The sequence below is a fragment of the Juglans regia genome, chromosome 1 (assembly GCF_001411555.2).
Source record: "Juglans regia cultivar Chandler chromosome 1, Walnut 2.0, whole genome shotgun sequence".
NCBI lineage: Eukaryota > Viridiplantae > Streptophyta > Magnoliopsida > Fagales > Juglandaceae > Juglans > Juglans regia.
This window is the reverse complement of record NC_049901.1, coordinates 34,249,334-34,321,422: the sequence shown is the minus strand read 5'-3', so window position 1 is coordinate 34,321,422 and position 72,089 is coordinate 34,249,334. Positions and strand designations below refer to the sequence as shown.

The window sequence follows — 72,089 nt, the reverse complement described above, 5'->3', positions numbered from 1 at the left end:
GAAAATGAGAGAGAGATATATCAATGAAATCATATGAGTTTTATAAAATTCAATTATGTCTGCTATAACAAGAAATATTAAATAAATAAATACAATTCAATTATGATTATAAATATCATTTTTTATATTTGAAACTTAAATATAATTCTTTTTTTTTTTTAAATTTCCAAAAGGGTGTCAACTTATATATTATAAAATTGTATAACTCATTTCTGAATAAAACAATATGCAGCGTATACTAACTATAGTCACTTGTTTCAAGAGAGAGTAATGATACAAATACAATTAATTAATAATCTATATAACATTATTTTAAAACCAGGATATTTATATAAAATAATATTATTTTTATAAATTATAATATTGGATAAAAATAGCCAATGCAAATGCAATTGCAATAATGGAAGGAAAATCATGTTATGGGGTCTGAGTTTGTAATATATTTTATTTTATTTTTATTTAATAATTAAATGATTATTAATATATTAATTTAAAAAAAATATATAAATTTGTTTAAAAATATATTTGAAAAAAAAATTACACACAATACGCAAAGTTTAATGCAATTTGTACCAGCACTGTCCATATTGGAAAGAGTAGTGACGTAATCGACACTGGCATTGGTCAAACGAAGGCTGCAGGAGGTAAGCACTAAGCAGCAGACTCAACAGCTATGGTTTGAGACCAATCCTTACAACGTCACGACGACGCGTAGCCACCTGGTGACACGATTAAAATTGAGCCATAAATAAAGACCACAACAGCTGTTAAGGATGGATGAATGGATGGATGGATTTGGCAGACAGGCTGATCCGTATTCTTGTGTAATTAGTCTGAGGCTAAAGATCAAGACCTTCCCTGTTTGAATTAGCAGGACTTCTGGTGGTTCAACAGCTTTTATTTATATATATTCTGATCAAGATGAAATTATATTAAAAAAATATAAAATGAGAATTCAATCATTGCCTTGAGAGAGATTACGACTGATTAAGATCTTCTACAATTTCCTGTGTTAAATAATTTCTAAAATACAAAGAGATAGACATTAGTCCTTTTTATTTTTACAGTTTATCTCAATTTATTTTATCTAATCATATTTAATTATTACAATTTTTTTAAATTTTTATATAAAATAAAATAAATAATTTAATTTTTTTAAATTTTAAAATAAAAATAATATTAAAAAAATATATTTTAATAATATTTTATTTAATTTTTTAACTTTAATATCAATTTATTTATAAAAAAACAAACGAAGACTTACAATTTGTAGATCATCCACATTAACATTAAATACTATTTGTTGGTGATAAGAATCTCGATATTAAAATTAAATACAAGGATTCACATATTTTGTCTCTTTAAATTAAGAAAAAGAAGAAGAAATGATATGTTGATGCATGCATGTCGTGTTCATTACCTAATTAATTTATGTGCTTCCAATGGTAATTCATGATTATCTAATTTCGGCAGTCAAACCTATCATCAAGACTGAATATTAATATATATATATAAATCCCTATTTCACATGAATGTTCAAGAAGAAGTAGGATGTTCTAGTGAATGAACACGCAATCCGATTAATATGTCTATCATCATCATCATCCTCTGAGATTATGTCAGACTTTTCTGCTTCTACATTAATTAATTTGGTAGATGAGAGTCGGAATTTGCAAATATTCAAAATATTTATTTTAGTATTGGCTTCTAGAAAGCAAGGTGCACTGGTAAAAACCCTTCAAGAACAAGAAACTTTTAGAAGATCGAAGAATGTCAATGCAACATAATAAATTCTCTTGAATTTCGATCCTTGTTTGGTTTAAATCCCAATAAATAAATAATAATAACGTGGGTTAGTTGAAGTTGGCTTGATTTGTTGATCCAAATTGCTTGACCAGCTTTCCAAGCTAATATGCTCATTATATTATATATATGGAGAAATAGGTAATTAATAGGCTTGCAAAAGTCACCAAAACTACTCTAAAAACCAGTTTTTTCAAGGAATTTGTCTTTCTTTATTAAAAACTTAATTAGGACAAAACAATTTATAAGATTGCAGGAATTATGTTGCCATATGTTTTATGTATAGTTCTCAAATATCATTGTCCTGTGGTCATAAAATATATATCTAGGTATAGCGACAATGGGACTGCGAAATATTGATTGCGGTCCAAAGTTGCAGCCAGTCTCAGATGTTGTAGCTTTCATGAGCTGCAAGTGAAAAATACGGCTTCCAACCTCATGGCCGAGAGATTAAGGCCTCGTTTGTTTTGAAAAAACATTTCATCTCATTATTATAATTTTTCTAACTTCTAATACAAAATAAAATAAACAATTCGATTTTTTCAAATATCAAAACAAAAATAATATTAAAAAATATACTCTAACAATATTTTATTCAACTTTTTAACTTTAATCTCATCTCATCTCATCTCCGAAAACAAACGAGGCCTAAGGTTATCCGGATCTGAGCTGAGATTAATTGAATTTTTTTATGAATAATAGTTAATTAAATGGTTGAGTGAGTTTTATGAGGTCCACTTAAAATAAATTTATATGTGTTTAAATATTAAGATGCGTTTAAATATATTTATGGAAAGTTGAAAAAAGTTATAGGTCCCACGTATAAAGAGGTGTTGATTTGAAAAATATTATAGATTCCACGTGTAAAAAAATTTTGAGTTGAGATGAATTTAATAATTTGAGAGTTGAGTATTTAGATGTTAGACTCAACTTAAAATTAGATTGAATTGAATTGATCTCAGTTCAGTCGGTTAAGTTCCAAACGAGGCCTAAGGCAAATGAAATTAAATAAAGAGCTTTTATAAAAGGGTTTCATTATTCATGAAAATAATACTAGCAACATTCATTCACTTTATCATTCTCACACATAATATATTATACTTATTTTATTTTATTCTTCCTAAACTAATTAAATTTATCTACTCATCATCTATACACCATACATTTGATAAAAGAAAAAATAAAAAAATAAAAAAATAAAAAATTATATGTGGTGTGTGGTATGTGGGATGATAAGTAGAATTTTTCTTTATAAAAATAAATTTATAAATTAATATAGATTTATGTGATACGTCAAATTGTAAAACTATTTTTATTGTCAAATTGTAAAATTCCGTCAAATCTTAAGTTTATAACTTTTGTGAAATCTACTAATTCATCTACTAATTGTTGTGAGTACATCACCTCACAAGATAAATTCATGACCTAATTGTTGTGTTTTATCCAGATCCTAATGATAAATCTTTTCAAAATACAATCTTTGTGGCATATGCCAAACTTCTAACCGGTCACTTGGTCTAATGTCCTAATTTAATTCTGTGATGAAAAATGTTCATCAGGACATTGATCACTTGTCACGTCAAAATAAATTTCTTAATAACACGTGTAAAAAATACATAGCTAACGTGCTAAAAAATAAAAATTTCTCAATAAGAACACCATGTCATTAAAAACTTAAAAAATAAATTAGCAGACCGATTTAAAATATGGTACATAGCATGCATGCAAAACGATTCCTTTTCAAATAATATATCTTAGAAACCCGTTTGAGATTGAGTAAGACTTGGGACTAATAACCCTCCATTGTTGTAATTTATTTAGTTTACGGTGAATTTATCTTTTTCAGCTGTTTTAGTCACAAAAATATTTCATAAAAATAAATTTACATGAAACATGCATGTTTTGATGCGGTATAATAGATTTCAAAGTTACTTTTATTGTACAGTAAATCTAACATATCAAGATTGTGTTTCGTACACATGCTCTAAGTTCTTGTAACTCAGGCCGGGATGTTTCTACTGCAATCACAAAGACAAAAGTGGGTTTGGTGGGGATCCAGAGAGCCATCGATGCTAAAGTCAATACTTCATCGACAGAATTGTAAGAGAATAATATAGTCCAAAGAGATTCATTTGTACCTGGAGGGAAACATCCTGGAGGGAAACATTTCCGGACCTTGTGTCAGAGGTCTATGTCGCGCCCACAGTTACCCCAATCATGCCCTTTAATGTGGCATGGCTCCTCGGATAGTGATCGGTGCGATTACTTCTTGTTCCCATTGTCAGAGAATGGAGGGTTGCCTATGCTTTCTTTTCACTTGCCAACGTAAATCCTTTAATGCTAGGCATCATGGGCGAGTGTCAGGGTCAGCACATCCCATATGTCCCATTCGGCTTGTTTCTCGTGCAATGCATTGTCATTCTACTAACACAGTTTGTGGGCCAAGTTCTTTTGTTGATTCCTGGGCCGTGGAAGGGAATGATCTCTAGTTCAAGAGAGGCCTTAGTATCTGTCCCAAGCCCAACCCAGTGGGCCGGGAGGGGAATATCCCTTCCAATTCTTACTGAATGTATTAGGTGGGAATTCCTTTATTTCTGGAGACGTTTCGACGACACATCTCATCTTCAGATGGTAAGTTGAAGTTACTACCTTTAGCTTGTTGAGGGTGGGTTGCCCTAGTATGGTGTTGTACGATGAGGCGGCCTTCACCACTATAAAGTCGGCCATGGTGGAGGTTGCATGGGGGGCTTTGCCGATCAGGATTGAAAGGGTGATAGCTCACACTGGTTGAACCATGTCCCCTGAAAATCCTTTTAGAGGCATGGGCACTAGCTTTAGGTGAGAGGGATTATTCCCTATCCGAGTGAAGACATCTCAGAAGAGGATGTCTGTGGAGTTGTTGTTGTTGATGAAGATCCTTCTGGTGGTGAAGTTGGCCACAAGCATAGTCACCACAAGGGCGTTATCATGGAGGTAAAAGACCCATTTCTCGTCAGCTTCCCTGAAGGAGATGATAGGGGCGGTCGCGCTTCTTCTTTGTTTGGTTGAGTGGTGATCGGCTGAGTATACTTCCTCATATCGCGCCTTCCTGGCTTGTGCTTTCCTACTATAAGAGGTTGAGCCACCGCAAGAAAACCCCTCAACGATGGTTCTGATCTTGCCCAGGTGGTTGCATTTGCAAGGCAACATTCGAGGACGGTTCTACTGAGGTTCTCGCTCCACCCGCCGCCTCATTGGGCTTTCGCTCCTTCTCGGCCTGTCAAACCTTCCTCAACTCCATTCCGGCTCCCTTCTCCGGTCAGTTAGGTGCTAAGGGGGGCAATACTCTGACACTCCCCCTCCTATTTTGAGGGAGATGTAGTTTGCAGTGTTGTGGGAGGTCATTCGGTGGTAGGTGCAGTAGCGGCGGCCTCGGTTTCAGTTGTTAGCTTCCCAGATGGTTGGTTTGCCCTCCTCTTGTACAAACATTGTAACCCTGTCGTACCAAGGTCCTAGGCCTCTTGGGAGGGGCACCTCATCCGGCCCTTGTCTTGTTGGCTCCCTTTGGCCTTCTCAAGGGGCTTTAACTTTGCCCAACGCCTTGGCCTTTCTTTCTACCTGTTCTAGCTTTGTCTTTCTAGCCTCAATCAAGGCCCAAGTGCGTCTTCAGCATTGATAAAAGTCGTCTACCGGATCAATGAATTCTCGTAGCGTGGTGGGGGTTCTCCTCACCAAGTCCGCCATGAATTGGTTTTGAGGATATGCATCCCAAGAGTACTGCTGCCAATGTGGTTTTTTCATCCTAGTCATTCGTCGTCATATGCTCCTTGCTGAATCTAGACAGGTATACCTTTAGACTTTCGTCCTTCCTTTGTTTGATAGTTAAGAGGTATGTTGTTGGGCGTCTTCTCCTCTTGTTGGCCATGAACAGCTTGAGGAATAGGCGGGCCAGTTCTCCAAAGATGCCAATTGATCCGGGCCCCCTTTAAGGTCCTTGGGAAGGCTCTGCAAGCAATCTCCCTAGGAAAACCATATAGGGTCATATGAGCCTTCAAGGTTTTCAAGTGCTCAAGGAGGTCCCTAGATCCATCGTACATTTCCATTTGAGAGACCTTGAGCTTTGGTGGCAACGATGCAGCCATTACCTCGGCACTGTAGGGCAAGTCTGTGCTGGTGAGCAGTTGATTCACTGATGAGGAGGTGCCCATCTTCCTCGCCATCTCCTCATATTTGTCCATGAGATTGTAGCTCGTGATGCATCTTCCTTCTTTCTTCTTCACCGGCGTCTACCGTGCCAGCGCTCCAAGATTCTTCTTGCTCATTCCTACTTGGCCCCGCAAAATCTTGTAGTTCAATGTTGACTTGTCTCAAAACTTCGTTTTCATGGCGAAGGTTCTCAACTTCTTCTGCAATCGTTCTTATATGTACTTCCATCTCTGGAAAACGTTCTTCTATGTTCATCGACGTCGCTTCTTGTTCATGAGTTACCTGTGAATGAGTAGTAGCTAGCATACGAAGGGGACGTTACGTCTATGGAGATTCCATTGACGATGCCACTATTAAGGTCGTGTTTCATACATTAGGGCTAAGTTCTTGCAACCCAACTGGGATGTTTCTACCTGCAATTACAAAAATAAAGGTTTGGTCATGATCTGGGGAGCCTCCGATGTTAAAGTCAGTGCTTCATCTGGGAGAATTGTAGGAGAATAATAGAGTTTATAGAGATTGATTCTTATTTAGAGCATGACTTTTATACGAAGTTTTGGGGGGACATTCTTGTACCTTGTGTCAGGGGGTCTATGTCACGCCCTTAGTTGCCTCGGTCATGGCCTTTAATGTGGTGTACCGTCTGAGGTGACGCCATTAATAAGGTGCGACATCTAAAGTGGCGCCATTAATGCGGCATGGACCCCATCGTTAGAGAATGGAGAGTTGCTTGTGCTTTTCCTTCACTTGCCGGTGTAGATCCTTTAAAGTTGGGCGTCATAGGTGAGTGTCAAGGTCGGCGCATCCCATTTGTCCCCTTCAACTTGTTTCACGAGCGGTACATTCCCTTTCTGCACACAATTTGTGGACTGGGCTCTTTTGGTGATTTCTAGGCTGTGGGAGGACATGATCTAGACTGAGAGGAACCTTAGTATCTAGTCCAGGCCCAACCTAGTTGGCTGAGAGGGGAATATCTCTTCCATAACGTATTATATGAAACTATGTCAGTTTATAAATTTATCTTTGTAAGATCTCTTTATGGCTATATCACTTCTCAACTTATAATGTCATATGGTTGGATATAAAATGATTGTGTGATACCACGTTTTTTGAAATGAAGAGGTCTTTGCAGTTTATAATGACTGCAAGTCTTTAAGAGACCTCAACTATGATTTTGATGTAAAATTTTTTAGATATGATCAAGTGGCCGGTGCCCCCGTAAGGAAAAGTTTCAAATTGGCCCCTATTTTTTTTTTATAAAAAAGTTAAGAAATATCTTATTCTTTAAAGTTATTCCGATCTCTAGTCGGTACGTAGAATAAATCATATACATTACTTAAATGATAATATTCAAATTTTAAAATTTATATTTTTAAATCAAATTGTGCTATGTAAACATGTTACTTAGTGTGCTTTATACAAAAGCTCAAGAATATATTTTTTCAAATATTTAAATTAACACTTTTATCCTTTAAAAAATAAATAGAATTTGAAATTCTCTATTCTACTCATCATCCTTACACCACACACATGCTAAGAGAAAAATACAAAAATACAAAACATGTACATGATATAGGGTTGATGAGTAAAATTTCTCTTCCTTAAAAGTTAAATGATACTAAAAAACCTTTTCCCAAAGTCTTAAGATAGCTCTTAGCCCTCCAAAATATAGCAAAAATCCAAAATTGCCCCTTGTCGTTAAAATCGTTTTGCAAAAATTCCTAAAATTTCAAAATAATACCTAACTAACCTAACATTTTCTAAAAATTCACGGGTCTTTTAAAAAGTTATAACAAAATTATGCCTATATATATATATATATTATAAAACTGAAGGATTTAGTAGAAATCTAGGTCTCGTTTAGATAGTAAGATAAAATGAGATGATTTTATATAAAAATTAAAATTTAAATAAAATAATACTATAATATTATTTCTTAATATTATTATTATTTTTAAATTTAAAAAATTTAAATTGTTTATTATATTTTTTTATGAAAATTTGATAAAATTATAATGATGAGATGAGATGAGAAGCGCTGAGATGGTTTCTCAATCTAAACGGTTTGACCAACAAAATCTCTCAAACCTAAAAGATATATTAGGGCAGGTTTGGAGAGTGAGATGCGAATTTTTTATTTTGTTTTAGTATTTAAAATATTATGTTTTAATATTATTATTATTTTAAGATTTGAAAAAGTTGAATTGAGATTTGAAAAAGTTAAATTGTTTATTATATTTTAAATGAGAATTTGAAAAAAGTGTAATAATAAGATGAGATGAGATGAGAATTTCGTATCTCATCCCACCTCTGAAACCTGCTATTAAAACTAACTACACGTGGCTTTTCTCTATTATATTTTACTCTTTTCAAGTTGATGAATATATTTATATATTTTTCTTGAATTATATTTTATGGTATTTCTTGTAGTATGATTATATTCAAAATTATATATAAAAAAGCAATTACTATCATAATATAAGTTGGCCCCTTAAGATTGATTTTTGACTCCGTCACTAGCCATGATTTGAGCTTTTCTTAATTAGAGGGCGTCACACTCGTGAAGTCCTAACACAGAATAAGTTAAATACATCTCAATCCTTCCTAATTTCCTAAGTTAGAATCTAATTTTGCACATATTTTTTTAAGAAGTGCTGCGATTACAAAAAAATTTTGTAAAAATATTTCACAAATTGATATGATTTTATATGATACGATAAATTTATTTTACAATAAAATTAATTTTATAATCTAACGTATTATATCAAACTGCATCAGTTTGTGAATTTAATATCTCTCCTTTAATATATGGTTATATAAAAGTTGTAAAAAAGAGTTGTAATTGTATCATTTTCTTTAATTTTATGGTAGTGGTAAAATACTTATCTATTTTTTTAATCTAAATAAAAAATTAGACCCCTTACTCTTATTGGTTAACTCAAAAAATAATTATAATGCTTCATGCAATGAATTAAAATCAGATAAATGATAGTTACAGTCGTGAATGTACAAAGTGTCGCGTAATTATTTAAAAAAATAAATAAATATAAGATTTAAAGAAAAAAATATTAATAATAAATTTTATTCTTTTTAAAATGATTGTATAATATTTACACGATTTATATCTACATGCAGCATTTCTCTTTAAAATTAAAGGTGTCTAAATTCATCGATTTATAAGCTTTTATTTTCGCTATTAGTTTGCCAGCTTGTCTTCCAAGGAATGATGGGTTCAACTGTTCAAGTCTTTGTTGCTTTTTCGTTGACGTGGTCGTAATTTTCATTTGGAAATGACAATTATGCCACATTGACTTTCGCTTGGTGAACACACGGACATGAGATGAGTTGGTCCCACTTACCTACTCCGGTGACCCATTGCCAAAACTGCCCTTCATTCCGAAGAGTGTGCCAAGCTGGCAACGAAGTTCTACACGTACCAACGTCTGGTCCAACTTCGTTGCCACCATTCATTGTAATTAGTTTATGGTAAATTCACCTTAGACCAATAATTAACAATACAATTCGGAACATCTGAACCAACAGTCTAATTCCTTCTAGGTTGTATTACATATAATATCTCAGTTAATTGCCTACGTTAGATTCGAATTTATTTTTAAAATATTATATTTTTTCATTTTAGATCTTATCAACTTCAATTATCCACGTTGATGTAGCCTCTTTTAAATGGTTTCATATAAATATATATATATATAGTAATACTATATACAGTTTTAGAGTGTACAAGAGTTATGTAGTCACTTTAAAAAAAAATAGAATCTACTATTAAAAAATTAATTTTTTTTATATGAATCTTGTATTTATTTATTTTTTTCAAAATGATTGTACGACGCTTGCACGCTTACGACTATAAATTATCATTTCTCATATATATATATAAATTATATTCTCACACTGGTGTATTGATAATTTGATTTGAAAAAAAAAATTTAAAATTTAAAATTATCAAATCTTACTTTTTAAATGATGCGGATTGTGTGCTCTATACATCGATTTGAAAATAGAATAATATATTTATATATATATTAATGATTTAAATAAATACTAATTTAAAATGTGTCGGATGATTAAGGATAATGAAATTAAGACGAGTAAATGTCATTATTTATTTGATTTAATATGTTTTGCTAAGAACAATATGTTTTGATTTAAGATGACCCCTCAACCACCATGAAATAATGGTCCCACTTTGTCATGTCTAATGCCAACTGCGCATAAATAATAACGACCATCGGATCTGCCGAACAGGAAAAGTCCACCGATCGATCTGACAGTTGTGATCAGTTTGTGGCTATTGTGCTGTGAGGGGACTATTACGTCGTTTTGTACATCATATATATATATATATATATATATATATATATAGAATGATTTCATTTTATAAGCAAGCATTCTAGAAGGCTCCAATGCATTGGAGGCAGACCAACCTTTGTTTTTGTGACGAGGTCTAAAGATGAACACATTCATTCCTCCAATGACGAGATTGTCCTTTGACAGGCTCACTTCGAGGAAATTAATCAACCGGCCTTCCTTCCCTGTCATGATATATTTTTTTAGTGCGAAATAGCTGGATTCATTTCCTTTTCTTTTTTATCTCTCGGCTCTTGAAAGCACTGTTCCTTTCATTCAATTCCTTCTACGGCTTTGCTTTCTTGTTTAGCTGGGACTTGTTGTTAACATAAATCCACCAACCTTAGTAATCATGGCGATCAGCATCAAAAAGTTGCCAACTTTGTTCATTAATCTATATATACAAGTCAATATATATACCAGGGTGAAAAGTTCAGTTTCCGGCCGAAAGTGGGTCGTTCTCACTTTTCATACTCTAAAAAACCCAACCTAGGTTGCTTTTCTGCCAACAAAAAAAAAAAAAAAAATGTCAAAGGAGGATAGCTTGGTCATTTCATCTTGAACCAACTATGTAGACTTGGGACTCTTCGCCCGGCCAAATTTCTTCAAATTATATAGTTTATATATATATGTATAGATTGTACAAGGTGGAAGAATTCCTGTGCCGTAAAAAGAGAAACAGAGAAAAAATCAACAGGGTTGATAGAAAGGAGTTGCAAGCCTCTATTCTCTGTGTCTGGTTTGGAGAGCAGTAGGTGATTTTTGAATATTAGCCTTCGCTCTCTCCCTTTAAAAAGTCTTCCAAAACCATATTCCATTTCACAAATCCAGTTTCTTCTCTCAAAAACCTCATACATACCTCCAAAAGTCTCATTCTTTCTGATTTGCTCATTTCTCATCTCTCAACCAAGAATCAAACCTGTACGTGTTATTTTGAAGAGAATTCGTTCCCAGAAAGAATGACTGTCAAGAAAATCGAATGGAGATCGATATTTGTAAGCTGTTACAGGCCGGAATACCCGGAGTCGCAGCCCAAGAAAGTGTGCGTGAAACAGACATCATTTCAAAGGATTTCACTGTCTGATTTGAGTAATCCCAGCTCGACTCTTTCCGAGGACCTCTCTATATCTCTTGCGGGATCGAATCTGCATATCTTTACGCTTGCAGAGCTGAAGGTGATCACCCAGAACTTCGCGTCCTCTAACTTTCTCGGGGAAGGTGGGTTCGGACCCGTGCACAAGGGATTCATTGATGACAAGCTTAGGCCTGGTCTCAAGGCTCAACCTGTAGCCGTCAAGCTTTTGGACTTGGATGGCTCGCAGGGCCACAGGGAGTGGTTGGTAAGCACCTTTTTGTACTACCCAAATATCCTTGAATATTAATGTGCATGGAAATGATCTTCTACTTTTTTTTTTTAACTGAGTACTGTTGATCGCTGTTAAATTAATCTAGCATTTTCTCTGTTTTCAGACCGAAGTCCTCTTCCTTGGGCAATTGAGGCATCCCCACCTTGTGAAGTTGATAGGGTATAGCTGTGAAGAAGAACACAGAGTACTCGTATACGAATACATGCCAAGAGGCAGCCTAGAGAATCAACTATTCAGAAGTACTAATACGACCCTTGCTTTCCCTTTTAGAGAATTTTCAATTAATTTTCTTTGCGTGGAAGTTGAAAACTCATGTGTGATGTCTACCTTTGTGGATGTGCAGGATATTCTGTATCTTTACCATGGTCCGCAAGAATGAAAATTGCTCTTGGAGCTGCAAAGGGGCTTGCCTTCCTTCATGAAGCAGAAAAGCCTGTTATTTATCGAGATTTTAAGGCTTCAAACATCTTGTTAGACTCGGTAAGACCCGGAAATTACTTTATTTGATTATTTCTTTCTATAAATATATGAGAATCCAAGATCTTGTCTGTTTTTATATCGAACTCTAGCTTATCGATGGTTTTGCTGCTTCCAGGATTACGCTCCCAAACTCTCAGATTTTGGGCTCGCAAAAGATGGTCCAGAAGGAGATGACACACACGTTTCCACCCGAGTTATGGGCACCCATGGCTATGCTGCTCCCGAATACATCATGACCGGTAATTTAAACTTTTGGCTTTTCTTCCAATTTCTACACCTTTGATGCATTCATTCATGCATATGTATATATATACACAAGTTGAAACCAATTTTGTTGAATTCTTCTCAGGTCACCTAACAGCAATGAGTGATGTGTATAGCTTTGGAGTAGTGCTGTTAGAGATTCTCACAGGGAGGAGATCGGTGGACAAGAGCCGTCCAAATAGAGAGCAGAACCTAGTAGATTGGGCAAGGCCAATGTTGAACGATGCCAGGAAACTTTCCCGATTCATGGACCCAAGATTGGAAGGCCAGTATTCTGAGACGGGGGCTCGGAAGGCGGCTGCACTCGCTTATCAATGCCTGAGCCACCGGCCTAAGCACAGACCGGCAATGAGCACTGTTGTCAAAACTTTGGAGCCCCTCAAGGACTTTGATGACATTCCCATTGGCCCGTTTGTGTACATGGTTCCTGCCGAAAATGATTTGCACAAGGAAGACGTTGTCAAAGATCAATACCAAACCCAGAGGGAATCGAAAAAGAGTTCCCACAAGAAAGAGAACGGCCACCACCACCGTAACCATAACCATCACGGAAATGGTCATAGGCATCAGCAACGATCATCACCAAAGTCACCCAACTCTCACTCAGAGACTGATCTCCCGCAAAAATGTGGAAATGGTTATGGGATGCAATCTCCGGTGGGCCATATGGGCAGCAGGGCGGCATAGACAAGAGTACTAGTAGTTACTATGTAAATCATACATACTGTAAATAGTGATTTATTAACTAAACTGTTTGATTAATTTTGGATAGTTTGGCATTTTCTAGTGCCAGACTCAAGTGTAAGATCTTTTTTTAATTTTTTGGAAATTAAATGTAAGAATGAATTTTTGAAAGGAGAACGTGCTTGCTTTAATTGGTTTCTTTTTTTCAATATATATATTTTTTTATTTGGGTTTTGGATTTTGTGTGAAAGCAAGTATATTAAAGACCATTCAAACAATTATAGCCAATTAGAGTCGGTTTGGATTGAGAGATGAGTTGATCTCACTATTATTCATTAATTTCAACTTACAAATTTTATTATTATTCTTAATAATAATGCTATTCTCACCACTCTCGGTACCGCTCCCGGTCCCGCTACATTTTTTTTTAATTTTTTTAATATATATATTTTTTTATTTAGTGATTAAGTAAGTGTTTTTTAATGATATTATAATTGTTTTATTTTTTTTTTTAAATATTTTATAGTGTTAAAAAAATGCATGTATAAAAAAGTAAAATAAAAAAACACTACATTTTACATTGAGTGGGACAAGGAGCAGGACAGGGAGCAGGGGCTGTAGAGGCATCCTATTCTTAAATTATCTTAATTCATCTTATCTCTGAATTCAAACGAGCGATTAAAGTAGTTGTGAAATAGAATAGAAGAAGAAACATTATGAAATACAGCTAAGCAGTTTGAATCCAAACGCGTATACTTATCTCTGTGAGTGACAAACAGACACTTAGGTCGGCATTTCTTTTTCCTTTGTTTCTTAGCTCTACCAACTATTTTTCCAAGTAAATTATTCATACTTGAGCAGCCGCGGTTACTTATAGAAGCATCTTGGAAAACTGATGCATGCATGCATTGTTTAATTTGCATGATCAATGTGCGGATGATTTGTCAGTACTTTCCCCTACCCATAAAGTTGAAAGTCCGGGATTTGACGTGACATTGGGATTTAATTCCTTTAATTTCTTAATAGGATTATTATAATTGTATATGGTTTGAGAAAAAAAGTAAAAGAAAATACACCTTTATAGAAATCTTACATTTTGAGCATTTAACTCTTAAGACTCACACATTTTATATAAACTTCAACAGGGATAGAATTAATTAAGGCTCTTAAGACTAATATTACCTTTTTTTTTATTAATTATATATATATATGTATATATATATCAGTTATGATAAATTAATGTGTAAGATGTAAAACTTTTTAGATAGTGTTTTCATCAAAACTGGGTTGGAAAACCATTGGAAAAATTGACACGTATCACTTGATCATGTGACAAGTAAATATTTTTATAATGAAGAGACATGTGTCAATAGCGGCTTGCAATGGGGCAGGCAACAACAGCTCACACTAGAGTGAGCAATAACAGCTCGCTTCGGAGCAAGCAAAGAGTGCTCACAACTCAGGGCGAGCACCCTAAAGAAAAATAATGTTTGTCCCAAGATGAGCATCGCGGGAGGAGTGTCTCACCCCCGAGCAAGCAGAGTAGAAAGGGAAAGTACTTGCCCTTGGGAGAGAAAAACTTCATGTTTGAGTTGAGTAGAAGTGCTAGCACCTTGGGCGAGTAACAATATCACGCACTAGGGCAAGCAATAGAAGGTCGCATTGGGGTGAGCACCCTGAAAAGCAATAGCGTTCACCCTGAGACGATCACCACGAGAGGAGTGTAAAGCTCGCCTCCTAGGCGAGTAGAATGGAAAGGAAAAGTGCTCGCCCCTTGGAGAAAAAAATTCTTGCCCTAGGTGAGTAACAACATCTCACATTGGGGCAAGCACCTTGAAGAGTAGCAGTGCTCGCCCCAAGGCAAACACCGCATGAGGAGTGTGAAGCTTGGACCTTGGGAGAGCATAGTTGAAAGCGAAGTCATTGCCACCGAGATACCAAAGAAGTGCCCCACTCAAGCCGTGGTTTTCTGAGAATAAGCGTACATGACTTGAAGAAAAACCAGCTTTCAGTCTTGTTTGACAGGAAAAAAAAAATCAATAACAAAGTTTTGAGAAGGAGACACTTGAGGATACTAATTTCGTGTTTGGATAAGGAAACCATCTTCCAGTGTCTAATGTAGACCAATGAAAGGGAAAACGAGAAGATTAAGTAACAAGGAATCCAAATTCTTCCTTGTGGGGACGATGAAACAAAAATAAGAACAAGAGTATAAATTGACAAATGAATGCACCAGAAGCAATTTGTTCTCACTAGATGGTGGTACAATTCATTGGAAATTACTGCGTAGCTACATACTGACCGATTGATTAGATGGCCTCTCTTCACCAAAACCAATTTTTTTCTCACTAAATCATGGTACGATTATCTGGAAATTATTATACCACTACATAGTCATGACCATTCCAACTCAAGACTAATTACTGTGTCGAGTTACATCCAAACTTTTCTACCTTGAGAGGAAAAAACTAATCAATACTCACTGCCCAAAACAAAAGCTTAAGATAACAAAGTAATTGGCCATTCAAGTACGGATAGGCACTTTAGTATATACTAGTAAAGATTTCATGTGCAAGGTATGTATGTCTGGTTGAAGATGGTGTAATTGAGTAGCATGTCGGTCGGACTGGTCTTACTCGAGTAAGGATTATTTTCTTGCGATGCTCAGAATTTTTGAGCATTGTGTCCCTCAGATTGGATTTGCTTGGTGACTACGAGCAAGGATTATTTTCTTGCAATGCTTAAAGTTTTCAAGCAATGTGTCAGTTGAACTTGCCTCGGTCAGTGAGCCCGAGTAAGGGTTAAATTCTCACTTGACAGTAGGTGTAGGTACTAGAATATTAACACCCCTGAATGCGGCAAACTTATCATAAATTCTATTGATGGTATTCTTAACCCTTGCCACAAATTGATCTGTCCATGCATTCTAGTTAGTGCTTTCCAAGCCAAATGTCATGGCATTAATTTTGTACCGCGACTCAAGAGCAATAGCCACATATAGGAGAATGTCGATCCTATTCAAATCTCCCCATTACTTCTAATACTTGAACCTTATACTCTTTGCCATAATTCATAAAGTAGCATAACCACTCTTGCACATTTCATCCAATTGCTCTTTAACCTAAAAAACTTATTGACAGTATTAATTGGATGTAACATACAAAAACCTAGAAATGGTGCATGTTACTTCATTGAAAAGCCTAAAAAATTCTACAAAAACCTCACATTATGCCAACTAGAATTAGTGGGCCGTCCCAATTTCCCGTCCTCCTCTTCAAAGTGGCAGACATATACATTGTCCTCCCTCACCCATGGCATCAAAGGCCAACCTATACTTTTTGGCCGTCTCTAACATCAAGAATATTGGGTCCATTTTGTAGGAACATCAAGACACAACATGTTCTTGCATTGTATGCCCATAGCACGAATAAACACATTGAATTTCTCAAGCCTTGTTGGTGAAAATCTCACAAACCTCATCGCACTTCTTACTTTTGCAACCGAGTCATGAACATCTGTCAAATCGTTGATCACAATAAGGGGATGACCAAATTTACCTAAGACTTGTCCCAATGATATCGTAGGGACAAAATGTAATTTTATTAAGAGACAATTCAGTTTAATTAAGGCAAAATAGACAATAAGAAAAAGATGAAGAAAACAAGATGCACTAGTCATCTAAATGAAAACCTTCATAATTTTGAACGTCAAACAAAAAAAATTTTAGAACCTATTTGACAAAAAGGTAGCCCATCAAAGACAAACCTCCAGGACAAAGAGGTAATTTTACCCATCAAACACAGTAGAATGTCAAGTACAAAGAGATAAATTGCTCGCCAAACACAAACCTCAAGGATACAAGGGTAAATTTTCCATCAAACACAAACTAAAGGATGCAAAATTGAACTGCAAGAGGCAAAAACGTCTGATATTTTTACTTAGGGTTGTTTTTGGTTGGACGCCACGTTTGGTTTGGCAAGTGGTCAATTTTCATATGACAATTGGAATCACTATCACTTTTAGGCTAAGATTAGGCCGGAACTTAGACTTACTTAAAAAGAATAAAAACATGGGCGAAACCGCCACCATGTAAGTGATGATTCACATATGCCAAATTCGCAACAAATAAAATAAACAAGAGACTAATTAAGGCAGCTGAATGCGTGGTGCTCCCAACCACTCTCTCGAAAACTTTCAAAATAAACCTTAAATCAAATTTAGTAATCCAAGTAAAAAAGGGTCAGGCTGTATTATGTAATTAATTACTTGAAAATTGCATAACAATAATATTACTCATATAATTTGGAAGGAATGATTTGCATGGGATAAAGAAATACACCATATCAAAAACTCACATGCAGCCCAAGATCACAATGCAAGTTCAAGGCCGACCAAACATAATGTAGACGAGCATACCACTAATTGTATTATGGAGATTCCAAATCACAATCACCAAAGAAAGTAATGTTTGCGTGGCCACCCAAAACATAGTGAAACGTTCACAAAACAAAACACATGGCCTAATGCTTAACAGATAGCTGTTCTTGTTTTTATAACACAAAATCTTCAGCTTTACCCTTTACCTTCGTCGTCCATAGTACAATAGAGATGTCGTCCAACGTCTACAAGTGCGATGCAACGATGAGAGAGACTGCCAGTGCCAAATACGAGCAAGATGGATGCAAGAGAGTTAGAGATTAGAGACCGGAGACTGGAGTCTAGAGTACAAGAAAGATGAAATAAAATTTATACATTTCAGGTATAAAAGGAGAGTTCTTGAGATGTTCTGAAATTTTTTTGACGGATAGATTGGAAAGTCTTTTTATTTTATTGTGATTTTTGGCTTTCCTAAGTGGAGTTGCATATTCTATTAAAGCCTGTTAAGGACTATTTTTTATTTTATTTTTACTGTGGAGTTGAGAATTTTTTTTTCAATTTTCAAGGTGAACATCGTTTAGTTTAGATAATTTTTTTAATAATTAAAATTTTAATATTTTTTGGACCTTCTTTCAAAACACTAATTTCGAGTACTCCTAGATCCAAACCAAACAGCAATATTTTGTTCTAATTATGGAAAACCGACAAACCAACCTAAATCATCCAAGAGACAGTCTCGTTTTTGAGAGAAGATTCATCATATTCGGTGTTACTTTTTTATGGCATTATATTGTTGCATGATCTCATTCTTTTTTCCGTTTTGGTTGTTTAGTGGGAATGCTATTACATGGTTTGTGGTATGTTTGCTTGATTAAACTTAGGAAGTGATCAAGGTCAATGCAAGATGAAGTTTGAGCCTTTCAAGCCTACCTTGGTTTTATTTTATTCCATATTGTATTTTAATTCAATAATTGAAAATTTTCCTTTTAGGGCAAAATTCTCAAAATCACAATTTTCCTTAGCTAAGTTGGACTTGTTAGCTTTAGAACTAGTTTTTTTTTTAAATAATATATATATAAATATATATATATATATATATATATATATATATAAACCCCTAACCTCAGAGTTTTCTCTACGTTTTGCATCATTTCTCAACCTCAATTCCTAATTTTTGTTGATTAACTAGCCATAATTAACCCAGTGTCTAGAAGTACAAAACCTAGAGGGTTAGATGTATGATCATTATTCTGAGTCTAATTTCGAGAACCCGTATCACAATTATGCTCTATTTCGAGAATATCGTGATAGGGAGGAATGAGGTGTTCAAGTAGATCAATGACCAACAAAAGTTGAGTAGATGACATGCAAAGTGGGTTCCCTATCTACATGAGTTTACGTTCTCATTGAGGCACCAATTAGGTAGTTTGAACCGGGTTGCAAATGCTTTGAGCCGACGTGTGTCACTCCTCATTACCTTGTACACTAAACTGGCAGGTTTTGACACATTTAGAGATTTGTATGTAGAATTCTTTGAGAGAGTAGATTATACAGGAGTTACACGTGGAGGGCAGTTTGGGCGAGACAAGACCTTGACTTTGATATCGACAGATTAATATTGGCCCAAGTTGACTAGTGACGTTACACGTTACATAAAATGGTGTTTTGTGTGCCAAGATCGAAGGAAGCCCACACAAATGTTGGGCTTTACACTCCGTTACCTATACTTGAAGGCCCATGGCTTTACATGAGTATGGAATTTGTCTTGGGCTTGCCCCGATCCCAACAGACCAGGGATTCGATCTTGGTGGTGGTTGATAGGTTTCCAAGATGACTTATTTTGTAGCTTGCAGGAAGATCATGAATGCTATACAGATTGGCTATCTTTATTTCAAAGAGATTGTTTGCCTGCATAGAATTCCTTGGTTGATCACCTAAAACTGATCCACAAACTTTATGAGTATTTTCTGGAAGAGTTTGTGGGAGAAAATGGGAATGAAACTGAATTTTAATGGTGCCTACTGACCCCAATCAGACGGCTAGACCGAGGTGGTAAATCGTAGTTTGGGCAACCTTTTGAAGAGCTTGGTCAGTACTAAGCCGAAGCAATGAGACCTCGCCTTATATTAGGCAACATTTGCTTACAACTGATCCAAGAATAGAACCACACAGATGAGCCCATTTGAGATTGGGTATGGGCAGAATCCTTCAGGCATACTTGACTTGGCACCCATTCCACGTGCTGGAAAGTAGAGGCAAAGGAGATGGTAGCCAAAAAATGATGACGTGACATTCATGGTATATGATAGATAATCATGTATAATAATAAGTGACATGGAATGACATATTATAAAAATTAATATAAGCATGATAAACATGATTATAAAGTTCTTACCACCACAAATACGTAAAAGTACCGAGAGAAAGTTAAAAGTTAACTTACAGAAGTGTAGCATAACGTAAGCAAAGCATAATAGAGTGTAAGCTGAAATGAGATACATTCTAGGGTTAGAATATCTCACTTAATCTTTCTAATTACAAAAATTACTAACTTATGGTCAAATTTACAAAGTTACCCCTCAACTTATGGGAAATTAAAAATTTGACCCTAAAATTAGGATTTTGCAAATGGACTCCAAAACTTAGAGATTTCAACCTAAATCCAAATATTAACCTAGAAAATTTTAAAACTAATCCCAAATATTAGAAATCCGTCTTGGTTGATTCATGTATAGGCTTAAATCTAGGGTTTTGTAGCTACTAGGCCATCTAATACTCTAACATGCTTAAACCGAAAATGATAACTCTCAAAATCACATCCTTAGTTCTAAAATTATGATAAAACACTAACTCACACATTTCATGAAAAGTTGAAGTCACTATATCAAGGAAAATGCCAAAACATCAAGATTAGGTCAAATATGACCAACTCTTGATATACTTGGTCTAACACACTCATCAATCCCAAGGACTCCAAACATCCATAAATAACTTTCCTAACATGTTCACCATTCAAACCTAACTGCTAGCATGCTTGACTAATCAACCAAAATCACAAAGCACTTTATAGAACAATTAGTTTGCATGGAAACTTAGAAACCAATCATGCATGCTTTTGGACTTAAACAAAGTGCCCAGATCATTGATTTTTATGCAATAAATATTGAAATATTACAACTATATACCTCATTTTCAAGTTCTAACTAGATCTAAGCATCAAATCTAGCTTTTCATTGCAAAAATCTCGTCAAAAGAAATGTTCATCATTATTCCAACAAAGATCTAAACCGTAACTGTTCAAAACTTCACTCTAAATCCATAGATCAAAGCCTCAAGAACCAAATTTATAAAAATCAAAGCCATAGAATCATGATCCTAGAGCTAAAATCACAAACTAAGCCAAACAAAAACCTATTTTGAACCAATCAGTTTCATAAGCCAAACAAAAATCAGTTTTGAACCAATCGGTTTCTAACACTATGAAATCATGCAAAACTCTTTAATAAAAGTCCTAACATGCTTGAATCATACCATAAACTTGCATATAATCATGTTAACACTTCATCATAGCAAGATCTACCCAGCATTTCACCAAAAATTAATAAAACTTTCAAAGTTCATCACAAACATAAAAAACCGTCAACACCGAACCTTTCTTCAATCAACACCCATTTTCATCCATCAAATCTCTAAGAAAGATTCACCAACACACACCCAAGTAAAAAAGACTCAATGCTAGATAAAATGAAAGAGATTAGAACTCAAGAAATACTCACAATGGGTTTGGAATGAAGGAAGTTAAAATAGCTTAGTTTTTCCTCTCCTCTAGCTCTTAGTTTCTCTCTTGGAAGGAAGGGAAGAAAGCTGCACAAGTGTGGGAGGAAATTGAAGAGTGCATAGGGGTGTATAGGGGCTGACCTTGGGTGGGTGAGTGAATGACCATTTGATATAAGTTTGACCTGTGAAAAGAGGGAGAAAAGCCTGTGGGAATGGGAATGTTTTTCTGTTGTTGTAAGTCGAATGGGTGAGGGGTGAGGTGTGGCTAGTTTGACCTTCCATCAAGGCACTATTTGTGTCTTTTCATGAGGTGGCATGATAGCCATGGTATGGCGCTGTAAGGAGAAGAAAGCTTATTGAAGAAGCTTGGGTGAAGGGGTGGTTTCGGTGGGACTAAAATGGGGCTAACCGAATGGTGTTCATCTTGGGTATAGTTAGGGTTTCGGTTAGGGTTTGGTTCCAATCAAACTTTTCTTGATCAAAAGTAATTACCAAGATGTAAGAAAGTGGATGAGGGTGTAAGAGTGTGTAATTTAGTGGTTGGATGCTTGTGGAAGGGACTAAATCAAGTGAGTAAACACTTAGTTACAAACCAAGTTTGTTTATGGTTTCGGCTTCTCCAAGGGGTTTGCGGTTTCGATTTATTTCCAATGGTTTGGGTTTTTATTAGGTTGAAACCATGTTTTGGTTGACCAAATATTATTTGATTGGATGGAATAGTGATTAGTATAAGAGAACATGATGAAAAACTTGATTAACACTCCATCTCTTACACACTTTGTCCCTTGCTTGACAAGTGTCCTAGAGTTTCCAAGTGAGTAGCTGGGATTGTGCGCCATGTGTCCAAATAAAAATTTTTCTAGTGATCCTAAGTCTATTTGAACATCCTACATGGTGATTTGACAAATGTTTGAACTAGATGCCACGTGGCAATCTCTCGAAGGTTTACTATTTACCCAAGAAACTCAGAATGTTTTATTACACTATAAAATCCTAAATATTCATATAAGTCTAATAGTGTAACTTTTTTTTTCTTTTTTTGTTAAGAAAAAAAAGTTAGGGCCATATGTCCAAAAGTGACCCCTACCCAATCTTATTAAACAATTCCTCACTTATGGCGGAGGAATACTGTGTAACAAGAAAACCAAAACCACTCGAACATACAAAGAAAAATCTCCAAAAAGCAAAACCAAAAACTGAAACCAAAAACCAACCAAAACACAAAAAACTGAAACCACTCACAACATCTAAGTTTGCGACCATGAGTGCCCTCGCAGTGTAGGCGTGCCCATTTTATCTAATCGAACTATACCCTGCAGTAATCTAGGCAACAAATCATTCATTCCATAATAACCCACCTGGCTTGCTTCACCTCTTCTCGCAAGGAAATCCACTGCTTGATTACCTTTTCTAAACTGATGCACTACTTGAAAGGATAACCCTTCAAGTTCATGAAGTAGCTCATCCCAATAATCCCATAAATACCATAACGTACTGCGACGAGCACTAAGCCAGTCCACTATCACCTTCGAGTCACATTCTAAGACAATATGAGAACCACCCAATTGTTTGCACATCTTCACGCCATATAAAAGAGCACGCAACTCTGCCTCCGTGTTTGTTCCAACCCCAAAGTATTCTGAAAAAGCACCAATAAGCACTCCGCAATTATCTCACACCACTCCACCACCACCACAAGTACCCGGATTACCCCTACAACTACCATCCACGTTCAATTTCCACCACCCAGCTGATGGCTTTTGCGAAGCTATGAGTTGAACATGCTGACCAAATTGACGCCGAACTGGGATGTCCAATTCACGTAAATGTAACTCATTGACTGGGTCAAGCACGCTGTTGTCATTCACACAGCTCCCAACCAAGTACGAATAGTTCTCCAAACGCCTACTACATTTTCATGAATCCCTTCCATCCTTGCTCTACATCGTCTTCTCCATAGGCACCAAGTTAAAATGCTTGGAAGTAGACCAATAATTATTCCTTTCTGCGTAGACTTCTTTGCTCATGAAAACCATACCGTCACTCTACTCCACCATGTTCTTGTTTGCATACACGGAATACCCATAGCTAAAGCAGCCATCCTCCACACCTGCTGTAAGAACTCACCAGTGGCCAGAACATGATCCAAGGTTTCCACTTGTGACACCTCGCAATAGTCACATTTTGAGGCTAGATAAACCCCACGGCTATAAACTAGTTCATCAACTGAAAGGCCCCTAAACCTCGCCCTCCACATACATACCGAGAACTTCCCAAGTAAATTTTTGTTCCACTTCCAATCCATCCAAGGGTACTACTCTCCTTTGACTCGTATAAGGTCCCATGCACTAGCTGAGGAAAACCGACCATTCGGATTTGGCCTCTAGATTAACACATCATCTCCTGTTCTGCCAGCACAGACTTTCCTTACAACCTCATTAGCCAATTCTTCCCCCACTAATTGAGAAAGTACCTCAAGATCCCATTGGTTATCAAGCCAGACATCACTAATCTTCAAAAGAGGTTGATCCACTGAAGAAACCAGCTCACACAGTGGCCCCTCCCTGACCCATCTATCAAACCAAAACGATGACCGACTCTCATTCACCTTCACTTTCGGAAACACACAAACTTCTGGCAAAACAGAGACAATTGATCTCAATAATCGAGAACTTGGATGCGTAGAGACCATTAGAGATAAATGCCCACCCTTTCCATATTTTTGCAGCATAAACTGAGCCCACAAAGATTAAGTTGACAAAAGGGACCATGACAGTTTCATATGCATGGCCCTCAGCACTTCCGAAAAACTTCTCAATCCCAAACCCCCTTCACTAGTTGGCTTGCTGATCTGATCCCAAGCACACCATTTCGTCTTAGCCTTGCCTCCATGTTCACCCCAGAAAAAGGTCGATAGAATGTTATTTAGCTTGGCAATCACCACCTTCAGAACATCCATAACTGCTAAAAGATGGGAAGCCATGCTCTTTAGAACGTGCTTTAACAAAACCAGTCATCCACCTTGTGATAATAACCGGGCCTTCCAACCAGCAACTTTTGCTCTTACTTTAGTCACCATCGAATCCAAGTAACTAGCCTTCAACCTCCCCTCCACCAACGGGGCCCCCAAGTAAGTCACAGGGAAACGACCCTCCCGAAAACCAGTACTCCGTAATAACCGACGCTGCCTTGTAGTACTAACATATGGAGCAATAAACAATTCAGACTTAGCATTACTAATCTGTTGCCTAGACCATTTCTCATACACAACAAATGTCTTCATCAATCTCTGCATCGAACGCTTTGTACTATTTAAAAAAACTAATACATCGTCCGCGTACAACAAAAGTGAAACCAACGGAGACCCCCTTGGATGGTAAAATTTTCTAATACCTCCACTCTTAAATTTTTGTTGAAGCAGATGAGATAAAACCTCCTGCATCAAAATAAATAGATAAGGCGATAGAGGATCACCCTGTCGAAGCCCTTTATTGGATTTAAAAAATCCTTTATAGGAACCATTCACCATCACTGTATACCAAGGGGAGATATCACACGAATGAACCAGCTTATAATATTTTTGAGAAAAACCCAAACCCTCAAGCACTTGGAATAAAAAATCGCAGTGTACTCAATCATATGCTTTTGTCATGTCAATCTTGAGCATAACATTCCCTCCCCGGGTCTTTTTCTTCAAACCATGACCCATCTCTTGAGCAAGAGATATATTTTAAAAAATACTGCGCCCTGGAATGAACGCCCCTTGTTTAGGAGAAATCAGCCTCGGCAAAGACTGAACAAAGACTGATATGACAGAATTTCTCAAAGCTTTTCGGATCCGCCACCTTCGGAATCAAAACAATGTAAGACGAGGCATAAAATAATGGCAAATCAATACCATTAAAAAAATCCCTTGCCGCTTCCAGTACATCATCTTTAACTGTAGGCCAATAGGAGGTGTAAAAAGATGACCCAAAACTGTCTGGACTTGGGCTACTTTGCTGTAGAATGGAGAAAACCGCAGCACGCATTTCCTCCTCTGTGGGCAAGCTACACAACTCATCATTCTCAACCAATGACACATCCAGATGAAATAAGTCATGCAAGTCTGCCCTTTCCGTTTCTGTAGCCTCTAATGGAAACTCCCAAAAATACTCCACGGCTTGTATGTACTGCTTCTGGCAAACTCAGCACCGTCCGATTCTCAAGGACCATGTGCGAAATGACTGAACTCCGTCGTCTTTGGTTAACCACCGCATGGAAAAATTTTGAGTTTTTATCCCCCTCCTTCAACCACTTCTTCTTTGCTATGTGAGCCAGACGGGCTTCTTCTCTCTTTTCCCACACCTCTAGCTCTAGCTTGGATATAAGATACTCAGACTCATTATCCTCTGAGTAATTTGACTGAAGTTGGGATTCCTTCCAGCCTTCCTTCCAACTGTTTTATATTCTGATCAACCTGCCCAAACACAGATAAATTCCATGCTCGAAGTGCAATTTTGGTGCGTTTTAGTTTAGCAGCCAGTTTCACCAAGCCTGACCCATATACAAGACTTTCCCACGCATCCTTCACACAACTTTGAAATGTATCATGCAAGCACCACATGCTTTGGGATTTAAAAGTAGATGGCCCATACCTAAGAGAGAAAAGAGATAACTTCACCACCAGAGGACTATGATCCTAGGACTTACGATTAAGATATTTCAGATTCACCGACAGAAAAGACTCGGAGAAAACCAAACTAGTGAGAGCCCTGTCTAAACGTGCCCATTGTCGAGCATTTCCTTCCTGGCCATTACACCAAGAGAGTGCATTTCCATGGTGAGACAATTCAACGAAACCACACGCATCAATGCATGTATTAAACTCTTCCATGGCCTGGCTTGAACGTGGATGCCCCCCAACTCGTTCCCTGTCTTCTCTGATAATATCAAAATCACCAAGAACCAACCAAGGATGAGCGCCCACACCAAACTCCACCAGATCCTATCATAACTCACGTCTGTAAACAATAGTTACCATAGTCCGTTTATTCTCTAGATTAAACCACCCCGTCACCATTTGGTTTGACACTCCAACGACTTCAAAGTCATACGGATGCTTCCGTAATACCCAAAAATTTCCCCCCACATCTTCATTACAATAAAACCCATCAAAACCCAAACCACTAGCAAGTTGTAACAGCTTATCTTGCCTTTAAAACGGCCTGAAAAGCACTACAATGGTTCCATTACATTTCCGAATCACCTGCCTCAACTCACGCCTAGACCGACCCAACCCTTAATGTTCGACGCAATGATGGACTCCGTCATAAATTCAATTTTGCGGTGCGAGTGGACACTCGCTTGGATTGACGCACTCGCAAAGCCTTCAACTTCAAACTACTAGTATTTCCATGAATACTATCAGACTCATACCCCTTATGAATAGCCAAATTTATGCCCTGCTCCTCCTTCTCAGCATCCAAAATAGAAACAGAACAATTTGCTGGCTCAGCCAAAGCTTCCACTTGCACCATGGCAGTACATTCCATTGCAAGCACCTCCGTCACCACAGTTACATTGCCACATCCCACCATAGGCGACAGATGCACATCTGTAAATAAATCCAGCTTAGGGCCCACACAGTCACCACTATGAACCAGGGCCTGCCCCTGCTCCTCAGGGCTTCCTGTTTGGATTGAAGGTAACTCTTCCAAAGGACGCACACAATCAAACTCCACTACAATAGGCAAGGTCTGCACATCATTTTTTACCACGTCCATAGGCTCACCCTCACAATCCACCAGCACTTCCTCAATCTGCAACATCCCTACCAACTCTATCTCTCGACTAGTTTGTTCTTCACCCAGCATATCCTGTGTGACACCCACGTTAATATTTTCCTCCAAAGCCACCCCATTTTCCACCTGAACATCCTGCTTCATCCTCCCGCTGGGTTTGGCCTCATCCCCAATAATGATGCCTTGCTTTTGTTTCCCTTGCCAAATTTTCTAAACTCTACCATTCACTTCTTCCCCTACTTTCTTCAAACCACCTACACTAGCCTTACAAACCACTGACTTATGGCCTTGTCTGCAACATTTCAAATAATAAAATTCCTTCCGTTCATACCTTGCCTCCTGCCACAATTTCCTGTTGCCCACCATAATTGAAAAGCATTGAACAATATCCTTCGTTAGATCAACCTCCACACACAACCGAGCGCCAGAGGCTTGAGTTCTATTCAAGGTTGCGTTGTCCGTTCCCATAAATCTTCCAAAATGCGTTGCAAAGATCTGAAGGTAGTGAGTTCTATATAGATGTAACGGCAACTCTGGTAGAAAAATCCATTGTGGGGCCAATGTGGATTATTTACTTAAATCGAACTCCTTTGTCCATCGGAAAAGATGAAATATACAACCCACCAACAATTTGCCTTCGCGAGCCCAACCATGGATAAAGTCACGTTCTGATTGCATCTTAACCAGGAGATGGTGATCGTCCATGACACTAATAGTTGGAACGTCCAGTAATCCACAGGACTGTATGATACCTTATCGAATATCATCAATGGTTGGTCTTGCACAAACAAATTTCAAAAGATGCGCAAAATGGAAATCTTCAGCCGCCTTCGACATCTCTGGTTCCGAAAAGATGAACCCAGGCTCACCATCCACATCAACAGGATAACGCATTTGCATCTTGAAAGACTATGGCATTGCCGATTTAGAGACCATTTGAGCAAACGATAGGGATCCACCATCCCCTACAGCAGCCCCCACCGAGGAAGGGGGCATGAGGCGCCGCCATGGGCCAACCCTAGTCCAAAAATCGTAAACATAACCAAAACTAAGCATTCCATAAAATCCAGAGCAAAACAGTGGTATTGTTAATGACATGCCGAGTCTAATGGTGCAACTTGTTTCATAAGATTCTACTCCTAAGTGCCTTAATTAAATAGAAAGACGATTCTATCACCATAGTGGATCAACATTCGACTACGCTAAAGGACTAAAAGCTAATCGATTGCTCGACTTGTGAAATCCTTTCGAGATTTCACGACTTTACTAAGGTCTAAAGAAATTCATTTGTCGAATTTCTTTCTGGTCGTTACATGAAGTGCTCCAAAACATCAACAAGAATGCATACATGTTTCTGCCTCCCAGTCATATGAGGACCTTTGACATGTTCAACGTCAAACACATCAATCCATGCTTTGTCAATGTTGACGTGAACTCAATGGCAAGTTATTTCCAATCCGGGGAGATTGATGTAGGTGGATCCAAGTATAATGATGTTGAGTTAGATTCCACATTGACAACGCTAGACTATCTTGAGCACGTAGATCAGCTCAAATATGGTAGGAAAAGATGAAGATTCCTCAAACTGGGATAATATTGTGCATGCGTTAGTATTTTGGCTATCATTTGACTATGGGTATCTGAACTGTGCATATGACCCCCAAAAAATGAGAATAATGGCTAAAGTTATTAGAAAAAATATATATAACTAAAAAAATAAATGTTAGAAAAACTTTTAAGATATAGAAACTCAAAAAATTATAAAATTAATTTTTATAATTGATAAAAAGGCTAAACTTATTCGGAAAAAAAGGAAAAGAAACAAACAAACAAACAAATAAATAAATATAAACTTTCTTCAAAGAAAGAAAAGATAACATGGGCCCACCAATCATGGTGGTCACCTTGCCTTAGACGACCTTCATTTTGGGCAGTCCAAGATCAACCCCCAAGTAGTGAGCAGTTCAACCACAGTGTGTACGTTAGATATATAGTAAACTACTTTTTAAGTTCGTAATTTTAATTTTGCAAGATATTTTTTTAGTCCTAATATAACTTCTCTTTCATTACATTATGAGATCTGCTACAGACACAAAAAAATTACAAAAAATAAACCTATAAACTGATGCGGCTTCATAAAATTAGTTAGATTTACTTTATAATAAAAACAACTTTACAATCTGACATAGCACATCAAGCCATAACAATTTGTGGGTTTACTTTTGTGTAATCTCTTTATGACTAAAGTATTTTTTTTTATATTATATACCATCCCATTTCATTTTCTTTGCCCAACCTTATATTTGGTTTCCTTACACATAGACAAGTTGACAACATTAAGTTGTTTTGGAGTGAAATTTCGTAATTTACTATGAGAAATGATATTTGGAGTTTTAGGGTGTGTAAGTCCTGCACACTCCATTTGAAAAAGTGGATAAATCTAGGACACACGTGAAAAAATAATTTTTTTAATGGTGGATCATACGTTTTTTTTCTTCAAAATGAGTTCGTAGGGCTAGAACACCCTATGACTATATCCTAGCATTACTCAATTTGCTGCGTATAAAATTTATGCTTTAATGCTAAGACTTAGCCCTTTCAAGTTTTTTAGTGACCTATATATCCAATCATTGAATAAGATTTGAAGGTAGCTAGACACATTTTTGAGAAACCTCCCTAACCATTTTAGCAAGGGCCAAATCTTACTCTTAAGGACTGCAACGTTGCTAGTTATGATATTAGTAAAGGAACTAGAGTGTTTATAAACACTGGAGTATAAGGAGAGACCCTTTAATATGGGATGCACATGAAGAGTTCCACCCATAAAGGTTCATAGGAAAAGTTTTTGATTTAAAGGGACAAAATTTTAAGCTATTGTTGTTTGGTTCATGGAGGAAAATGTGTCCTAGATACAACCTTGGACTAAAGATGATTGCTTCCACCTTAGCTAATATGTTACATGGATTTGCATGGGAATTGGCAGACAATATGAAGCAAGAACATTTGAGCATGGAGGAAGCTTATAGGTTGACAACATCTAGAAAATTCCCGTGTTGCAATTCCAAAACCTCGACTCCCCCTACATCTCTATGAGTTGTCACTTCTGGCATGAATTATCCATCTTGTATCCCCATTTTTTTTTGTAATAAATACCTAATTTAAGACTTTTAATATCAATGTTCTTAGGGTTGATGACGTTTCTCACCACCAACCAATTTTGATCGACGACTTGCAAAAAGGAGCAAAAAGAAGGGGGAGGCTTCAATGGGCCTCATGCACTTCTAATACCTAAGTCAGAAAGGAGTAAATAAATCTTAATAGAAAAGGAGAATTTCTCGATCGTACCTAGATTCATTGGTAAAGGTCCTGTATATAGGGGCAAATTACTATTTAAATCTTGGAGTCTTGATCGCTAGATTCTCGGGGTATGATAGCAGAAGAAGAGGGTTGAAATATCATGGACTTCTATCCCAAATATCTCGCAATTTCTTTAGGGGCATATATCATCTATTAGAGTTAGTTACCATAGTGATCTTATTAGGGGAGATATGATCTTCTGGTAGTGAACATACAGTGTTCCCGCACGTTCTTTGGCCCGTGGGGAATATTACAAGGGCTATCATTGGGCCTGTTTACTAAGGATTTAAATGATCCTAAAGTTACCCTACAAATGTTTGCCACATTGGCGTAGTGAGAATTTAAAGATTATGGAACGTTCGTGTCTGTCCCATTACTCGTTGCACGTGGCCTCTCGTATTCGTGTGTCAAGGGGTTTTGCACTGGTCACACTTCTGCCTTTAGCCACATCACCAGATCGTGGTGTGCTCTCGACGATCATGCTGTCTGACGGCTCGTATTCTCCCTTGGGCATTTCGATCGTCACACCCTTGGTTATAAATAGTCCCTTCCATTTCACTGTTATCCCATTTTCACTTTCACGCATTCTCTTTATTATTGTCTATGTTCTCCTTTGAGAACCATTTTCTTTCTCTGGAGTTCATCTGATTCCATTGCTTGTCGAGGTTCTTCTTGCCTTCTTCTCATAGTCCCCCCTCTCAGAATCCTCTTCTACCCACAATATTCCCTATTTAGAGGGTTATGACTGGTCATCCAACATGACCCAGGCAGACCTATGTAAGCTGAGGGATTTGTATGGATTCCTTGATTTTGTGGTATTAGAGGTTCCCCCTTGGGATTTGCTGAAAAGGTGACCCTTACAACTTGCTCCCTTTCTTATGGCTTGCCGCTTCCCTTTTTTCGCCCAGTACGCCATCTCCTCGACTATTTGAAGCTAGCACCGGCTCAGCTTAACTCGAGCGCTTGAAGGATCCTCTTGTGTTGCTGTGTCACCCAGAGAATGGTTTTGGAACCTACTAGGGAGGGGTACTCCGACTTAACCGTCTGTGAGATCTTGGCTACTCATTTAGTTAGGGCACTGGAGGGCGACACTTATTCATTTCATTCCCATTCTTGCTATTGCTTAGCTTGCTTCGAGGGTTGCCACTCGAATGCTAAGTAGTGGCAAAAGAAATTTTTTTTTTTTTTTTTTCTTGGACAAGCATGAGAGTTTCCTGGCAGTGTGCTGAGAAGGCTGAATTCCCAGTTTGTGCAATTTGGGGAAAATTCTCTGATGATGAGGATGTGATTGTTACTTTTTCCCTATGGGCACAAGCTCGTGTGGAGAGAGTTTACTCCTGGGTCAAGCACAAGCAGGATTCTGTTTGGATGAAGGGCCTCCTAACAAGTGCCCATATTGATAGATTTTTGGTGATGCCCGACCACTCTCGCTTCAACGGTGGTAATCTGCAAAAGGAACCTGATGCTTCCTAGAGCAAGAAAATGGGCGTTGTTACCCCGCTGGCGAAATAAGGGAAGTAGTCTCGCCGTGAGGCTCTAGGGGTAGATAAGCCTTGTCCTCTTGAATCTTCTATCTGAGAGGGCTCCCTAGAGTCTGACGGTTTGGGTGATGTGATGGGGGCAAGCCCTATTGGACCTACCCTTTGCAGGGGATTGACTCTACCTGCTCACCTGGCTTTGTTTCATTGTCGACCTTGCTAGCCACATTGGAGTTGGTTGATGAATAAGACACAGACATCGACTTTGCTTTTACCTGAGGTCTTGTGGAATTCTCTATTGGTCTTTATGATACGACTTCGCCAAGTGGGGTCGAGATTTGGCTCTTGACTGATGAGGTCCAAGCTAGGTTTGGCCCTCAACTAGAGGTCGGGGAAGGGGATCCTACCTCGAGTTATGTTCCCTTTTCTACAACCGGTGGCAAAAAATTGGAACTTCCCCCAACCCAGCTCGATCCCCTCTTCGCCCTTCAGTAGCTCTTTGAGGGGCAAGGATTGGGTTTCTTTACTTGCAAATGGGGCTTTTTCACTCCCCCTTCGATAGGATGACAATGCAATTGATGTTGATGCGGTGCACTCATCCCTTATGATTGAGGTTGAGTCCTTGGCTCCTAAGAGGCTTACTATTGAGGTTGAGGCCATGGCTCCTGAGAGTGGCCCAAGCCCTTTCTTTCTGGGATCTTTCACAGCTCGGGCCCCTTGCCCCGAGGCGTTAAGGGCTCTGGTTAGTCTTGGGCCTTGCACGCGGATGGACCTTCGGATAGAGATGACTACATTCACTCCAAGGCATCTTGACTGGGGTTCTACCTTTCCTCGGAAAGCAAATCATAGAGTTTTACCTTAGTTTCTCTTTTTTGGCTTGGCCTTTTATTTATGTATATGGTTTTGGCAGAGCATAGACCAACTAGTAGCCTGGATTGTTGATGAACAATCTGACCTGGAGGATGAAGTACGGTCTCGGCAAGTGTTTGCCTTCTTGGCGCATAAGGAAATTGAGAGCCTAAAAATTGAGAAGATCGAATTGTAGGTGTTCATCGACCAAGATGACTGGTACATTTGTTTGTTGGAGGTCTACTTGGCCAACTTGAAAGAAGATGCTTTCACGGCTGTGCGAGGAAGGAGGCTGCCCGTGGTCACTTTAAGTTAAGGATGCTCAAAGACGCATACTCTTCAAGACAAGAGTAATGGGCCTGCCTTTAGGCAGAGTTAGAAGGGTCGAGGAAGCGCTGTTGAGAATTGGCAGATATTGCTGTGGAGCTGTTGAGGTGCATCGTCGCATGGCACTGGACTTGGAAGAGAAGAAATGGGAGTTGGAAGAGTTATCTCGTTTGTACAAAGCAATTAAAAATGTCCGTGAAGGGATGGACAAAAGGAAAAAAGAGCTTTGGCGGACTCTTTATATCGATTACGCGGGAAGGTTTATGACCGGAGCAAGGAGTTGGAATCTGAGCTGGCAGCTTCGGGCGAGGACATTGCTCACCCTTCTCCTCAACTTTTGGCCGCCAAGTAAGTTTGCAACTGGGACTTTGGTTATGGCTATGGCGTTGGTCTAGAGAGGCTGAGTGCCTTCTTGCTGCCTAACCCTCATACGGACTTAAGGACCATGAACCTCAAGCCTTCCAAGCTTGATCGGGCCGCTTGCCAATACGTTGACTCTTTTGTGTGCAACATTATGCCTGACGGGTTCCTTGTTTACGTGTTATTGGTTCCTTTTCTTTTCCTAGTTGCGTCAGCTGTTTACGTGTAACTTAGACATTTGGGATGAGTATACACTTTTCTCTATTTTTGTGAGTCGTCATGGTAATTTCTTATCATTTTGCCATTTATGTTATGTGTTTCCAATGCTTTGTTATCCATAATGTGTTCCTGACCGCTATTGCATCGAGGGTTGCCTAATCTAAGGGATTTGCGTTAGTGGACTCGACACCAATGGTCGAGAGTTACAAAGTTTGCCCATAGCGAGTTTTGCGACTCGACGTTTGTGGTGGATTCCACGCAGCGAGTCTTTTGGACTCGTCATTAGTGGTCGAGGGTCGGAGTCTGATGACTTGTGCGCCCTATCGTCTTCCCATAGCGAGTCTTTGGCCTATTCGACATTAATGATCAAGGGTCGCGGAGTTTGAGGACTTGCGCCCCCTATAGTGTTCCCACAACAAGTTTTTGGACTCGACATTAAGGGTCGAGGGTCGCGGAGTCTGAGGACTTGCGTGCCCTGTGGTGTTCCCACAACGAGTCTTTGGACTAGACGTTAATGGTCGAGGGTCGCGAAGTTTAGGACATGCTTGGAGAGTGAGATGAGATGAGAATTTTGTGAATAGTAGTAAGATAGTTTGATTTTGGGGTTTTGGAATTTTGGGAAAAGAGAGAAAAATCTAAATAAAAAACATTATAAAGTTAAAATTTTGTTAAAATATAATTTTTGTTTAAAGATTTGAAAAAGTTGAATTGTTTTTTATTTTTTGTTTGAAAGTTTGGAAAATTTGTAATGATTAGTTTGAAGAGATTGTAATGATTAGTTTGAAAGTATTTGTATTTGAGTGATATTTGGGAAGGAGATGGGATGAGATGAAAATTTTAGAATGGAAACTTTTTCCAAACAAGCCCTAAGGACTTGCACTCCCTATCGTGTTCCCATAGTGAGTCTTTGGACTCGACATTAGTGGCTGAGGGTTGCGAAGTCTGAGGACTTGCATGCCCTATCATCTTCCAACAACGAGTCTTTGGACTCTACATCACGGATTTTGAGGACTTGTGCGCCCTATCGAGTTCCCATAACGAGTCATTGGACTCGATAGTAGTGGTTGAGGGTCCCGGAGTCAGAGGACTTGCATACCCTATCTTTTTCCCACAACGAGTCTTTGAACTCGACATTAATGGTCGAGGGGCTTTGGCTGAAAAAATGGATGGAGAGCAACTTTATTCATCGACTCTATTCAAGGTTTCTTATGCTTTACACGATCAAGGATAATATTTCTTTAGATGCTGTGTTCCATGGATGTGGTAGCTCCTTTCCTCTGGTGTTCTTTAATTGGTACATGACAGGTCATTGGTTTGCAATTACAAGTTTTCATTCTTCCTGCGCGGTCACTCCAATTTCCTTTAAGACCAAGTCCCTATTTTGAAGCTTCGAGGCTTAACTCTTCATTGAAATATGGTTCAAATCTCCTTTTGTTAAGGGTGGCTTGAACTTCAGCCTCGCCTTGGCATTTGTCTAGTAGTTCGAGGTGTTCTTCCAACTCTTGGTCAAAATGCTAGACGTGGTATGTTGGCATCCCTATCTCTATCGATGCAGCAACCTCGCTACTATATGTCAAAGTGTATGGGATCTCTCCTATCATGGTTTTCACTGTGGTTCTATATGCCACAGGATGCCAGGCTGCTCTATTGCCCAATCATCTTTCTTATTTGCAAGTCTCTTTCTTAACGTCTTGAGCAGAGATTTATTGGTTGCTTCTGCTTGCTCGTTGGCTTGGGGTGTCTCGGGGAAGACTATTTGAACCCGATCCCAAGCTTTGTGCACCACTCCCAATAATGCTCCGAGTCGAACTTTCTTCCATTGTCCGAGATGATGCTATGGTGCATCCTAAATCTGCATACGTTGGTTTTCCAAAGGAATTTGGTGATATTCCTCGTTGTGATTATCACCAAAGGTTCCACCTCTGCCTACTTGGTGAAGTAGTCTATGACAATGACTACAAACCGTACTCCTCCCTTCCCTGGTGGTAGCCGTGGGGACATCATGGAGGTAAGCTTCTCTTGTGGCCAGTGCGATAATAGGGTGAAAATCTGACACTTTGTGCACCTATTCGCAAATTCTTGCGAGTCTTTGAGGGCATGAGGCTAATAGTAGCCTGCCCTCACAACCTTTCTCACCAAAGCTCCTCCCTCGGAGTCGTTCCCTCATATTCCTTCGTGTATCTCTACTAAGACGTATCGTGCCTCTCATGGGGAGATGCACCTTAGCAATGGGGTCGAGAAGCCTCGCTTGTAAAGAATTTTGTCGACCCGGGTGAACCAAGTAGCTCTTCTTTTGATCTTCCTTGCTTCCTTCTTCCTGGCTGGGAGTTCTCCCATATCTAGGTACCTCGCCACTTCTCAAGCCCATTTCGAGTCTCCTGGTCCCATCTTCACCACTCTAGTCCCAACATCAGGGACTTCTATTACCCTGCTCTCAACTTCCCACGACAAGGCAGAGACTTCCATTCCTGAAGCGGTTCGTTCCAGTTTATCTGCTATGCTATTACTCTCTCTTGGTATTTGCTCTATGCTGAAATGGCGAAACTGGTCCCACCGTTCCCATGTCAACTGCAAGTACTTTTTTAGCTTTTTGCCTTTTGCTGCTTACACCCCCAACACTTGATTGACGACCACTTGGAGTCTGCCTTTAGCTCGACTTCGGTGGCCCCGAGTGCTTCTGCTATTGATAGTCCTGCCACCTAAGCTTTGTATTTGGCTTCGTTGTTGGTGGTTTTGAATGTGAGTTTTGCCATGCAGTGGTGCTTCTGCTATTGATAATCACTTTCTTCCATTGTCCGAGATGATGCTATGGTGCATCCTGAATCTGCATACGTTGGTTTTCCAAAGGAATTTAGCGATATTCCTCGTTGTGATTATCACCAAAGGTTCCGCCTCTACCTACTTGGTGAAGTAGTCTACGAAAATGACTACAAACCATACTCCTCCCTTCCCTGGTGGTAGCCACGGGGACATTATGGAGGTAAGTTTCTCTTGTGGCCAGTGCAATACTAGGGTGAACATCTGACACTTTGTGCACCTATTCGTAAATTCTTGCGAGTCTTTGAGGGCATGAGGCTAATAGTAGCCTACCCTTGCAACCTTTCTCTCCAAAGCTCCTCTCCCGGAGTGGTTCCCTCATACTCCTTCGTGTATCTCTACTAAGACGTATCGTGCCTCTCGTGGGGAGATGCACCTTAGCAATGGGGTCGAGAAGCCTCGCTTGTAAAGAATTCTGTCGACCCGGGTGAACCAAGTAGCTCTTCTTTTGATCTTCCTTGCTTCCTTCTTTTTGGCTGGGAGTTCTCCCATATCTAGGTACCTCGCCACTTCTCAAGCCCATTTCGAGTCTCCTGGTCCCATCTTCACCATTCTAGTCCCAACAGCAGGGACTTCTATTACCCTGCTCTTAACTTCCCACGACAAGGCAGAGACTTCCATTCCTGAAGCAGTTCGTGCCAGTTTATCTGCTATGCTATTACTCTCCCTTGGTATTTGCTCTATGTTGAAATGGCGAAATCGGTCCCACCATTCCCATGTCAATTGCAAGTACTTTTTTAGCTTTTCACCTTTTGCTGCTTACACCCCCAACACTTGATTGACGACCACTTGGAGTCTGCCTTTAGCTCGACTTCAGTGGCCCCGAGTGCTTCTACTATTGATAGTCCTGCCACCAAAGCTTTGTATTCGACTTCGTTGTTGGTGGTTTTGATTGTGAGTTTTGCCATGTAGTGGTGCTTCTGCTATTGATAATCACTTACTATGTATACCCTTACTCCCCTACCGGCACAACAGGAGGAGCCATCGACGAATACCTGCTATGGTTTTCTGACTGGAGTAGTTAGTATTTCTTCGGCAAAGTCGGTGAACTCGGTGATAAAGTTTGCCAAAGCTTGCCCCTTCATTGCTTGCCTCGAAAGGTAGTCAATGTTGAATTCACTTAACTTAATCAACCAGCTCACTAGCCCCTTGTTTTTAGAGAGGCTTCCTTTAAGTCCTTAATGGGGTGAACTTTAAAATAGGGTTGCAACCGCCTTGCTTCCATTACTAACTCAAAGGCTAGCATCTCCATCCGTGGGTACCTTGACTTTGCCCCCTTTGGGGCACGACTTGTGCAATACACTAGTTTTTTAACTCGCCCTTTTTCTTTGACGAGTGTCATTGACACAATATGGGGTGAGACTACTAGGTATACATAGTGTGTCTCCTTGTTCGGCCTAGCTTAGCAACGGCGGGTTGGATAGGCATTGCTTTAGTGCTTGGAATGCATTCTCACAATCTTCATTCCATGGATGTACTTTACATAGAACCCTGAAGAATGACAGACATTCGTTAGTGGATCTGGACACAAATCTATTTAACGCTTCTACTTAGCCTTTCAATCTATGGGTTTTGCTGATGTTCCGAGGGGGCCTCATCTCCATGATTGCCCTAATCTTTTCTAAGTTAGCTTTTATTCCCCTTTTAGGCACTATGAAGCCCACAAAGTTTCCTGAGTCGATGCCAAAAGTGCAATTTGCTGGGTTCAACTTCAGTTTATACTGTCATAGCATAGTGAAGGTTTCCTTCAAATCTTCTAGGTGCTACATCGCTTCCATACTTTTGACCTGTAATTTGTTAACATAAACTTCCAAGCTTCACCTGATTTGCTTCTTGAACATCCAAGTCATGCCCTTCCCTCTTGCATTTTTAGGTCGAAGGGCATGACTTGGTAACAATATAACCTTTAATCTGTCACAAATGAGGTTTTCTCCTAGTTTATTGGGTTTATTCGGATTTGGTTGTACCCCAAGTAGGCATACATGAAGCTTAACATCCATTGTCCTACTGTGGAGTCGACGATTACGTTGATCTGTGGCAGTGGGAAGCTATCCTTTGGGCATGCTTTGTTGAGGTCAGTGAAGAACACGCACATTCTCCATTTCCCATTAGCCTTTTTTACTAGCATGATATTGGATAGCCATTCGGGATAATAGGCTTACCTAATGAACGTTGCGGCAAGCAATTTGTGAACTTCTTCGACAATGGCCGCATATTTCTTCGTGCTAAACGACCTTATCATTTGGCTGACTTTCTTGATGGTGGGGTTGACACATAGACGGTGTTAGATTAGTTTGTTTTCTATCCTTGTCATCTCCTTCTGGCTCCATGAAAACATGTCTCTGTATTCAATCAGCAATTATTTCAGGGCCTCTCGAACTTTGAGCTAGAGTCTGTTCCCAATTCGGATCATGTTTTCTGACCGTTCTGGGTGGAGGGCTATTGGTTCTAATAGTTCGTTAGGTTATGCTGGTGATAGAATTTCTTAATCATGAGTCTCTATACCATGGTTGAGAAAGACAGGCAGTGGAGGTGGAACCTCAACGTCCATAGTGTGAGGGGGAACCTCAACGTCCACAGTGCGGATGCCTGCTCCCCTCGACCTCAATTCTTGGACAAAGCATTCCCGTGCTAGGGCCTGCTTGCCTTGGACTTCGCCAACTCCCACCTCTGTCAAGAATTGTGGATGTGATTGCTCTGAAGTTGTTTAAGAATGGCCAACCCAACATGGTGTTGTAGGATGAGGGCCTTGACGACGAGAAATTCAGTCATAGTAGTTGTAGTTTGGGTTCCCTTTCCAGCTATGACAAGTAGAGTGATCATGCCCAATGGTTGCACTATGTCTTCAGAGAACCCATTTAATGGAGTGGGCAAAGGTTGTAGCTTGCTACGGTCAATGCCCATTTTGGTGAAGGCATCCTAAAACTGAGTTTCCGTTATCAATCAATATTCATCGGATACTGCAATTGGCAACCAATAATGTTACCACCAATACGTCGTCATGCAGGTAAAAAACCCCCTCACTATCTTCTTCCCCGAAAGAAATGTTCTCTATGCTTCCTTGCCTCGGCTATTTTTGGGGTCTATCAATCTTGTACACTTCCTCGTATCTTGCTCTACGAGCATAGGCTTTCCTACTGGATGCAGAAGTTCCTCCCCCGGCAATCCTCCCTCTATAGTAAGTATCTCGCCCAGGGGTACTCCGTTGCGGTTCGAATCTTGGCGAGGGGTGTCTCATCCATCCCCCTCGACTGTCGTTGTCCTCTTGGGCTTCTGCTCCACCTATTATCCCGATCTCGCTCCATTCCTCGCCTCTGTGCTTGTTCTTTAAGCCTTAGATTTTTTGCAATCAAACGTTCTAGTTTTCTGCTTCCTCTCAACTCCTTGACTCGCCTCTTTAGTGTGAAGCAGTCCTTCGCTCAGTGGGTATCATTCTGGTGATAAGTGTAGAAACATCGTACATTTAGGTTGCTATGAGTGGACCTCGGGTTGTGTTCCTTTGGTGGCGCTTGCTTTTCCCACCTTCTGTTGCTATAGCTTTGGCTAGTCTTCTCTTATGCTCTTCACCCACTGGACCTTTGGAGGTCCTTGCCCTCTTATTTCATTTCTTCTTTCCTTGGCACTATCAAGGCTTGTAGTGTGTCTTCGGCGTTGACATAATCGACGACCTTATCCATGAATTCTCTTAGAGTTGACAAAGTCCATCGTGCTAGTTCTGCCATAAAAGGACTTCGAGGCCACACCTTGCCTAGAAGGGTTATCAGCATAATCTTCTCGTCTTGGTCTTCGGTGGTCAGCCGCTCTTTATTGAATTGGGTGAGGTATGCCTTCAGGATTTTTCCCTCCTCCTGTTTGATGGTGAAGTGGTACTTCGCAGGTCGTCTTCGCCTTCTACTAGCCATAAATTGTGTTAGGAATTGCATGGCTAATTCCTTGAAGTTGTCGATTGACCTTGGTTGTAGAGCCCCGAACCAACTTCTCACAACGCTCCTTAATGTCAATGGGAAGGCCCTACACGCCACTTCTCTAGGAAACCCATGAAGAGTCATGTGTGCCTTAAATTTTCCCCGGTGGTCAACTGGGTCTTGTGACCCATTATACAGCTTTATTTGTTGAACTTTAAATTTTGGTGGAAGCGGGATGACCATTACCTCTGAGCTATAAGATAAGTCTGTGCGGTTAAGCAGTTGGTTGACTGAGGACAATCCTCCCATCCTTCTAGCCATCTCTTCATATTTGTCAATGAGGCTGCGAAGTTTATCATGTAGCTTCTTCTTCGCTTCCTCGACATTCGTTCCACCTGCACTTTGTTCTTCTCCCTCTGATTGTTTGTTGTGGTCAAGTGTGGCGCCTTCACTGTAGGCTGGATTCTTCTGTTTCAGGCATTTGGCCTCTTGTTATAGGGTCTCCATCACCTCATTCATCTTCTTTAATTGCTCTTCCATCTCTATATGCCTCACCTCCATGTTTGTGGAGGGTTTTGTAGTAGGCATGCATAAGTCTTGTTGACAGGTGCTCATGAAGCTTATATCTCAGATCTCACAGAAGGCACCAATTGTTGATGACATTTTTCACCACCAACCGGTTATGATCGAAGACTTGCAAAAAGGAACCAAAATATAGGGGAGGCCTGGGTAGGCCTAATGCACATCCGATGCCTACTTTAGGAAGGAGTAAATATATCTTAATAGAAAAGGGAAATTTCTCGATCGTACTTGGATTCATTGGTAAATGTCCTTTATATAGGGGTGAATTGCTATTTGATAAGGATAGTTAATTTCCCCCAAATCTTGGGGTCTTGATCGTCAGATTCTCAGGATATAATAGCAGAAGGAAATGGTTGACATATCGTGGACTTCTATTTTGAATATCTCGTCATTTCCTTTGGGATAGATATCTTCTATTAGAGTTAGTTATTTTTATCTGCTACATTGTATTCTCAAAGAAAAAAAAGTATCAACTGCGAATATTGCATATTGTTTGATGGATGAAAGGTGCCTTGCATCTTTATTGGTCATGAATGGAGCAAGTAACCTTGTGTTGGATATCTCGACGTTTTATAGTGTGTCTGATCCCAAGCAGAATTTGGGGGCATCACATCCTTAATATTAGCTTCCTTTTTAAGAATTTTCAATAGAGATTGTACACTGAATGTACTCGGTGTTGACAACTAGTTATTTCGCTAGATTTTTATATTACTATCGTTTCCTACCCACCATCTTAGCGCCTTCTCTTAGTAAATTTATGCACCTCCATATACTCCTCAATATTTGTGATGGATATTCTCCTAGCTTTGCCTCTATGATGATTCCACTTTTGTAGTATTTTTCCTTCACAATTCTAGCTGTCAAAGAAGTAGGATTAGTAAGAAGTCTCTAACATTGCTTAGCCAACATAGCTTAGTTAAAGCAATCAATTTCCTTGAAACCAAGTCCTCATTCAGCTTTAGTGTGATACCCCTTAAGATATGAATAATGGTAGGTGGTGAATGGGATCCCACATTGATTGGGAAGACTTGCTCTTTATAAGGTTTCAATGAGGCTCCAATTGTATCAGTGGCTAGTCCTTTTGGAGTATATGCAATGTGGTTTGGGCCTTCCATTGGGGCGTTAAAAATGATATCAGAGACTATCCCAACCAGAAATGTGGGATTTGAGTCGTGCCACTTACAATGGCTAGGCCCGACAAGGACGTCAGGAATTTAAGGGGGGTAGATTGTGATACCCCATAAGATATGGATAAGGGTATGTGGTGTATGAGATCCCACATTGCTTGGGAAGTAGAATTTCTTGCTCTTTATAAGGTTCCAATGGGGCTCCAATTGTATCGTTGACCAGTCCTTTTGAAGTATAGGCTATGTAGTTTGAGCCTTTCATTGGGGCGTTACATTTAGATATACCCATTTGATCCCATTTTTTCCATTGAATATTCCTTTTTTGCTTCATATGGGCCCACCAGAATCTAGCCATAATGTCAGTTATTTCTTTACAAAATTGCTTTGGTAGTTTAAATACACATAGTATACATAGGGATTGCTTGTATCACATCTTTGATGAGGATATCCTTGTCTGCCTAGGTGAGAAAGTTATTCTTCCACTTATGCACTTTATGCCAAACTCTCTCTTTGATCATTCTAAAGGTTATGTGTTTTAACTTTCCAACCATTGAAGGCAATCCTAGATATTTCTCAAAATCTCCTCTCGACCTTACACTTGATTCTCTCACTATTTGTTCCTTAATATCCCTACTAGTAATTTTACTGAAGAAGATGTTGGTCTTATGCATATTTAAACATTGGCTTGGAGTTTGTTTATATTTATCCAGCAACTGTGCTACATTCCCCCATTATTTTAAATTGGCTATACAAAACAGTATATAGTCATCTGTAAAAAGAAGATGATTAATCCTACTTCCTCCTTGTGACATTGATATGCCTCAAATATCTCTGTTCTTTTAGAACTTTATCAATGAACTGAACTTTTTTGCATATAAGAGGAAAATGTAAGGTGATAATGGACCTCCTTGCATTCATCCCCTTGTAAAATTATTCTATCACCTGGTTGTCCATTCACTAACATTGAGTAATTTACTGTTGTAACACATTGCATAACTAAATGCACCCCCTTCTGACAAAATCTTGATCTCTTCATAATCCCCTCCAAATACTTCTATTTTATCCTATCATAAGCTATAGAGATGTCTAATTTAAGAGCCATACTTCATTCTTTACGTTTTTCCTTGTTAGTGATGAACCTTCTAGGTATGAAGGCACTTTGATTCTATGAAATAATCACTAGCAACACTTTTTTTTAAGTTTATTGGCAATAGTTTTAGCTATTATTTTACACAATACATTGCATAGACTTATAAGACGAAAATCACTAATAGACTCATGTTTCTGTACTTTAGGAATTAGAGCAATAAAAGTAGAATTTACAAAAAGGAGAAATTCATCACCATTTAAGAATTTAAGAACAAATGTGCTAATCTCATCCCCTACCAAAGTCCAGTAGGATTGATAGAAACTGGCCCCAAACCCACTAGGACCTAGAATTCTAAAGGGGTCATTTGATTAAGTGCTTCTTCAACCTCCACCTTGGTGAATTCTTTCTGTAACTCCATATTCATCTCTGCTATCACTCTTGCCTCCACATGTTGTAAACAACTCTCTAAAGCCTCTGTTGTGGGATCCATTGTTTGATACACTTTTGTGTAATGGTTCTAAAAAGCTTGTTGAATCCCTTCCTGGTCTGTTCTAAGAACTTATTCAAAGTTAGTGATCTGTAGAATATGGATTTTCTTCCTCCTTTGGGTGGCACACTCATGGAAATACTTAGTATTTCTATCTTCAGATTGGTACCATTTACTCTTTGCCCTTTGCTTCCACTTTATATCCTCTTGCATCAACATACCACCTACTTCGTTCTGCAAATTGTTTTAATCAAATTTACATTCTTAGGCCTCTCTGTTGCTGGTAGCCTTCCAATGAGCTCATATTTTTCTTTGATTGGTTTCTCCAAAATTGGGCTTCTCTACATGCTCCACTTGGGCAGAGTACTACTACACTTAGAGTAGTTTGTACTCTTTCTAGATGATGCAAAAATAAACCACCAGTTGCCATTCCTGCTCCATTATGCCTGCACACCTCTTCTTTAATCCGACTAGCTTTGAATCTAAAAGTTGTTCTTCTCCTATACTGCCTCTTAAAACCTCTTGTAAAGGAAACTACAAGAGGTCTATGGTTTGAGCATATTGCAGCTAAGCCTTCTACCCTAGCTCCATTGAGCATACCTTTCCATAAATTATTTGCCACTGCTCTGTCCAATCTCTCTTTTGTAAAGAATTCATAAGCATTGATGTACTTTTGTAAAGATTTCATAAGCATGTTTTACATCCCCTAATATATCCCCAATATATCCCACTATATATATATATATATATATATATATATATATATCCCAAATATATACCAGTGTATATATCCCAAATCAAACAACTGATTCTTTTCAAGAGCTGTTCTAAACAACTCCATCTGATTCTCAAGCCTTACTCTTCCCCTTTCTTCTCATAATGGAACATAATTTCATTAAAATCGCCAATCACAAACCAAGCTATGTTATTGGGTTTAAGTCTCTTCAAAAGCTCCCATGATTCTTTTCTTTTGCTCAGTTCTAGATGGCCATAAAATCCAGTATGGAGCCACCTAGTGTTTAGTTTCTCATCCCTAATCCAAACACTAATATATCTCAATGAATAATTAAAAACTTCCAATTTTGTATCTGCCCTCCACAACATTGCGAATCCCCCACTCTGTGCAACTGGATCAACTCCAAAACAACCATCATATCCTAACTTTCTTCTTAGACCTTCCAATTTAGATTAGTTAAGCAGTATCTCCATTAAAAACACCACCTTGGGTTTCTTTTCCTTTGTTGTGATACAAAAGTCTTGAACTGTTCGAGAATTCCCAAACCCTTAGCAATTCCAGCTTAATAGATTCATTGATATCGGCGGGGCTGACTAGCAAACTCCATCGATAACAAATTGTTTCCACACTCTCCAGTGTTTTGGGCAACCTTAAGCTTCTTCCCTTCCTTTTCCTCACCAATCCCTATACTCAGGCCCAAATCTGAGCATTTTCTAAGAGAAGGTAAAGATGTAGACTCACCTGTACCTCCAAAGCCTCTAGCCCACCACCTCCAATGTCTTCTCGCTACGCCTTCTTGCTTCTGACGTTGAATTGTAACGGTTTCATTTTCATTTAACTGGTTAGATTCTAATAAAGGGACTAAGTTAACCTCAGATCCAGGGTCGGGCCTTTTAGTTAAAAAACACTATACTCTTAAGGAGTAGAAAGTGACTATCCCTTCTCCTCGATTTCCTTACAAAGAAGACGAGAGAGAAGACTAAAAAAGGCGTTTAGGAAAGGTTAATTTAATTATTAAAGTTATTAAGATATATTTTTAGAAAACCCAAAATATTAACCTTGTGAATATCAATGTGTCGATTTTTTTCTTCTTTTTCTATAAAACTCAAAATTTTTCCACGTCTAAATTTAAAGGGCATCTTTTTAAAAAACCCTTGACATGATATGTTTTAAATAGGGGGATTTTTGTACACTTTAAAACCCTTGGCATTTATATAACTATATTTTAGATGGGCGCATTATTGTAAAATAAATTATAAAAATAGTATTACTTTACATAAATATCTTCGATCATTTTAAAACATAATTATAAAAAAAAAAAAATTTATAAAATAGATTGTACATGTATCATTACCCTATTTTTGTATCTGTCCTTTCTTAATTTTCTATATCATGTGAAAACAATACACAAACAAGGAATATGCTTTGATTTTTTATTATACTCAAATTGAATATTTCGACATGACCAATTATCAAGTTTGATCAAATTTTTATACATTGGATCCAAACTGCCATGAGCATCGTTACTGCCATGAGCATCGTTACTCTGTTTTCCCATAACATACTATATACTATATTCTGAAAGGGGAATATTAAATATTGTTCAGTTAATAAAAAGAAACTAATAATAAAAAATAAAATTCTATAATGTACAATGTAATTCCATCATTTCTATTTACTTCTACTGATAAATGAAATTTTCTCCCTTACTTGCTTAGCAAGCTTGATCATTTCTCTGCTTTCGGCTGCAGTACTGTATCAACTTTCCAGCCTGTAGATATATTTTATGTTTGATTTCATTTTATCTGATCTGTTAGATATACTTTGTAATAAAAATAATTTTATAATCTGACCAACTACATCAGTTTGTAAGATTGTTTTTGTTTAATCCATTTTTTATTAGAGTATTTTCTTTCAATTTTGTATTTGAGAAAGCTGTTAATTTGGTGAGAATTTAAGAGCTGGCACATGTAATTTAAATAATATATATCACACAACCTAATTACTTGTCCTCAAACTAGGAAATTGTTACAAAATATATAAAAGGCGTTATTCAAGATGGATAATTCATGCTAAAACTGAGAATTAGTTAGTATAGATGGCATGGGAGTCTAGGCTTCACTACTGCAACAAGTGGGAACTTTCTTGGTGTTGCCAAACCATAAATTTCCTCCATGCTAAAATCTTCCGGCTTCACGTCATCCTCCAGTTTCCACTCAAATCCATGCAATATATTGGCTAAGCTAGAGCTGATCATCTTTAGTCCAAGACTATATCCAGGGCACATCCTCCTTCCTGAGCCGAATGGCAATAGCTCGAAATTTTGTCCCTTGACATCAATATTTGTTCCCAAGAACCTCTCTGGGCAGAATTCTTCAGGTGCATTCCATACTGATGGGTCTCTTCCTATACTCCATGTGTTTATAAAGACTGTAGTTCCTTTACGAATATCATATCCAGCTACTTCACAATCTTCCAGAGCTAGGTGTGGTGCTAGCAATACAGCCACAGGGTGTTTCCTCATCGTCTCTTTCATAATTGCGTTAATATAAGGAAGCTGTGGAATGTCTTTCTCTTCTACCCATCTATCTTTCCCAATAACACTGTCAAGCTCTTCGGTAGCCTTCTTCATGAGGTGGGGTTGCTTCAAGAGTTCAGACATTGCCCATTCCACTGAAGTCGCAGATGTGTCTGTGCCTCCAGCTACAAGATCCTAATTTTAAGAAGAACCAAAGTTGATATACAAAGTTATTCATATTATGCTCACATGTCTAGTTTGAAATCTATGACTCAATATTATGAAAGTAGCTGGTCGCATTGAAACAAGATGTGCTTCGAAAATACAATACCTGAGTGAGGCCCTTGACGTTGTCATAAGTGAGCTTAACCTGATTGTTAGAATCATCAGCGATCTGCAACAATAAATCCACCATGTCCTTTGGCTCAAAATCTTTCACTCCTAGTCTCTTGGCCTTGTGTTCTTCAAAAACATGGTCGTGGAATCGATCAAATTTTCTTGTCACTGTCTTCATTCGTTTCACGTATCCCTGCAAGTCCAAGAAATCTAGCCACGGTATCCAGTCCCCAATATTTAGCACCCCATTAAGCAAGAACAACTCGTCTAACATTTCTTGGAATTCTCCAAGAGTCACTATAGATTTTTCATGTCCAGATTCGCTAAAATACTTCTTACCCAATACAATTCTACTGATAACACTAAGAGTGAGGCGTGACAGATGCTCTTTCACCTTGATGGGCTTCCCAGACAATGCCCACAGGCGTGAAGAAAGAGCACGTCTTTCTTCAACACGTATGTACTCATAGGACTCTAGTCTCCTTGAGCTAAATAGCTCGGAGAGATATATCTTTCGCCCTTGGCGCAGATAAGGTCCCCAAGGTGCCCATGCAATATCGGTGTGGTTATAAGTGGTGTACTTCCCAGCTGCAGTTTTGGGTCTACAGGCAAAAATGTGATCATGTGTCTTCAAGAATTGCTTTGCCATTTCAGGAGACGAGGAAACCACTACTGGGATTGACCCGAATCTAAGCTGCATGATCTGCCCATATTTTTGTGACAGTTTGTGAAGAGATTGGTGAGGGAGAGGACCAATAAGGTTTAGATTGCCAATGATAGGCCAAGGTTTGGGACCTGGTGGCAGTTTTAACTTGTGGGATCGAAATGGGAGATGTTTTGAGAGAAAGAAAAGAGAAGCTAGCCCCGCCATGGCTAACACAGCAAGCCAGGAAGTGAACTCCATCCAGGCTGAGTTTTTTTTTGGTTTACTCTCTCCTTTGTGAGTGAGAGTTCGGAGTGGTTATGGGGGATTTTATAATGGGTTGTGCTAGCTGCTATGCTACCCAAAATTTAATACTAGTGTCGTCTTTCATTGTCTATCCTTGAATAGATCAATAACACGTGATCCACGAGGAATGATAACGAACTTAGCATGTGCCCAACATGTACAGAAGTAGTATTGTTTCTGAAAACCAATTAATTTCTTTTCTTTTTCCTTTAAAAAAAACAAACGTGACCAATATTTTTTATAGCAATAAATTAAGGATTCGTACATGGAGAGGGGGAGAGTATTTCCTTTTTGTCTCGTCTGACCAAAAGTAAAGATATGCTGATAACTTGCTTTAAATTAATTAACAATTTCAACAACCTAACCCACCATGTTCTTCGATCCAATCCTTTTGGTGCATATATACATTTATAGTCAATTATTTTCTTCCCATGGAGATGTTTAAAAAATTATGCACATGCGATGTCAGATGTACGGGCTTTGCCCAGCTAGCTAGAACCGTGGATATGTTTATAAAAAGAGTTAAAGGGTTGGTTTGGGAAGTGAAATGATATGAAAATTTTGTGAATATATAATAATAAGATAATTTGTAAATAGTAATGAGATAGTTTGATTCCTAACTGCAAAAATCTAGAAGTAGGATTTGTTTTCCACATTAGAACCAATCTAATTGAAAATATAAAATTATAGAATTAGTTGAAGTTGGATCACAAGTTCATCTTTGTCATGATCGATCATAGGTTGAACTACATTTATTTACATTTTAGATAGGATCGCCTATCTGAACAGGCAGGGACAATCTAATTAGGTGTATGCGCCATATTCATGAGTTGGTCATCACAATGAAATTTCAAAAAATAAAATAAAGTTCAAAACTAAATGTGATAAATGTGGAGTCTACAGAGTTTGTTCGTGCAGCACAGAATCGTGGCAACAAGGAGGAAGTTGAAAGGATTTTACTAATAGCATGGAGATTTTGGTATAGGAGCTAGAAACCAGAAAATGTTTGAAAAATGTGGAAGTTCATCCTACAGCAGCTGTCCACCATGCATTAGCCTTATGGTTTGATCTGGAAAATGTGAAGTCTGGTGGGCAGAAGAGTAAAGGCAGATGGACTGCTCCTCCTGTTCGATTTTTGTAGCTAAATGTGGATGGTGCCCTTTTCTCTGATCAATAAAGAGCAGATGTGGGAGTTTTATTACGAGATGAGAATGGGGATGTACTTCTTGCACCAAGCAAGAAAGAAATGGCAGTTAATGATCCTGATCTTGAGATTGAGTTGTTGGTCATTCTTAGAGGTTCATAGAGGTATACCAAGTTTGAGATAGAGACATATTCATTGATTATGGCTACTAGCATTCAAAGTCATGATTCCTTTTCCAAATCTCTGTTGGGTAGCGTCATTAAGGAAATTCAAGAGTTGATGAAGCTTTTTAACGAGTGTAGCATTCAACATGTTGGCCGCAGCAACAATGAAGGTGCACACAAGCTAGCAAGATATGCATGGCATGTTGAAGAGATGTGTGTATGGGAAGGTTCTTTCCCTCAGTTTATTGAGCCTATTATATGGGTTGAAAAACATTGTTTGTAATGTTTTTATTGATGAATGTAATTCTTGTTATAAAAAAAAGTGATATATTAAAAAAAGAAAATTAAATTTTAAAAAACTAATTATCAAATGATAAAAAAAAAACATATTAAATAAATTCAAACGTAACTTTTAAATCATTAATGAACAGAGTTCTGGCGATCGATCCGTCTTTCTGAAGTGCTATTAATCAGGGCCCCAAAAGCTAATTACATCTTGGGATTTGCTTCTTTTTTTGAGTCGGAGAGGGGCCGGGGGTTAAACCCAAGAACTCCATTTTTAGGTTTGGGTGTTATGCCAACAAGCCATATACATTTGGCTCTTGGGATATACTTTTTGACTCTGATTTGCTGGTAGGTACATTAATATATCTAACATGTTTAGTACGTGCATTATGCGATTAATTAAATCCTTTTAGTATAATAATGGAACATGCACTTCTGAACTTAGTAAGGATCGAACCAATTATCCAAAATATAATTAAGGTGCTCAACTTTCACCACTCACGTTTTAAATAAGTTTTGAAAGGAACTCTGAGGAATTGTTTGGTTCACAAAATATAATGGAAATTTCGATTCTTCTTATATCAGTCACCAATAGTCGGTACTGACAGTGTAAACTTTGTTGGTACCTTTGCAAACGGAGAATGTCGTTTGTAATACACAATACTAAAACATGAACAAACAAAAATCTTAAAAAAAAATAGAATCGGTACACTTTGTCGGTATGTCATGTATATTATGGAATTCAAGAACTTCAAGAATGAGAACAAGAATACTACAAGAACCTCAAGAACTGAGTTTTATTTCGATAAAAAACTCACACCTCCAAGAATAGAATTCCATACAGGTGTTCAGATGATCTTCCCTTCCCGCTATTCCCGTTTTATAAAACTAATCTCTACAATACGCATTGTTTCTCACTTATACACACGTTTCATTCTACTTATTATACAAACCTACTTTATTTCTTATTACAATATGAGTCGTTTCACTAATATTATGTGCACCATTTTGCCCCACTGGACTCTCCTTCTTTCTCTCGGATCCCTTCTCCTTCAACTACTTTAACTGCCATACATGACATACTCCCTTCCTTAAATGAATGACATACTCCCTTCCTTAAATGAGCCTTCAGCACAAGGCTGAAGATTCAGGACTACATCTTCCCCTCCTCACAAGATCTTGTCCACAAGGTGAGGGAAAAGGCCTCTAAGCTTCCACAACAACTCTCAGGTACTATCCTTAAGTGCATCCCTAGAACATTTGATCAATACCTTAGTGTTAGCATGATTCTCACATTTCTTCATGCGTTTGTCTAGAGTCTCTTCAGGCTCTGGCTAGATATTTCTTTCTCTATCCCCCCCCCCGACCCCCAAATTTCTTCTTAAGGCAAGATACATGAATAATATTGTATATTTTAGCTAAAGAGGCAGTTCTAGCTTTAATGCCACAGATCCTACCTTGGCATGATCTAAAATGGACCATAAAAACAAGGTGCCAGTTTCAGATTATGGCATAAGGTTACTGCTTTTTGCCTATATGGCTGTAATCAAAAAAAATCCCAGTCACCTACTGCAAAATTTCTTTCTGTCCTCTTCTTGTCAGCAAAGTGTTTCATTTTTTGTTGTGTCTTTTGCAAATTCTCTTTCAATAAAGCCATTACTTCGGCCTTTGTTCTCAACTGTTGATCCACAACCTCATTGGCAATAGCACCATGGACATATAACAACAACTTTGGGGGCTGATACCCATAAAGGGCTTCAAATGGGAACAGTCCAGTAGCTGAATGTGCTATGGTATTGTAACACCATTCAGCCATTGGCAACCATAAGCTCCAATCTTTAGGCCTTGTTCTAATATAATACCTCAGATATATCTCCACACATTTGTTAAGTGCCTCAGTTTAGCCATCAGTCTGTGGATGGTATGCAGAACCGAAAACCAAGGTTGTATCTTGCAGACTAAAAGTTCTTTCCAAAAAGAACCAGTAAATATTGGATCTTTGTAAGAAACAATAGGTTTAGGCATTCCATGAAACTTGAACACAACTGGAAAAAAAACACAAACAAACAAACTCTTGTGCTACTTTGGCTGCCATGTAAGGATGGGCCAAAGTAAAAAGCTGAGAATGTTTTGTAAGTCTGTCCACAGCAGAAAAGATGACAGAAACCCCATGAGACACTGGCAATCCTTCAATGAAGTCCATTGCAATATCTATCCAAAGCTAAGATGGCATTGATAATGGTTGTAGTAGCACTGCAGGATGAAGATTCTCATATTTCATAGTCTAACAAATGTCACACTCTCTCACAAGCTTCTTTATATCACTTCTCATCCCCTTCCAATAGCTGCAATCTTCCCTAAGTTAGCTCTAACACCTAAACCCGAGATTAAATGACCCAAGTACTCGACCTTAGTTACTCCAAATTTACATTTGGACATGTTGGAAAATAGTTGATGATGTTTCAGGGTTTCTAACACCACTTTTAGATGCCCCAAATGCTTAAAAACAGGTTTACCATATACTAGTATTTCATAAAATAAAATAAAAACTAGTACAAACTTCCTAAGGTATGGCTTGAAAACTTCATTAGGCCTTGAAAGGTAGTAGGGGCTTTAGTAGGTCCAAATGGCATAACTAAAAATTTATAATGACCATCATGGGTCCCAAAGATAGTCTTGACACATCTTCCCTCACCCTGATGTAGTGGTGTCCAGATCTAAGACCCAACTTTGAAAAATTTCTTGCTCCAAACAACTCATCAATGACAAGAATTGGAAACTTGTCTTTGACGGTTTTTTGGTTCAAGACCCTATAATCTACACACATCCTCCTGCTTCCATCATCTGTTATCACCAAAAGAACAGGTGATGAAAATGGACTTTGTGATGGCCTTATTACACCAAATTTTAGTAAATCTTGCACAATCTTCTCTATTTTAGTATTAAAAAAAATGATACCTATAAGACCTAGTTGAAATAGGCTGAGTGTCAGTCTTCAAAATAATTTGGTGATCACATGATCTAGGAGGTGGCAACCCAGTTGGTTCATCAAAAACTCATCGATACTCTTCCAATAATTCAGCAGCCTCATTCTGGATTACACCCTACTCTTTACTTATTTTTGTTAACCTCAGCTACAAAAACCACCATTATTTGCTCACTGAGGAAGGTTTCAGAAACTTAGAACCATCTTCCACATAAGTATCACCCACAAAAGGCCCTGCAATTTCATATCACCCCTTTTATCTGAAACTGCATTGTCATCTGCATAAAGTTCCACACAATAGGCCCAAGTGTTCACAACCATCTTACTCCCAAAACTACATCACAAGCTCCCAATATTAATAAGTGAAAAGACACATTGAACCTACTGCCTTATATCTTTACTACAAAATTTTCACAATTTCCCCTACTTGTCAACTTCTCAGCATTAGCTACCTTGACCTGTAAATGAGGCCCTTCCAAATTTGCAACCTAGCCAACCTAGCAACTTGTGGATCTAAGAAATTGTATGTGTTGCCAGAATCAACCAATAGTACCACTAGCTAGCCTATAATAACTCCCATTAATCTCATAGTATTAGAATTAGGGGAGCCTGATATGGCATGAATCGAATTTCAAGACTTCCTATTTGTTCATCTGATTCTGTCAATTCAGATTCTCCAACTACTTCTTGTTCCTTTTCAACTTCCCCATCACTGGCTTCACTATTTTCAACTTGCAACAGATATATCTTTGGATTCTTGCAGACATGTGAAGCATTCCACTTTTCTTCAAAGTGGTAACATAAATCTTTCCTTCTCTTTTCATCCATTTGGGCAGAATAAACCTTCCTTGCTTGGAAGCCATTCTTTGATTACCCATTCCCATTCCTTCCAAAAATATTTGACTGTCAGTAACCCCTACTACTCCCTTCAGGGCCTTTCTGGTACTCCACACATATTCCCCACACATATTCCTCTTGTATTTTTGCTAACCCAAAAGCAGCACTCAAACTTATTGGGTCAAGCAAACGAATATGCAATCTAGTTTCATCTTTCAGGCTACTCCGGAAGCAACTGAATTTGTGTTTCCCAGAAAGCCCCTCCACCTATTAGACTCTCCCTCAAATTGAGCTTTATAAGCTGCTACCGTGCTTGTTTTCTTAAGCCTAGTCAAGGCTTCCATGGGATCATCATAAGTTGTTGGTCCAAACCTTGTTGACAAGGCTCTAACAAAAGTTTGCCACCCTTCAAACTGCCCACTGTCAACAGCATCTTGATACCAAATTAAAGCTTTCCCTTCCATATGGTAAAAGGCCATTAATAGTCTCTAGACAGGGGAAGTTTGATGATAGTTAAAATATTGGTTCGCCTTAAAGACCCAACCTGAAGAATTACCCCCATCGAAATGAGGAAACTCTAATCTAACACCTCTGGACGAAAATTGCCTGTCTTCTTGAACCACTAATCTTGGTTCTTTAACTTCTTCCCTAGGTGTACAAACATGTTGATTCTAAATCAAAGTTCTAATCATATCTTTTATTTGGTCTAACCAGTTAGAAATAACATGGATAGATTGTAGTTGATCATCGAGTTGCCTTTGCATTGCCTCCCGTTGTTTCTGATTGATCTCCTAGTGAGCCTTCAATGCCATTGATCATGTAACTTCAGCCATGAGGGATAGTCCCTCTCTGATACCAATTGTTATGTTTCTGGAATTTAAGAACTTCAAGAAGGAGAACAAGAATGCTACAAGAACCTCAAGAACTAAGTTTTATTTCGAGGAAAAACTCACACCTCCGAGAATATAATTTCATACAAGTGTTCAGATGATCTTCCCCTTCCCGCTATTCCCATTTTATACAACTAATCTCTACAATACACACTGTTTCTCACTTATACAAAACGTCTCGCGTTACTTATTACAAAATGTAAAGCCCGATCAAGGATAAGGGAGATTGAAACTTGGTAGGGAAGATCTGTCTGGATAGAGTGATCGGGAAGGAGATCTTATCGTCCACGATGGCCAAAATCTGGAGGATTAGTATAACAGCTGTGTTTTAGGAGGTAGGCAACAACATTTTTATTATTACTTTCTCCACCCATACTGATCTAGCAAGAGTGTGGGAGGGACGTCCATGGTTGTTTAATAATAGCCTTTTGGTACTCCGGGTGTTCGATGCTTGTGCTCAACCAAATACTGTAAAGTTTGAAGATGAAGCTTTTTGGATACAACTGCATAACTTGTCGATGGGATGTATGGATGAGGGGAAAGGAATGCAGATTAGAGGTTCTATGGGGAAAGTGATAGTGGTTGATGTGCCAGTTGATGGGGTTGGGTGGGGGAGGAGGGTGAAAGTGGGGATCCCATTGAAAAAACTCATTGCCAGGGGTCGTTTGATTATTGTCAATGGTAAGAGTGTGTGGGTTAGCTTTAAATACGAGAAGCTACCAAGGATGTGCTTCACGTGTGGATGGATTGTGCACGGGGCTAATGGTTGTGTGAGAAATGAAAGTTTGGAGGGGAAGATTCCCCAATTTGGGGCTTGGCTTCGAGCTGATAAAAATTTTAGAGGTGGGGGATAGAAATAGAAGCCTAGATGGGAGTCCAGTTTCTCTAAGGGTCAAGACTCTGAGCCTTTGAATGGAGGAATGGGAAGGAAGGGAGGAGCGGATGAGGAAAGGTTGTCGGGAGACTCGAGGAGAGAGGACCAGTCTGTAGAGGAGGGGAGTGTGGAGGGTATAGTAGAAAGGAGTCAGGAGTCTGTTCTGGTGAAGGGGGTTGGTATTGACCCAGTGGGTTGTGAACCTGTCTTGATAGCTAGTCATGCCTGTGAGAGCTTGAGTATTTCTACTGAACTGGTTGTGAAGAATGTGTTAGAAGCATAAGGGGTTGTAGATGTTGCTAGTGATGAGGAAGGAGGTAAAATGGCTAACAATAAGGGTCAATGGAAGCGTAGAGCAAGGGCAAATTTTGTGGCCCAGGTTCATGTTGTTAACTGTCCTTTGAAGAGGAGAGTGGTTAGGGAGGGAGGGAATGAAGGTGGGGATGATGCAGTAACAAAGAAAACCAAAAGAGAGGAGAGAATGGGAATGTCTTATGTGGAATGTTCTGGAAATTGTTTGGCGGAGATTGTTAAACAACCCCGCCAGGAGCCATGAAAATACGTAGCTGGAACTATTGAGGGCTTGCCAACCCTCGCGCAGTTCAATTCCTTTGCCAAGTGGTAAAGGAGAAGAGGCCGGAGGTGGTGTTTTTAATGGAGTCAAGATTGAAACAAGAAAGAGTCTCTAGTATTCAAAAGAGGCTAGGTTTTGAGGGATATGTTGTTGTGGAGCCAATTGGCTTGAGTGGAGGATTGATATTACTATGGAGAAGGGAAGAATTGATTGACATAATAAACTATTCTCAAAGAAAAATAAATGTATGGGTGAATGAAGGGGGTGGAAGGAAGAGTTGGGTTTTGACGAGTTTTTATGGAGACCCTATTGTACAAAAAAGAAAAGTGAGTTGGGATTTATTGAACTATCTTGAACCTAAGAAAGGGGTTGGCTGGTGTGTGGTGGGGGATTTTAATGAGATAGTATGTCAAGATGAGAAGCAAGGGAGGAGACTAAGGAGTGAAGAGCAAATGGACCTATTTCGACAATCCTTAGAAAAAGGTAAGCTGGTTGATTTGGGTTTGAAGGGGGATAGGTTTACCTGGTAGAATGGGCATGTGGATGAAACTTTTGTTAAGGAAAGGCTCGATGGTGGGGTAGCCAATCATTACTGGCTGGGTATGAATTTTGAGGTAAAGGTGGATGTGTTGGCTACTGTATGCTCTGACCACAGCCCCTGCTGATAAGCTCATGTAGTAATATGAAGGGGGAATGGATAAGTAGGGGTTCCAGTTTTAAATATGAACTTTGCTGGGATTTGGAAGAGGGGTGTCAAAGGGTAATCGAGCATGAATGGAGCAAGAACAAGGGCTATACAGGCTGCATGCAAGGGGTGATTTATCAGTTAACAAAATGTATGGGCTTTAAGGAAGTGGAGCAGGAACTTGTCAAAGGGGAAGGGAACTTGAAGAAAAAACTGAGCAATTGAGGTTGTTGTAGGAAGAGGGGGCTAGATCAGTTGGACAAGATTCAAAGGAGAATAAGAGAACTGGAGAAACTGCTCGAGCAGGAAAATCTAGCTTGGAAGCAGTGGGCTAAAAAGCACTGGTTGCAACAAGGAGATAGGAATACAAAGTTCTTTCATGCCTGTGCAAATCAAAGGAAAAAGAGGAATTTCATTAGTTCAATAAAGAATGAACAAGAGGTGGAGGTGACAGATCCAAAAGTTGTAGCTGAAATTTTGAGAAATTATTATGTTGATATTTATTCTTCCTCTTGTCCCACAAGCAAGAAAATAGATGATTGTTTAAACTTTTTTTAGACTAGTGTTCCTGAGGAGATGAAGCTGAGAATGGAAAGGGTGTTTACTGAAGAGGAAGTGGAAAGGGCTCTAAAAGAAATGTCCCTTTTTAAATCCCCAGGGCCTGATGGTTTTGGGGCAGGTTTCTATAAAAACCATTGGGAAGTTGTTGGGGCAAAAGTGAAGGAAGCTGTTCTGGAAGTGCTGAATGGGTGGTCGACTGGATAGACAGCTTAATTAGACATACCTGGCCCTAATTCCTAAGATAAAAACCCCTTTATCAGTTAAGCATTTTAGGCCTATAAGCCTCTATAACATGTTGTACAAACTGATCTCCAAGGTGATAGCAAACATAATTAAAGGAGTGCTTCAATGTATTATTTATGCCAATCAGAGTGCGTTCATTCCTGGGAGACTCATCACCGATAACATCATGATTGCCTATGAATTGCTACACTCCATGAAGACTAAATAGAAAGGGAAGGTGGGTAATATGGCCATTAAGTTGGATATGGCCAAAGCTTATGACAGGGTGGAATGGCCTTTCTTGGAGGTTGTTCTCTTGAGGATGGGATTTGGTTTGAAGATCATAGGGTTGATTATGGAGTGTGTGTGCTCAGTGTCTCATTCAGTACTTCTAAATGGGAAGCCAGGTGACATCATTCGACCTTCAAGAGGGCTGAGGCAAGGGGACCCTTTGTCCCCTTACTTGTTTATTATTTGTGCAGAAGGGTTGAGTCAGCTTCTTAGGAATGCTAAATTAAAGGGTGATATAAGGGGTATGGCAGTGGCTAGAGGGGGGACAAGGCTCAATTATCTCATGTTTACGGATGGCTGCATAATTTTCAGTAGAGCAAAGGTGGAGGAATGAAGAAAAATTATGAATATCTTGACCTGTTATGAAGAAGCCTCGGGGCAGACTTTGAACAAGCAAAAGACCTCCCTTATGTTTAGTTCTAATACCAGAGTGTTGGCAAAGGAGGGTAGCATAAGTGAGGCAGGTTCTGCTTTGTGTGCTACCTTTGAGAGATAGTTAGGACTCCCTGCTATAGTGGGAAGGGCAAAATACACTACTTTCCAAAGTATTAAGGCAAGGGTGTGGTAGAAAATCCAGAATTGGAAGACCAACTTCTTGTCTAGAGCAGGGAAGGAAGTGATGGTGAAGGCTATTTTGCAAGCAATTCCTACCTACACTATGAGTGTCTTCTTGTTGCCAAAGAAATTGGGTAGGGATTTGAATTCCATGATCTCGAGATTCTGGTAAAAGAATAATAGAACTGGCTCGGGTATACATTGGAAGAAATGGGAGAGGCTTGGTGTTTCTAAAGCTGAGGGTGGCCTTGGTTTTAGAAGTATTGAGTGTTTTAACAGAGCTATGTTGGCTAAACAAGGGTGGAGGTTGGTACAGAGGTAGGATTCTTTGGTGGCTCGTATCTTTAATGAGAAGTAGTTGAAAAGTAAATTCTTTACTGAGGTAGAGTTAGGGTGAACCCCATCTCTGATTTTGAGAAGTATTTGGGAAGTAAGGGATGTCCTTGGGAGAGGACTAAGATTGAGAGTGGGAAATGGAAGAAGCATTCAGATTTAGGACCATAAATGGCTCCCTTTTTCCCCTACTTCTTTTTTTATTGAATCTCCTGTCCAAGTGTTAGCAGCAGATGCAAAGGTGGCTGAATTAATTGATGAAGAGAGGAAGGAATGGAAGGTGGAACTCATTACTAGGATCTTTGGTAAGGTTGAAGTTGATATGATTTGTGTTATCCCTATTAGCTATTTTGGGGAAAATGATAGGATATTTTGGGGTTTCTCTAAGAAGGGTCATTTTTCTGTGAGGAGTGCGTATCATGCTGAGATGCAACAGAAAAGTGAGAGGAAAGAGAGCACATTTACTGAGAGAAAGGATGCAGACTAGTGGAAGAATGTGTGGGCTTTGGAAGTGCCAGGGGTTACAAGCATTTTGTTTGGAATGCTTTAAATAATGCCCATCCAACGAGGTCTAATTTGTTCAAAAGAAAGGTTTTTGAAGATCCATGGTGTCCTATTTGTAGAAGGGAGGAAGAGGATGTGCAACATGCTCTTTGGTGCTGTCTAGGGGTTGCTGATGTTTCAAAGAGCATGTCTAGGGGTTGCTGATGTTTTGGCTGATGATGGGAGTCCCGTGAGGAAGTGGCTGAACCAGATCATTGATTTCTCCAGCCTGTGGGAGGAATTGGTTAATAGGCTTTCACCCGGATGCTTGGCAAGAGTTGTTACTATTATGAGGGGCATTCGGAGAAGGAAGAATGCCTTTATTTTTTAAGATAATTTTGTTAGTCCTAGTCAGGTGGTGAAAACTGATGTGGTGGGTTTAGAAGAGTTCCAGGAGGCTAATGTAAAAGTGACTGGAAGGCTATCTAAGGGAGTAAGAGAGGAGGGAAGGAAGAGGATGGCAAAAACCTTTGAGGGCTATATGTAAGCTTAACTTTGATGCTGCAGTTGATTTGAAAAATAGGAGGATTGATATAGGTATTATTGTTAGAGACTGTTATGGTGATGTTCTGGTTGCTGTCTGTTCAAGGAAGGATAATGTGGTCTCTCCTTTCATTGCTGAGTGCCTTACTTTGAAGAGATCTATTGAGCTTTGCTTAGAGATGGGATTCGGGTCTGTCATGATGGAAGGGGATGCAAAGGTGATGATTGAGGCAGTGCTCTCGGAGGAGTTGGATGAATCTATACATGGTCAGCTGATTGAGGATACAAAGAGGCTACTAGCACAAGGACTACATTTGTCTTTGGGTTTTACACATAGGGAAGGAAATATAGTTGCACATAATCTTGCAAAATTTTCATTACATACAGAAGATGAACTCTGTTGGATAGAGGAAGTACTACAGAAAGTTTTACAATATATTTTGGATGATAATAGTTGTAATGATTCAAGTTTATAAATGAGATGAGGTTTCTTGATTCAAAAAAAAAAAAACAAGTCATATGACACTACATTATTATACCAAATCAAAGAAGCAAAGTGAGTTCAATAATTAAGAGGCATAATAGTACCATCCCTTCACTTTAATGGCTAGGTTTTGGCCGGCCATTTGAAATAGAATTGGGGGACTAAATGAATAGTAATTCCTCCTTCATTTGGTACAGTGTGGTTTGTCAAAAAGAAATGTCTGTCAACTAGCTTCTCTTGATGGAGTAGTTAGATTATGGAATATGTAACGCCCCGATCCCAAATGGGTGAGGTAATAACTTCTTGTCACTTAAAATCATATCTCAACCATATAGTCATAGACTCCAAATTTCCAACGATACGTAGGACTCACTGTTTCAAATCAACTACTCCAATATGATTAATCTAAACACCAAAAAATGTCAAAATAAACATCAGCTTTTCAAAATACCAAGTTGGCAGAGCAAAACAAAACTATTTAATAAAATTCTTTAATAACCAAAGTACTATCTTTGTACTTAATCCACTATGCTCATGTAGCCTTACGCATGCTTTCTAGTCTTAATTCTCAGCTAAAACATCCAAAATATCTGAAAATATTGTAGAGATAAGGGGTGAGTTATCAACAACTCAGTAAGCAGAGAACATATACTATTATGTAAACATGAGCGTTTTCATAGAGTTTAGAATGCATAACAAAACCTTTCAGTTTTATAATATAGATCCCAGAAACATGTTATCAAAATATCAGAGCGGCATTTCAAATTATTCCTATTCAAAAACCATTTGGCATAGCATGTGTAACACCCCATATTTTAGTGTATTTTTACTGAAGGATTTTTATTATTTATTCAAAAATTTATCCTCTTATTTTAAAATTGGTTGGATTTTTAGTGAGTTTATTTCTATGATTTTAATTTGGTGAAAATTATTTTATGTGCTTTCTTAATATTTATTTAATGTTGTGCATTTAAATTGCTTTTAATATTTAAATTAATTACTGTGAGATTTAATTATTTTAATTTGACTTTACCATTACTTTTAAATTATTTTATTTAACTTATGGTTTTAAAATCGTTTCCGTTGGATCATTTTCGTGACCCAAGTTATGAGGATTGGACCTCATTTCTTTTCCCCTCTTTTTCTTTCCTCTCCTTTTCTTTTCCTTCTTTTTTTCTTTTCTCCTTATTTCCTTCGGTTTCTTTCTCTCCCGCGCGAGCCCGACCCTCTCTCTCTCCCCGTGCGACTTCGGCCTCCACCCAGCCCGCCGCCGTGAGCCGGCGGTGACTCTCACCGCCCATCCCCTCGTGTTCCCCTCCCGCCGGTCGTCCTACCCCACCAACCCCACCTCCGTTCGTGCCGCCGATAGCCCCCACGAGATCCACGAAGCCGCGGCACTCTTTCCGCCGTTGCGCCGCCGTCGCGCCACCATTGGCCACCATCTTCCTACCACTTCATCCCCGACCTCTTGGCAACCCTTTGGACCCAACCCCAGCTCCGATCCGTCACCGGTGAAGCCCCACCAAGTCCATTTCCGATTTGTACATTTTTGGCCTTAAACCACCATTTGCGCCGTCATCCATGGCAAACCACCACCACCATTGGCTTCACCGACCTCTCTAGGCCCTACCCTATCATTTTGGGGTCTTCGTTTGTCTCCGTTGGAAAGTGGGTATTTGTGACCCACGGCCACAGTGTATTTTACACTGTGGTGTTGCTCAGACGTCGCCTTTTTCAGCTTCGTGATCCTCCGAAAATTATCATATAGCGCTGTAAGTATTTCTCCAAAGAATTCTCATGAATTTTATGTATTTTTGCACTAACCCATTTTACTGTATTTTTGGCATGCCGGACTGAGTCCGAGGAGTACGGGGGTCGGATGGATTTGTGATTGGAGTTGTTGGTTTGATTGGATTGGATTGGTTATTGGATATTGGTTATTGATGGATTTTGGATTGGTTGGTTCATGTGCATTTCATTATTTCATGCATGTTCATGTTTGTAAAGGAAAACTGGGTTTTCGTGTATTGCATTCATGTTCATGTGTTTATGAAAACTGGGTTTTCATGTGAATGATTTGTTGGGTGCGTGTGTATCACGAACCCCAAGCCGAGATGGGGCATTATCTCGGTGGAGCTCCTCTGGTTACTCGGGAGCGGAATAAACTGAGTAACGTCCCCTGGATTGTCGCTGGGCGACAATGGGATCGGACGAGAGATTCGTGCCGACTCCGTGGTCCTTCTGCTGGCGGGGACTAGAGGATGTCTGGCTATGTACGCGCTGGGCGCGGAACTGGGCATCGCTCGTTGTGTAGTGGATGTTTCCCACTAACGTGTTGGGCGCGAAAGTGGGCATCGCTACGAAGCCAGGGTGTGCGGATGACCCATAGGGGAGATCATGGTGCATACATTAAAAATGGACTATTTTCTGGGAAAATAGCGTGTGTTGGATTTTGTGTAATTCATTTTCTGGGAAAATGTTTTACGGATTATTTTTGGGCCAAATGGGATTTTGGCGTGTGTTGGAAAATTAATCATTTTCGGGGAAAATGATATTTTGAGGAAAAATGCATATTTCTTCATATGCATGCATGTTGGTGGCACTAATGCATTTTTATTCCTGAGGATATTATTTTTTGGGTTATACTTACCTGCGGTACCATTCTGTGATAACGCAGATTTTGATGCAGATGAGGAGGAGGAGGGCGAGCCTGAGGAGACGGCTCCGCCCGAGGAGTGATCTGGGATCACTGGTTATTGTTATTTTATTTTACCCTTTTGTATTTTTGGGACATGTGTTAACTTTATTTTTGGATGACTGTATAACTGCTTTTAAAACTTTACTGATGTTTAGTTTGTATTTAAATTCTGGTACTTAGTAGACTTGATTAACCGCTGCATTTTTTATTTGTACACCGTTGCATGTACACACACTGGCACTTCGTTGGGATGTGTGACCGTGTTGTCATCATCCCGGCGTCTCGATTCCCGTGTTTTCTCTACATGGGGGTCGGGGGCGCCACAGGTGGTATCAGAGCAGTTCGGCTCTGGGTAAAACCACATGTCCCATAGGTGCAGTACCAGAAAGTTTTAAAAGTTGTGATTTGAAAATTATTTAATTTAAAGTTTGTGGTTTTTTTGGTTTTATTTAGTTATTGTATATTACTTGTTTGTTTATTTATTTTATTGATTTATTTTATGGTATGTTATTTTATTGTTTTAATCATTTTATTGTGAGCTACTTCATTGATTTTATGCATTTTGTCGTATGCTATTTTATGTATGAAATTTTATTTGATATGATTTGATTTTGTTTTGTTTTGTTTTGTTCGGAATTGAAAGGCGGGTTAAGGATTATGCTATGACAGGAGATGGTACGATTGAGAAGGCCATTGTTAGGCTTGAACATTTGGTGTAATTCCTTTGAACTCTTGGTGATTGGTTTGTTTTAATATCGAGGTTCGAACATCTTGGTCAGAGTGAACTTTTTGGAGTAGGAATTCGAATTGCTGCTAAGGAGGGGAATAATTTTAAATTGCTTAGGATAATTAAGGTCTTAGGTTCCGTAGAATTTATGTAATGAGTTTTTGGGGTAGGAGGTTGTAAGTTCAAATTTCAAGGTTAGATTTATGATAAGTTCATCTGAGGTTTGAGGCTTCATAGCTTTTAGGAAATAAGTTATGAGATTTAAGGTGGTAAGTTCAACAAGCAATTAAAGGATTACTTAGATTAGAAGTTTTCGATCTTGCCGACCTTGATAAGCAATTTGATAACATTTGGAGTTTTAGAATTTACAAGTTTTATAGGGTGAATGTTTTAGATTTGAGGTCATCGATTTTAAGGATTTCGGAAAATGATTTTATTTTGTTTAAGGTTTTAGAATTACAAAGTTGAAGGACTGAATTAAAATAGGATTGATGAGAGTTGAGTTATTGATATGAGAATTTTTTTTAGGATAATTTCTTTGGAGACTGAAGGGAATTATCTAGTTCGTGTATTTTCTGAGGATTGAGGATGTTGATCTAATTCGAAAGATTATTGCTTTTAGCTCGATGTTTCAGTGATAGGTTGAGGATTTAATCTATATCAATTTTAAGGATAATAGATGGTGCAGATTTAGGAAATGATTCTTGTTGATTTCGAGGATATAGGTCTAGTGATGGAAATGGTAATGATGATCATCTGCACGTTTGGAGGATTATTGGTTTTGGCTAAGGGTGCGTGACATTGATGTATAGTAGTGGTGAGTGGTTATGGATTTCGGAGAGTATAAGTCCTAGTCTCATTTTGGTTTGGAGGAAGAGACTTTGGTAGGTGTTGAAGAGGAGTCGACACAATAGTGGTAATTTAAGAGACCTTGGCTTGGAGTTTTTGGTGAGTTGATCGAAGTGTGCAGTTGAAGTGGGTTACTCAATGAAGCATGGTTGGGAATAGTTATTGTGATTATCTTCAGGAATTAATTGTGACTTGAGGTCACCTAGGAATTTAAATTTTTGAGGTTATACTTTCTTTTGGAAATTGAGCATCCAGTTGGTTGAATTAAGGACATTGTTATTTAACCGGAAGAGAGATTGTTGGGACATCATGTATGGTGTATGATAAGATCTTCGAAGTTGAACCTTAGGTATCAACAGTGGATAAGATGATCAAGTATGCGGTTAATAAAGCATTAGGATCCTTGGGTGCTTTGCAATGACTTTTGGTGGATTGAAGATTTGAGCAGTATGGTTTGCCTTGAGGTTTAATAGTGATGTACTATTGAAGGAACTAGTTGTGTTAATGCTAGCTTGTAGGAGTAGAGATAAGTGGGTGAGTTACCAAGAAGGTTTTGATAATGTTTTGGTGTAGTCTATGGTGGTTCGTAGTGAGTTTAGTCACCGCTAGATTAGATGTTGTTCAGAATGTAAGTGATGAGCTTTTGGGTTTAGATTGTCAGGTAGAAGTTTATAGGCGCTCTTATTGGTTGGTTGGGTTGGAAATCGAGCCTTTTAAGGTATGTTCCTTATTGTAGATGAGGTGGATGTATTTTGGGTTGAGATTGCTTATTTTCAATTTGGGAAGCTGAGGTTGTTTGAGTTTGGGTTTCTGTCAATGATCATGGATGTATTTTATGGTATTGATTTTGATTAAGGTTGCGAGAGTTAATTGAGGAATTTGAGTTATAATTCGTGGTTTTTGGAAAGGGAGTATTTTTCTACCAAGATGTGATAAGAGTTTTTGGTCAATAGGAATGGAGCCACCTTGTACTCGATGGTGTTAGTTTCATGAGAACATAAGTTTTATGCATGTGGCGAATATCAGAGTGCGCAGCAGAAGCGTGGTATTTTTGGTTGTAGTCAGGAGTTCAGATTGTGCTGATTTTGGGGAATTAGTGATGACTTGAATTTTGACAAGATACTTGTAATTGGAGATTAATCATTTAGTTGTGCAATTTGTTATTGATGGTTAACTTTGGAAGTGGCTATTAGGTTACCAAAAGTAGAATTCAATGGAGGTTTAGAAGTTGTAGCATAGGAGTTGATTGAGGTTGGCACATAGTATTGTAAGGGCTATTGATCATTGGAATTTTCTAGATGTGGTATTAAGGTTCTCGAGGAAATGAGATTTTGGATAGTATAGTCACCCTGGGAATATTGGTTGTGATGTGCCACTGGGAGACTAATACGAGTATGTTGGATATCACTTTGTTTATTGAGAAATGTGACACGTGTCGTCGAGTGAAGGCTGAGCATCAAAGACCTGCTGGTAGACTTCAACCTCTCCCTATTCCAAAGTGGAAGTGGGATGATATTTCTGTGGATGTTGTAGTGGGTTTGCCGAGGAACCGTAGTGGAAAGAATTCAATTTGGGTGATTGTTGATCGGTTGACCAAGAGTGTCAATTTCTGCCTATTAATAATACTGACTCTTTGGGTAAGTTGACTCGGTTGTATGTCTTGGAGATAGTGCGTTTGCATGGAGTACCCAAGAGCATTGTGTCGGATCGGGACCTGCAGTTTATGTCCCATTTTTGGAAGAGTTTGCAGGCAGCTTTAGGCACTAAGTTGAAGTTTAGTACTGCATATCACCCTCAAACGGACGGTCAAACAGAGCGTACTATTCAGACTCTGGAGGATATGTTGCGGTCTTGTGTCATAGAATTTCAAGGGAGTTGGGAGAATCATCTACCGCTTATTGAATTCTCTTATAATAACAGTTTTCATTCTTCCATTCAGATGGCCCCATATGAAGCTTTGTATGGAAGGAAGTGTAGATCACCCTTGTGTTGGGATGAAGTCGGCGAGAGTAAAGTAATTGGGCCTGAGATAATTCAAGAAATGAAGGATCAAGTTCAGTTTATAAGGACTAAAATGGCAGAAGCGCAAAGTCGCCAGAAGAGTTACGCAGATACAAGAAGAAGAGACTTATCCTTTGAAGAAGGTGACTGGGTTTATTTCAAAGTCTCTCCTATGAAAGGCGTTAAGCGCTTTGGTAAGAAAGGAAAACTTAGCCCAAGATATGTTGGCCCTTTTTTTTCAGATCGTAGAGAAAGTTGGGCTTGTTGCTTATAGAGTTGCCTTGCCGGATTATTTTGGGGATGTTCATGATGTGTTTCATGTGTCTTCGTTGAAGAAGAGTTTTGGACAGCAAGAACCACGTTTTGTTGACCCTGAACGCATTCAACTTCAGCCTAACCTTACTTATGAAGTTGCCCCGACGCAGATTGTAGATTGGAAAGAGCAAAGATTAAGGTCCAAGACAATACCTATGGTGAAAGTGTCATGGGGTGATCCGTTGGCTCAAGATTTCTCTTGGGAAAGAGAAGCAGACATGAGAGAGCATTATCCTTACTTGTTTGTTTGATTTTGACGGTATGTTCTAAGTATGCTCTTGGTTGAATCTTGTTCCTGTCTTAGTTTAATGTTTGACCTTGCTAATTTCGAGGACAAAATTTTTTTAAGGGGGGAGGATGTAACACCCCGTATTTTAGTGTATTTTTACTGAAGGATTTTTATTATTTATTCAAAAATTTATCCTCTTATTTTAAAATTGGTTGGATTTTTAGTGAGTTTATTTCTATGATTTTAATTTGGTGAAAATTATTTTTATGTGCTTTCTTAATATTTATTTAATGTTGTGCATTTAAATTGCTTTTAATATTTAAATTAATTACTGTGAGATTTAATTATTTTAATTTGACTTTACCATTACGTTTAAATTATTTTATTTAACTTATGGTTTTAAAATCGTTTCCGTTGGATCATTTTCGTGACCCAAGTTATGAGGATTGGACCTCATTTCTTTTTCCCTCTTTTTCTTTCCTCTCCTTTTCTTTTCCTTCTTTTTTCTTTTCTCCTTATTTCCTTCGGTTTCTTTCTCTCCCGCGCGAGCCCGACCCTCTCTCTCTCCCCGTGCGACTTCGGCCTCCACCCAGCCCGCCGCCGTGAGCCGGCGGTGACTCTCACCGCCCATCCCCTCGTGTTCCCCTCCCGCCGGTCGTCCTACCCCACCAACCCCACCTCCGCCGTGCCGCCGATAGCCCCCACGAGATCCACGAAGCCGCGGCACTCTTTCCGCCGTTGCGCCGCCGTCGCGCCACCATTGGCCACCATCTTCCTACCACTTCATCCCCGACCTCTTGGCAACCCTTTGGACCCAACCCCAGCTCCGATCCGTCACCGGTGAAGCCCCACCAAGTCCATTTCCGATTTGTACTTTTTGGCCTTAAACCACCATTTGCGCCGTCATCCACGGCAAACCACCACCACCATTGGCTTCACCGACCTCTCTAGGCCCTACCCTATCATTTTGGGGTCTTCGTTTGTCTCCGTTGGAAAGTGGGTATTTGTGACCCACGGCCACAGTGTATTTTACACTGTGGTGTTGCTCAGACGTCGCCTTTTTCAGCTTCGTGATCCTCCGGAAATTATCATATAGCGCTGTAAGTATTTCTCCAAAGAATTCTCATGAATTTTATGTATTTTTGCACTAACCCATTTCACTGTATTTTTTGGCATGCCGGACTGAGTCCGAGGAGTACGGGGGTCGGATGGATTTGTGATTGGAGTTGTTGGTTTGATTGGATTGGATTGGATTGGATTGGTTATTGGTTATTGATGGATTTTGGATTGGTTGGTTCATGTGCATTTCATTATTTCATGCATGTTCATGTTTGTAAAGGAAAACTGGGTTTTCGTGTATTGCATTCATGTTCATGTGTTTATGAAAACTGGGTTTTCATGTGAATGATTTGTTGGGTGCGTGTGTATCACGAACCCCAAGCCGAGATGGGGCATTATCTCGGTGGAGCTCCTCTGGTTACTCGGGAGCGGAATAAACTGAGTAACGTCCCCTGGATTGTCGCTGGGCGACAATGGGATCGGACGAGAGATTCGTGCCGACTCCGTGGTCCTTCTGCTGGCGGGGACTAGAGGATGTCTGGCCATGTACGCGCTGGGCGCGGAACTGGGCATCGCTCGTTGTGTAGTGGATGTTTCCCACTAACGTGTTGGGCGCGAAAGTGGGCATCGCTACGAAGCCAGGGTGTGCGGATGACCCATAGGGGAGATCATGGTGCATACATTAAAAATGGACTATTTTCTGGGAAAATAGCGTGTGTTGGATTTTGTGTAATTCATTTTCTGGGAAAATGTTTTACGGATTATTTTTGGGCCAAATGGGATTTTGGCGTGTGTTGGAAAATTAATCATTTTCGGGGAAAATGATATTTTGAGGAAAAATGCATATTTCTTCATATGCATGCATGTTGGTGGCATTAATGCATTTTTATTCCTGAGGATATTATGTTTTGGGTTATACTTACCTACGGTACCATTCTGTGATAACGTAGATTTTGATGCAGATGAGGAGGAGGAGGGCGAGCCTGAGGAGACGGCTCTGCCCGAGGAGTGATCTGGGATCACTGGTTATTGTTATTTTATTTTACCCTTTTGTATTTTTGGGACATGTGTTAACTTTATTTTTGGATGACTGTATAACTGCTTTTAAAACTTTACTGATGTTTAGTTTGTATTTAAATTCTGGTACTTAGTAGACTTGATTAACCGCTGCGTTTTTTATTTGTACACCGTTGCATGTACACACACTGGCACTTCGTTGGGATGTGTGACCGTGTTGTCATCATCCTGGCGTCTCGATTCCCGTGTTTTCTCTACATGGGTGTCGGGGGGCGCCACAGCATGACTGAATGTCATCATCTTATCATATCATATCACCATATTATATCAGAGATCATGTTTAATTCTCGTGGTAGGACTGTGCTATCCTAAGTGGAAAACCAAGCAGTATCAAAATGTGAATCTTCTCCTTATTCATTCTTAGAGTCCTAAGTGTGTACACATGATAGACCACGCAGAAAATTACTTTATTTCCAAAGTGAGTGCACAAAAAAGCAAAGATGTTGGTATCAACCGTATAACAAAATCGGAATCATCAAATTAGAACCAGAATCTAAATCAGAAACTGAAACTAAATCAAGATGTCATGCCAAGGTTTTTCAGAAGCCACATCATATCAAAACCAAGTACTGAATAGATTCATATCATTTTCACATCATCAGCACAGATTCAGATCATCTTCATATAACATGTACAAAATTCTCAGATTTCATATTTGCTCTTTTGCACAGATCAGAAACAACATGCCAAAATATTCCTCATGTCTACACTAATCATGTCAAAAAGTAATTTCTCTTTTATACAAATTTCATGAGTAATGCAGAACCCATAACTGAGGTCGTTTTCACATTCTTTTTCAAAACATAACATGCATATTTTTTTTATAAAATAATCCTCAGTTCATTTTCATTTTATGCAAAGTCTAGTATAGGAAGCCCGCTTACCTAACTCTTTAATTTTTCTGAATATCCTCACTATAGCGCCAATTAAAATTGATCATCACCTAGACATAATTAATACATATTATAAATTAATACAAATTAAACGGGCGCATCTAAAATAAACATCACACCTATACAATATATGACAATAATTTCTATCATTCCAATTCATCTAACCCCGTTATTACAAAACCACCAAGTGACTTCCCGAACACCACCTATTTAAGGCTTTCACATTAAAATTATCTTTTCAGTCTAGCCCAACTTAAAAATAATATAGCAGTTTCTTAATTACAGTAAAATCAAACTCAACCTCTATCAACAAGGACCATTTGAGTTCAAGCCCACTTAAAATATAGTTTTTGTAACAAGGTACAACCATGCCTATTAAAATCAAGTCCAATACTACGGGCAATGGATAAAATTTGTAAGTCCAAAATATGATCTATGCCATGGATTAACATTAAGGGTATAAAAATAACTATGGACATTTTTTTTTTTTTGTAATAACATGCTCGGTTTGGATGGGAGGGTTTTGGACATCCAAACGGTTAGTATTTCATATTTATTTCATCTATAAATTTTCAAACTCATCTCAAACAAATCCCAAAAAGTCAAAACTATCTCATCTCATCTCACTATCCAAACATACATTTTTTACGAACTAACTCATCTCATCTTAACTCAAAAAATCTTACTACTATTCAAAACATCTTATCTCTTCTCATCTGAACTACCTATCCAAACCGGAACAAGGTATATATGTGCTTTATGTAAAATGCAAAAGCCAAACTTTTAAATTTGTAAATAATAAACGTTCATTGAGAGAAGTAGAGGTTGTGCGATGGAGAACTCACCAAGGGGCAAAGGGTGGTGAAAGGGTGGTTGGGCTAAGGTAGAAGGTGGTGAGCGCGGCAGTAAAGCACTGAGGGAGGGAAGGAGAGTGAGAGAGAGAGTTGTTTATTGTTGTTAACCTAGAAAGGGAGAGGGTGAAACCGAGAGGGTGAGTCTCAACAAAGTGGTGGAGCTTCCATCATCGGCAGTTGAGGTTCAATGGCTGGCTTTAGGTCGAAAGTGGAGGATCCTCTGCCATGGGTCTCCAACACTGGTGTAATGAGGGGTGCCAACTGGTTCACGTAGAGTCCACATCGGTTAGTCCTCAAACATGGCTGTCAGAGGAGGCTGAGCCACTTCTGGCAGTTTCCCGATGGTTGGATGAGTAGTACTCATGCTGCTTCGTCTTTGGGTGGCTGGAATCGAGGGCTTGGGAAGGGGTTTTCTTGCTTTGTTTTGAGTTTGGTACAACAGAGGCTTCGGTTGGCAGTGGTGGTGCAAAGCAGTGGCGCATGACGGGGCTTTAGGCTCATGTTTTGGCTATTCCCACATGGGTGGTGCTTTTATGTGATGCTTCTTGTGGTTGTAGACGCTGATTCACGACATTGTGTGTAGGGTGGCAATGGTTTTGAAGGGTGTAGGTGGTTGTGCATGGTCGTGCCACTTGGTGGTTGTCGTGCCCTTGGGTGTGGGAAGATAGAGTTGTGTGCGTGGGGATTGTTTTACGGTGGGTGATGCAAGTTCGTGGGGCAAATCACGGTGGCTAGGCTCATTGGCACTAGGTCTCAAGCGATGGCCGCTGGTGGCCTGCATCAAACGAGAGAGTTGTGTGTGTGTGTGTGTGTGTGTGAGAGAGAGAGAGAGAGAGAGAGAGAGAGAGAGCAACCTAAGAGAAAATCAAAGGAAGTGTGGCACAAAGAGCAGTTATGGGGAATGAGAGAATTTGAGAGAAAGAAGGTCACAAAGGGATAGCAATACTATTGAGCGGAGGCGTGAATGGGAGAGGAAATTTTGGAATAGAGAGAAAATTAGAGAGAGAGAGAGAGAGAGAGGCAAAACTGTCGGGAGTGGGGAATGAAGAAGAAACTGAAGGAAGAAAATAAAAACTTGTGCAAACGGCGCCATTTTTTGCCTTAAATTGCTGGGTTTCTCATCGGGCTGACCTAGGAGGATTTCGGTGGGCCTAGCCCTACTTGGCCTGGGTGTTCCAAAATATGTGGGACAAATTACTATATTGGTCATTGACCCATGTCCCCTTTGTAAAACATAAATAATGGTTTCAA

The 72,089-nt window shown here is 39.0% G+C and overlaps 2 protein-coding genes across 2 annotated transcripts; one reads left to right on the top strand and one right to left on the bottom strand.

The window, feature by feature from the left end:
• Positions 1-11,030: 11,030 nt before the first annotated feature.
• On the top strand, positions 11,031-13,322 carry LOC109008510 (serine/threonine-protein kinase RIPK-like). The gene is made up of 5 exons (XM_018988627.2): positions 11,031-11,696; positions 11,827-11,962; positions 12,067-12,203; positions 12,319-12,442; positions 12,553-13,322. The coding sequence occupies exons 1-5, from the start codon at positions 11,316-11,318 to the stop codon at positions 13,152-13,154; spliced, it is 1,380 nt and encodes a 459-aa protein (XP_018844172.1). The 5' UTR covers positions 11,031-11,315; the 3' UTR covers positions 13,155-13,322.
• Positions 13,323-46,396: 33,074 nt separating this feature from the next.
• On the bottom strand, positions 46,397-48,194 carry LOC109008505 (trimethyltridecatetraene synthase-like). Its single transcript, XM_018988615.2, has 2 exons — positions 47,272-48,194; positions 46,397-47,135 (listed from the first exon to the last, which is right to left on the bottom strand). The coding sequence occupies exons 1-2, from the start codon at positions 48,178-48,180 to the stop codon at positions 46,512-46,514; spliced, it is 1,533 nt and encodes a 510-aa protein (XP_018844160.2). The 5' UTR covers positions 48,181-48,194; the 3' UTR covers positions 46,397-46,511.
• Between the last annotated feature and the right edge of the window lie 23,895 nt (positions 48,195-72,089).

Bases quoted from the DNA above. Each gene is read 5' to 3' on its own strand.
- LOC109008510 (XM_018988627.2), top strand. From the start codon at position 11,316: ATGACTGTCAAGAAAATCGAATGGAGATCGATATTTGTAAGCTGTTAC. The intron at 12,204-12,318 runs GTAAGACCCGGA...TGCTGCTTCCAG, and splicing joins CAAACATCTTGTTAGACTCG to GATTACGCTCCCAAACTCTC. The intron at 12,443-12,552 runs GTAATTTAAACT...AATTCTTCTCAG, and splicing joins TCCCGAATACATCATGACCG to GTCACCTAACAGCAATGAGT.
- LOC109008505 (XM_018988615.2), bottom strand. From the start codon at position 48,180: ATGGAGTTCACTTCCTGGCTTGCTGTGTTAGCCATGGCGGGGCTAGCT. The intron at 47,136-47,271 runs GTATTGTATTTT...TCTTAAAATTAG, and splicing joins ACGTCAAGGGCCTCACTCAG to GATCTTGTAGCTGGAGGCAC.